Raw genomic sequence first — 72,089 nt, forward strand, 5'->3', positions numbered from 1 at the left:
TTAATTTATTTATTTTATTTATTTATTTAATTTATTTAATTTATTTCATTGATTTATTTTATTTATTTTACTTAATATATTTATTTAATTTATTTACTTCATTTATTTACTTATTTATTTTTTTATTTAATTTAGTTATATATTTAAATAATTTATTTATTTTATTTATTTATTTACTTATTTATTTATTGAATTTAGTTATATATTGAAATTATTTATTTATTTCATTCATTTAATTTATTTATTTAATTTATTTACTTTCTTTATTTATTTTATTTGTTTATTTATTTTTTTATTTCATTTATTTATTTTATTTATTTATTTATTTTATTTATTTATTTTATTTATTTATTTGATTTATTTCATTTATTCATTTTATTTATTTTACTTAATTTATTTATTTAATTTATTTCATTTATTAATGTATTTAATTTATTTCATTTATTTATTTTATTTACTTTATTTATTTATTTATTTATTTATTTATTTATTTATTTATTTATTTATTTATTTGGTGATGCCAATAAAGACACATGTCATCACAAGTTCCAGATCACGTGGACCCTTGCCTTAACAAGAATTGCTTACTTTAACTGACTGAACAACATAATGTCAAAATGACCTGAACCATCAGAACTTTAAAATGCCGCACCATCACTACCAGATTTGTCCTATATTACATTCATTCATTTACACTGGTTACACGCGATCAAATTAATGGCTATAGGATAATAAACATTTAGTAAACACTCGGAAATTTAATATACAGTGGGCGATGTATGAAGTACGCCGCGCGACCGGAAGTGTTCCTAAATTCCGCGATCGCTCGAAGGTTAATGCAAATATTATTTTAATAGGTGACTGTAGCAAGGAAGCTTCAATTAATAGGACTCGTTCTTTATCTTCCTTTAATATCTTCTTTTGTTGTTGAAAGCCTGTCACACTCGTGTGGTACTTCCTTCACGCTGCCCCAGTTCAGGTGAGTCCCATCTCCGGATTGTTGTACAATCTTCTGTATCAGTTGCTCTGAAGGCTGCTTCAGGTCGTACGCCCATCCGACGTAAGCGAAGAAGTCGATGAAGGCAGTTGTGAAGTTTGTACCGTAGTTACCGAACTCGGCGGTCTTGTAATCCCAGGGAAATGTGTGGTGGTAATTGTGCCAACCTTCACCCAATGCCAAAACGGACACTGTCTTGTTCTCTGCTGGATTTATATTCCTGTAAAATAAGACAAAGAAATTTCAGTGTTTTAGCTCCACAGACTATTAAGAAGAAATTAGATCACCGTTATGAAGTAACGGTTAGCATGCCTGACCGTGGAACGAGCGGAACCGGGTTCAAATCCTGGTTGGGACAAGTTACCTGGTTGAGGTTTTTCCTGCACTCATTTCGCTGGCATTATAACCTTCATGTCATTCAGACGCTAGATAAATTTAGTAGTTTCCCTACATTACCTTTTTAAACAACGGGAAGTAAGTTTCCCGACATATCTTTCTAAACAACGGGAGCTAAGTTTCTCGACATTCCCCTTAAAAAACAGGAGCTGAGTTTCTCGACATACGTTTTGAATAACAGCAGCTAAGTTTCTCGACATACCTTTTAAACAACAGGAGCTGAGTTTCTCGACATACCTTTTGAACAACAGGAGCTAAGTTTCTCGACATACCTTTTGAACAACAGCAGCTAAGTTTCTCGACATTTCCTTTAAACAACAGGAGCTGAGTTTCTCGACATACCTTTTGAACAACAGAAGCTAAGTTTCTCGACATACCTTTTAAACAACAGGAGCTGAGTTTCTCGACATACCTTTTAAACAACAGCAGCTAAATGTATGACTTGAGGCTTTCCCGGCGTTTGATGTAGAATAACTCTTCTCGGGTTCTCAGCCAGAAGAAGATGGCAGAGCTAGCCGTCGAAAGCTTGGAAGCTAATCTCAAACTCACCTGGCTGAGAACCCGAGAAGAGTTATTCAACAGCAGCTAAGTTTCTCGACATACCTTTTAAACAACAGGAGCTGAGTTTCTCGACATACCTTTTGAACAACAGCAGCTAAGTTTCTCGACATTCCCCTTAAACAACAGGAGCTGAGTTTCTCGACATACCTTTTGAACAACAGGAGCTAAGTTTCTCGACATACCTTTTAAACAACAGGAGCTAAGTTTCTCGACATACCTTTTGAAACAACGAGAGCTATATTTCTCGACATACATTTCTAAACAACGGAAGCTAAGTTCCTCTACATGCCTTTCTAAACAACGAGAGCTAAGTTTCTGGTCGTTCCTTTTTCAACAATGGAAGCTAAGTTTCTCGACATATACTTTTTAAACAGCGGGAGCTAAGTTTCTCTTCGTACCTTTCTAAACAACGGGAGCTAAGTTTCCGGACATCCCTTTTTCAACAATGGAAGCTAAGTTTCTCGACATATACTTTTTAAACAACGGGAGCTAAGTTTTTTAGTCATATACGTTTCTAACAACGGAAGTTAAGTTTCTCATCATATACGTTTTTAAACAACTAAGCTAAGCTAAGTTTCTCGTCATAATTATACGTTTTTAAACAACGGGAGCTAAGTTTCACGACAGGCATTTTTAAACAACATAAGCTAAGTTTCTCTACATACTGTACCTTTTTAACAACGGCAGCTACGTTTCTCTACACACTGTATCTTTTTTAACAACGGCAGCTAAGCTTCTCTACATAACTTTCTAAACAACGGAAGCTAAGTTTCTGGACATTCCTTTTTCAACAATGGAAGCTAAGTTTCTCGACATACTTTTTAAACAACGGGAGCTAAGTTTGTCGTGATATACGTTTCTAACAACGGAACCTAAGATTCTCGTCATATACGTTTTAAAAGAACAGGAGCTAAGTTTCTCGTCATATACGTTTTTAAACAACGGTAGCTAAGTTTTTCGTCATATACGTTTTTAAACAACGGGAGCTAAGTTTCTCTGCATACCTTTCTAAACAACGGGAGCTAAGTTTCTGGACATCCTTTTTTCAACAATGGAAGCTAAGTTTCTCGACATATACTTTTTAAACAACGGGAGCTAAGTTTGTCGTCATATACGTTTCTAACAACGGAACCTAAGATTCTCGTCATATACGTTTTAAAAGAACAGGAGCTAAGTTTCTCGTCATATACGTTTTTAAACAACGGTAGCTAAGTTTTTCGTCATATACGTTTTTAAACAACGGGAGCTAAGTTTCTCTGCATACCTTTCTAAACAACGGGAGCTAAGTTTCTGGACATCCTTTTTTCAACAATGGAAGCTAAGTTTCTCGACATATACTTTTTAAACAACGGGAGCTAAGTTTTTCGTCATATACGTTTCTAACAACGGAAGCTAAGATTCTCGTCATATACGTTTTTAAACAACGGGAGCTAAGTTTCTCGTCATATGCGTTTTTAAACAACGGGAGCTCATTTTCTCGACAGGCATTTTTAAACAACAGGATCTCAGTTTCTCTACATAGTGTACCTTTTTTAACAACGGCATCTAAGTTTCTCGATATATCTTTTATCTCATTTCCTCGAAATTATTCCACTTCAAATTAGTGTAACTCTGATTATATTGCTATTGAGACAAATATTTATATGACATTTTTTTGCTCAGAATGTCTTCGGAAATAAGTTCCGTAGCTGACAGTAAATCCTCGTGAATCAATCTGCATGTATTTTGTTGATACTAAAGTTCAATAGGCTACTATTTTTTTACCTTACTTTTCTGGTTTCGAAACAAAACTAACAACTTTTCAAGGTCCTTTGCTGTCGTGCGTTTTCTGTTATCTACAAGAATATTATCTGCATGCTAAAAATGTTATTCAACATCACGTAAGGTTGTTGGACAAAATTTTAATGTGTTACATATTGTAAGTTTGTAAGATCGAGATTCAAGCAAGCCACACTTCTTGGGACAAGATCTTCTTTACTTTGAGAATAATGCTATCATCGAGATTTTTTTTTTGATAGCATCATGTTTGGTTTTATCTTAACAGTTTTACCAATAAGTCTTTGTATGTGGTCTACTATTATCAGTAATTCTCCAGGTTGCATAAGAGACGATTGCATTCATACAAACAACACAAAAATACAACAAAATTTCGCACTCGCACCTCTGGCGCACAGACTAAGAATAAATGAAACAGAGAAAAAGTGGGTGCGAGTTGTTAGAATCAGATATTTTGGGATGTTTGTGGATATTTTTGTTGTGCAGTAATTTACTGTAACAAAAGTCGGTAGTTGTTTTTGGTTTTTCCATGCGTATTCTTCTTCACAGACCTTCAGGTCATGAACAAAATGTTTTTGTGTGAGATCGTGCGTATTTGCTTGCTTTCCGCACAAAACCAATACGCGGTGTGAAATACCACATTCAATATTCCCAACCTAACACACATAACAATTTCCCTATTCTTACCGCTTAAGCGTCCTATTCATTTTACTGCTTTAGGCTTTTAACATATTATTTTTAAAGACGTTCAATATAGTAATAATTATAAATTGGAAACTTACCACTGAAATTTCACCTAAATTGCACTGTTAATTATTGTTTTTAAATATTTGCAAAAATTAAGTAAACTCTACAATACCACAAAAGTAACTGCATTTGTAATGCAAGTAACATTAAGGAAGCCATGAAGAAATCAACAAGATTCCAGACTCATCATAGACTGGGGGAAAAAAAAGACAGACGTATATCACGGCCTGCTGCAGTATAGTAAACACAGAAAACATTTTATAGGAACAATGTTGAAGATAGATATATTTTTTTTCCAAAGTTGCCGTCATTGAACAGAAACCAAGATGGAGATTTCATTGCAACTAATTAGAAATTTCTCTTTCAGGTATGCAATAAACGATCTTCGCACAAAATAATGTACGATACACGAGCGGTATGTTGGTTTTTAAACAACGGGAGCTAAGTTTCTCGTCATAATTGCACGTTTTTAAACAACGGGAGCTAAGTTTCTCGACAGGCTTTTTAAACAACAGGAGCTAAGTTTCTCTACATACTGTACCTTTTTAATAACGGCAGCTAAGTTTCTCTACATACTGTATCTTTTTTAACAACGGCAGCTAAGTTTCTCTACATACCTTCCTAAACAACGGAAGCTAAGTTTCTGGACATTCCTTTTTCAACAATGGAAGCTAAGTTTCTCGACATACTGTACCTTTTTAATAACGGCAGCTAAGTTTCTCTACATACTGTATCTTTTTTAACAACGGCAGCTAAGTTTCTCTACATACCTTTCTAAACAACGGAAGCTAAGTTTCTGGACATTCCTTTTTCAATAATGGAAGCTACGTTTCTCGACATATACTTTTTAAACAACGGGAGCTAATTTTGTCGTGATATACGTTTCTAACAACGGAAGCTAAGATTCTCGTCATATACGTTTTAAAACAACAGGAGCTAAGTTTCTCGTCATATACGTTTTTAAACAATGGTAGCTAAGTTTTTCGTCATATACGTTTTTAAACAACGGGAGCTAAGTTTCTCTGCATACCTTTCTAAACCTTTTTAATAACGGCAGCTCAACCACATTTCGCTTTTTCAATCTTTTCCTCGAACATGAAAACGTCAACATATCGCTCTTGTAACGCATATTACTATTGCATGACTTTCAACTGGCAAGTAAAAATATCCATTTGAATATGTATCTTGGCACTCTAAACAAACAAAGTTAGGATAGAAGTATGGGATTTGTAATTAAATTTAAACACAGGGATGAATAGATCACTGTATCAATTGATGAAGTGGAGGATTGATAAACATTGCATTCATAAATAATTCATCATACGTTTGGAAAATTTGAGCAAAACACATTGAAGAGCTGTACCTGTTGTATGGATGGTATCCGTAGATGTGGGCGAAACTGTTGACAGCCCAGATGCAGTTGAGGGAAATCACCCACCGGCATAGGGTCGAGAAGGCAGAGTTCCACAACGTCTCGCCCCACGCGACATAGGGGACTGTTATAGGAACCGCGAAGCATAGCGTTGCCACCAAAATTCCGAAGTACCTGCGAAGATAATACTAAGCAATATCGTTTGAAGTAACCGTGAATTCAATTATGCCAACATCACTATCACCAACACCACTATCTTCATCATCACCATTATCATCACCAATAATCTATCTTTCTAGTCGCCCTCGGTAGCGCAGTTGGTATAGCGCTGGCCTTCTATGCTCGAGGTTGCGGGTTCGATCCCGGCTGAAGTGGATGGCATTTAAGTGTATTTAAATGCGACAGGCTCATGTCAGTAGATTTGCTGGCAAGTAAAGGAACTCCTGCGGGACAAAATTCCGGCACACTGGCGACGATGATATAACCTCTGCATTTGGGAGCGTCGTTAAATAAACCGTAATTAAAAAATTTTCTATCTTTCTATCACATAATATTGGCCATGTCCATCAAAGTCGGCTGCAATAAGCACCGGTTAAAATTTTCATGTTATCTCCTGGTTAGGATCTTTTTAAATTAATTTATTATAAAATAAATATTTATTTATGCATTTATTTACTTATTTATTTATTGCTTGCTTATGTAATTATTTATGTTCGCTTATTTATTTATTTGTTTATATAATTCTTGAATTACTTTTGTTAATAGGTTTGTTTATTTCTTATTTACTCATAGATTTGTTTACAAAATTCTTGAATTATTTTTGTTTCTTTGTTTGTTTATTTCTTATTTAATTATTTATTTGTTTGTTTAACTATTAAATTATTGTTGTTTATTTATTTGATTATTTACTTATTTATTTGTTTAATTATTTAATTACTTTTCTTTCTTTGTTTATTTGTTTATTTACTTATTTATTTATTTGTTTATTTATTTAGTTATTTATTTGTTTGCTTAACTATTAACTTATTGTTGTTTATTTATTTGTTTATTTACTTATTTATTTGTTTAATTATTTAATTACTTTTCTTTCTTTGTTTATTTGTTTATTTACTTATTTATTTATTTGTTTATTGAATTATTGAATTATTTTTGTTTTTTTGTTTATTTATTTTTTATTTAATTACTTTTGTGTGTTTGTTTATTTATTTCATTATATATATATGTTTGTTTAAATAATGAATAACTTTTGTTTCTTTGTTTATTTACATATTTATTTGTTTATGTAATTATTGACTTATTTTTGTTTGTTTATTTTATGTTTACTTATTTATTTGTTTATTTCATTACTGAATTATTTTTGTTTGTTTACTTAATTATTTATTTAAATATTCAATAATTTTTGTTTCTTTGTTTTTTATTTCTTTTTTATTTAATTATTTTACTTTGTTTATTTGTTTGTTTATTTAATTAATAAATTATTTGTGTCTGTTTATTTGTTTATTTACTTATTTATTTGTTTACTTAATTATTGAATTATGTTCATTTATTTATTTAAAATATTGAATTATTTTTGTTAGTTTATTTAGGCCTATTTACTTATTTGTTTATCTAATTATTGAATTACTTTCGTTTGTTTATTTATTTGTTTATTTACTTATTTATTTATTATTAATCTTTACTTGTAAACTTATGGCTTTTTCTTCCATTTAACCAGTATAAAAATACATATTCTTATCAAGTATTCATAGAACACAAAAAAACTGGTATAGTGAAATAATAATAATAATAATAATAATAATAATAATAATAATAATAATAATAATAATAATAATAATAATAATATAGGGAAGAAAATGAATGTACCCATGTATGTTTAGTTACATGTCATTTCAAGAGCCAAACAACTACAATTTAATGTTAAGAGAATTTGAATCAAATAAATGACTAAAATAATAAAGAAACTTTTGTTTTGTGTCTCAGCAGTCCAAAGACAGATTTTAACATCATAAGTGACACCAATAAGGCATCACTCATGAGGCAAATAAATCAAGCGATAACGGAGTATGGTGGCTAATTCCTTTTCCCCTCTATTGCAAACATCGTTGACTAGTAACAACTTCACTAATAAGACTTCAGATGCATACAAACAATATTGTTCTTCCTATATCATCAAGTGAGGTATACTGCCTGATAATAGATGTACATGTCCACACTTGTGGAGTAACGGCTGGCGCGTCTGGCGGCGAAACCAGGTGGCCTGGGTTCGATTCCCGGTCGGGGTAAGTTACCTGGGTGAGGTTTTTTCCGGGGTTTTCCCTCAGCCCAATTTGAACAAATTCTGGGTAACTTTCGGTGCTGGACCCCGGACTCATTTCATCGGCATTATCACCTTCAGCTCATTCAGACGCTAAATAACCTAGGATGTTTATACAGCGTCGTAAAATAACCTACTAAAAATAGATGTACATATCAGCCAGAACCTCAATGGAAGGTGAAAAGGAAAATTTACGCATTAAAAATAAAAATTATACTCTGCAATATTATATTTTAAGAAATATAATTAGAGACGAAAAACAGTCTGTTTGACAACCGGCTTATAAGAGTGATGAATGTCTGACTGCCAGAGTTTCAATGACGAGCAATTGAAAGAGTGAATGATGAAGAATATCGGGGAGTATTTTATACTCAATGTGCCGGTAATCTCAAATCGAGTATTTAGGTAACGGTGGGAAGATTAATAGACAAGACGAGAAGACAGATAGCTTGCGGTTGAGATGCGCAGAATTTGGAATAGAAGAGAAAGACAGTGTAAAGTTCTGCGATCGTTGAGCCGAAGCCATGACAAAGGTTTCACAAGAAAGCGTGTTGTAGCAAGTTTCAAGAAAGATTCTGTTGGTAAAATAAACTTTGCTGTATTGTTTTGTGCTCAGCATAAATTAACAATAAAAAGATAACATGTCAGTGTGACCATCCAGATCTTCAACAAACCATCAGAAATATGAGAACACCAATTAAAACTATAATCGTAATGAGAAAGTATGACAGGGCTGTAATTAGAATAGCTCTCAAATTGCAATTAACTGCAAAATACGTAATTGCTTTCATACATCCTTCTACAGTGTCAGTAATGGAATTCAGCTTCCGTATTTCATAATGAATACATCAATTTATAAAAATAAAATACATAGTTAATTAATTTTGCCCATCACCGAAATAAAGCAGACAGATCAATTGAAATAAAGTAATGAAACAATAATGTAATTGTCTCTCTCTGGGCTCCAGTATTTTGGCCTCCCGTCGAGGCTCCGATTCGATCCCCGGCAGGGTCGTGGTAAAATTCGTGATAGATAAAGAATACGCTGCATGGGAGTTTTCCTCGGGTAATCCCGTGTCTCTCTGTCACTCCAAAAATACCCTCCACATTTTTTTTTAAATGGTGGCCGTTCATTTCGATGCAGGCTTCAGTTCTAATATGCATATTATCGCACTATAGACTATTGTACAGGGACATCATTTTATTTTTACTAACATTTTTAAGTCGACCTGGTTGGCAAGTTAGTATAGCGCTGGCCTTCTCTGCCCACGGTTGCGGGTTCGATCCCGGGCCAGGTCGATGGCATTTAAGTGTGCTTAAATGCGACAGGCTCATGTTAGTAGATTTACTGGCATGTAAAAGAACTCCTGCGGGACAAAATTCCGGCACATCCGGCGACGCTGATATAACCTCTGCAGTTGCGAGCGTCGTTAAATAAAACATAACATTTTTAACATTTTTAATATTAACCTGTCTATACCTTTAGAGAACCGGAAACACCGCTTCTCCCCCCTCCAAGACTGGAGTTCGATGATACTGGCCTAAAACACAAATCACTCTACTAGGTATAGGATGGAAGAAAAGTAGTTCATCCATTTACGTAAACTAGGAAATATCGCGATTTTGAGTTTGATAATTTTCATTAGGTTTTCTTTACCCAAAGTACAGTATTATATTAAGAATAAGTGTTTTTACTCACGAAGTGAGTTATCCATGCGAACGTATTCATTACGCAGTGTATACTGTCTACAGCACATTAGCGTACAATATAGAGAAAGAAGTTAAATTGAAAAATAATCATAATATGAATATTTAAACACAATTTTGAAAATGGTGGCCGTTCATTTCGATACAGACTTCAGTTCTTTTGTGCATATTATCGCACTGTAGACTATTGCATCTAATTCCAATTGCTAGTTTCGTCCTTCGTACTAGTAACTCATGTTGAAATAATTCTGTACCTACTCTACGTACTGTAAATTCAATCTTCACTTCTGCCCGACCCGAAAATATAAAATTACTCAGACATGCTATCTACTGTCCGTCCAAGTGGTTATGCCGTAGGATTGTAGAAAGGGAGGAAATCACGTGACAGTTAATTACTCAACGAGGCCCTTTTATTTAAGTTAAATTAAACAGCTGTATATTATTACGTAAACTTCCAATTCCTAAGAGAAATTAATGTTTTCAGAAAAGAGCTAAGACAGCCCAGCTTTTACAGAGGGGCGAGCAGAAGCAGGTGGGGGAAATCGGGATGCGACGTAGGCAAACGGACAGTACCTGTGCGAAAATATGATTCAATATTGAAAGCTCTTTCGTCACTGGAAAACGCAAACATATTTCTGGAACGTACTATACTCAGTAACTCAGTACTGCTTACTATCTGTGGTCTTGGTTCTGTGTGGAGTTGGAACTTCCTTAGTAGAAGGGGTGGGAGTGAAGTACATTCAAAAACTCAGGTACAATAAAAATTGAAGTAAAAATAAAATGATGTCCCTGTAGTAATTATACACCTGGTAGCAGACCTTTAATGCATGTCATTAAAGTACACCTACTCATTAAAGGTCAGATCTTTCAGCCAATGACGACTCAGGTTACAACTGTTCAGCCAATGACAGGTCAGCTTTCTACCGTTATAAAACCGCAAGTATCGATTATTCTCGGACATGCAATCAAAAGAGAATTAGCGAAAAGTCACGGAGGCTGGAAATCCAATACTGTCGCAGAAGGTTACGTCCTGTTAGTATAACAATTAGCGTTAATTGTAAATAATATTCAAATAAATTCAGTTTGTCATCTCGTTTTTCAATGTCAAATTTAAATTCAATCTTATCTCTGTAGGTTCTTATGGCCTAGCAAGGTCAATGTGAACATCTGTTCCTCGGAAAAAATCAATACTTTCGCGTCTCCGCACATCTCACAACATACGGGACATTGGTCAAGGTCAGATACAAAGAAAATTAATAATATCAAGTTAGAAATATGGTCGAGCATAAAAAGTCATATGAAACTCGCCTATAATGGTAATTAAGAAGCTCGTATGAAAATTATGAAACTCGCCTGCGCTCGTTTCATAAATATCCATACTCACTTCTTAATGACCTTCATTATAGGCTCGTTGCATAATGTACTATTATGCTCGACCATGCCGAAATGTAGTAATTATACACCTGGTAGCAGTCCTTTAATGTTTGTCATTAAAGTACACCTATTCATTAAAGTTCAGGTTTTCGATTTTTCTCGGATTTGCAATCGAAAGACAACGAGGGAAACGTCACGGAGGCTGGAAATCCAATACTGTCGCAGAAGGTTATGTTCTGTTACTATAATAATTAGCGTTAATTGTAAATAATATTCAAATAAATTCAATTTGTCATCTCTTTTTTCAATTCTAAATCAATTTCCACGTTATATCAAAATTAGTTCATGTTATTCTGTAGATTATAACAAGGTCAATGACATTATTGTTCCTCGGAAAAAATCAATACTTTCGCGTCTGCTCACATCTCACAATTTACGAGCGATGCACGAGGTCACTTCCACTCTACAGTTAGATGCGAATAAAATGAATACTTCTGAATAATTTCAAGTTAGAAATATGGTCGAGCATAAAAAGTCGTATGAAACTTGCCTATAATGGTAATTAAGACGCTCGTATGAAAATTATGAACCTCGCGCTAAACATGTATAGAAGGCCGTCTTACAACCGTACGTATAATACTTGCAGCGTGCGATACGCAAAGACTAAGTAAGCTATTTGGTGTGTCAGTTCGGCGCCAACCAGTTTTGTAATATTATTGGCACAAGATCAGCTGCGTGTTCTTAAATAATATTTTACTATAAGTTGGGATAACAGACAGATGATAAGAGTTTGAATTGTGATACATACTAATAATTTTAATTACCAGTAATTGAATTGGTTAATGAAATTGTCATATAATATTTACAACAATGAAAGCTTATATTATAGTTATAGTCTATTATTTTGAAGTTGAGCTTGTGGGCGAGGGATTGACGAGGAAAGGAGAGCGATTCTGACGTCACAAGATAGCTGAGCGCGCCTAAGCTCAAATGCTTCAAAGCAGTATCTCGTGTTTTTTCTTGTTTATGTTGTTTTGAATGCATTATGCCAGGTCAAAGTTGTATCAATCTTGATACAAGCAGAGTATGCTCTGATCATTTTAAAGATGACGATTTTGTTCCTGATTTTCGAGCAGCATTAATGACAATAAAGCCGAAACGACCGAGAATGTCAAAGCCTACAGGTAAGTTTAAATAAATCATGTAGTATATAAGTAGCCTATGTTAATACCAGCTTTGTATAATTAGATTATGTTCATCTATGTTAACCTGCAAATTATTTTCTTTCTTTTGTAATCATGCTACTTATACTAACAGTTGCATACCAAAGGGGTGGAGGGTTAACGACTGATACCAGTGATGTTTTTACACTATAATTCTCATTATATTGATTTTATGTTAATGATTTGTGACATTTTGTCATTATGGCATAATCAGTGGGTTAATCATAATAGCCTCCAGTGATAATTCATTGTTGAGTTACAATGATTATTGTATGTAAATGAACGTGTTGTTGATATTCATTACCGGTACATGCTCCTTTTCCAAATTTTAGAATGAGATATTAAAATCAATCGATGTTAGATTTTTTATAAACATACATTTAAAACAAAAACACCACCATCTTGGCCCTTTTTAAATTTTAATGCATTATTCTTTCTTTTGAAGGTTTAACCATGCCATCACCAGCATGGCAAAGTACTTTCAATAATACAATGAGTTTCATGGCAAGAACACGATTAAAAAGGAGCGGAATACTATAAAAAGAACAAAAAAATATGTGGCAATGTTCGCACATAACGTTCCACGTGAAATTTTATTGTTGATTGTACAGTCAAAACTAGGTTCTTTATACGACTCAAGTATGTGAACTCAAGACGAAACTAGCAGATGAAAACGGACGGCATACATTGAGAGCAGATGAATTGTTAAGAAATACAGAAAAATAATGCAGTGACAAGTCTAAGTACAGCTTTTATATACACGGTATAAACACTTTCAAAATTATTTTATTCCATGACTAGCCGTACCCGTGCGCTCCGCTGCACCCGTTAGAAATAAATATAAAGTAATTACATAATTAAAATAGGACATTTGATCCAGGGAACATTCGTGTCTGATAGAAGGATAAATCGTTTAATATGCTACTTAATTTAAATTGTATTTAAATAATTAAATTGCGATCATTTTGGTCCAGAGACCACTCATTTGGTGCAATAACAATTCCTGTAACATGTTTAAACCATAGTTTAATGAAGATTGACATCATTTAGATTTAATGTGTACATAAACATTATTTTATGAAATACAGGAAACGAATATTCAGAATAGCCTATAAAGTTTTCTGTGCATAAGAAGCTATTTTAATCTTACCCGTTCTCGATTCACTCAGAAGTTACTGTAATAACATTATAGCATTATGTCCATCCAGAGAAACTAACTTTCCAATGGTGAAATAATAATTAATTATATAAATCGGTTAATTTAGCTTCCGATATTACTTCATACAAACACAGAAACATTCTCTGTAGGCTATGTTTCATAGCTTTCGATTGTTGTTGTCCAAGGCCCCTTATAGACGAAGTCATTTATTTTTTATTTCACTACACCGCCTTAGATCATTAAATATCAGTCCTATGAAAATTTTTAAAATAATAAAACGTATCGGAAATCATTCTTAAAGAAACTTTTGTTATGTAATATTTTTCACAGAAATTAATAATAAGCGAGATATTCCGATTTATTTAATTCAGGCCCCCTTATAACCCCCTTTTTAAATAACGTATTTTGAATGCCATATAGCCTAAAATCTAAGTTACAACGAACTTAATTTAAATTCCAATTTTCATCGAAATCCGTTCAGCCACTATCGCGTGAAAAGGTAACAAACATCCAGACAGACAGACAGACATGCAAACAAAAATTTCAAAAAAGCGATTTTCGGTTTCAGGATGGTTAATTATACATGTTAACACCAATTATTTTTGGAAAATCGAAAATTACCAGAAAAATTTTGGCTACAGATTTATTATTAGTATAGATACGTACACACTCTATACCCCATGTAATGTTTTTATTTGAGGCGATTATGTTTATAATGTACACTGATCAATTTGAAAATAAAGGACCAATCAACATGGACTCTTCGCGCGTCATCAGCCAACTAGCTATTTGATTGGCTAATGAAAAACGAGATAATCTATTGAGTGTATACTGTAGAAGCCTTGGACACTGATCACCTGATTAGCAATGACGACATATAAATGCAGGAAAACATTCGCCTTGAAGGCGAATATTGTTAGCAGAATCTCCCTTTAATAATTCCAAATGATAAATATAATTTTATCTACCGAAATTTAATATTCAAGCAATTGCTATTAAGAAACAAACATCACCAATCCGATTAGATAAAGCAGTAATTATACCGCATTGTAAGACTTAATATTTTGATAATAAATAAATAAACAATAAGAAACCAAACCTAAACCATCTCAGGATTGTGTCAAGACGAAGATGAAATGGAGTATGCTATCTACATATACGAAAACTGAGACCGAGCTTGACTTAAGGTACGGTCACACGTCGCTACTTTTGCTGCGCAACTTTTGTACTGCAGCTGCAAAAGTTGTGTGTCGTGTTCACACGTAAGCCAAAAGTAGTGCACTGCACGCTACTTTTCGTGCTGCGCAACCCGAGTGCAGCAAAAGTTGCAACTGGAGGTTGCGAGTCTGTTCACACGCAAGGCGCTACTTTTGCAGCCGCAGTCATGCTGCAGGTTTCCATCTCCGTTAATATGTTTTCGCGGGATATCAGCCGAGTTAAGATTTTGGAATGCTCCAAGCTTTCGACTGCTATCTCTGCAGCCATCTTCAGGGAAGTGATGTCCGAACAGAAAGTCGAATGGTTATATAGATGTTAGGCTGTCTCAGGTGAAACGGGATTGGTTGGCGGATCGGCCAATCCGGGGCCGGGAATTGTCATCGCTCGTAAGCTCCGCCCCTCCCGGGATTCCTGCGTGAAGTTTGGCGGGCGGCGAGCCCTGTTCCGCCGGTTGGAATCGGTTGCCGTCCTCGGTCCGTGATCTTCATGACCTTGATTGTAAGAGGGCCTGAGTTGGTCTAAGGCCGGTGTCCATGCCTGACTGAGCTGGAGTCCACTGTCTCTGTTGAAGTTGTTTTTCTCCAGCTTGATCTCTATGGCCTCCTTGATTGTACGATCCCAGTAGTGGCTTGATTTGTTAATGACCTTGGTGTGGGCAAACAGTATTTTATGCTCCTTTTCTATGCTGTGTTGCGCCACTGCAGATTTTTCCGGGTAATACAGCCTCAGGTTCCTCTTATGTTCTTTAATTCTGTCTTCTATTGTGCGGCCAGTCTGCCCTATGTATACTTCGCCACACTCGCATGGAATCTTGTAAATCCCTGGAGTCCTTGAGCCCTGACTGTCTTTAACCTGACGTAGATGACTCCGGATTTTGCTCTGTGGTTTATGGATGGTTTTGATATTAACCTTCTGGAGGATTCTGCTTATTTTGTGTGACACGCTCCCGCAGAATGGAATGAAAGCTTTCTTTGTCGGTTCTTGCCTGCTGTCTAAGTCTATTGTGTTACATCTCGTGGTAACTTGTTTGAGGGCTTTGCTGATGTCTCTCCGGCTGTAGTTGTTTTGTTGTAGTGTTCTACGAAGATGGTCCATTTCTGCAGGCAAGTTGTTGATATCGGATATGACTATGGCGCGATGTAGTAGACTAGTCAGGACGGACTTCTTCTGCGAAGGGTGGTGGAGGCTGAGTGCATTCAGGTACAGATCTGTGTGCGTCGGCTTTCTATACACGCCATGTCCGAGAGTACCATCTCCGTGTTGACTCCCCAATATACATTTTGTGGAAATGTTCGCATTATTAATAAACGCATGCTAAAGCTTACTTATATATTATTTGCTTTTCTGTCCTAACTAGTATTCAGAAATTGGCATTATTTTTTACTATAAAGCTTTTAAAAACGCCTATATACGTAAATGATAACCAACAGTATAATCACGTAATCAATGTTGGCAACCCTCCTGTTTGAAACTACGCTATAGAAAATTAAAAAAGTTAATTATATCGTCAGTAAATATGCTCAGACTGTGTTGTGCATTTAATAAGTGTTACAAATAATTATGTGCAAGATCGTGCGTATTTGCTTGTTTTCCGCACAGAACCAATACGCGGTAAGTGTGAAATACCGCATTCAGTATTCCCAACGTAACACACATAACAATTTCCCTCTTCTTACCGCTTAAGCGCGACATTCATTTTACTGCTTTAGGCTTTTAACATATTATTTTTAGAGACGTTTAACATAGTAATAATTATAAATTGGAAACTTACCACTGCAATTTCACCTAAATTGCAATGTTAATAATTCTTTTTAAATATTTGCAAAAATTAAGTAAAGTCTACTACTCCACGAAACTTATTGCATTCCTGATACAAGTAACATTAAGGAAGCCGTGAAAAAATCAACAAGATTCCAGATGCCGATGTTATTACTGCAATATGTTATATAAATAATATTGTTAAAATATTAAAATGAAAAATAAATCATTACATAACCTTACCGTTTTAAGTTCGCATTTATAGACTGGGGGGGGGGGGAAGACAGACGTATATCACGGCCTGCTGGAGTATAGTAAACACAGAAAACATTTTATAGCAAATGTTGAAGAAAGATATTTTGGTTTCCGAAGTTGCCGTCATTAAACAGCAAACCAAGATGGAGATTTCATTGAGGCTAATTAGAAATTCTTCTTTCAGGTATGTAATAAACGCTCTTCGCACAAAATAATGTACGATACACGAGCGCTATGTTTGTTTTCATGTTCTCGGAAATTAAAAAAGCTCAACTACGTTTCGCTTTTTCAATCTTTTCCTCGACCATGAAAACGTCAACATACCGCTCTTGTAACGTATATTACTATTTCACCACATCGAACATTAAAATACATCCAGACAATAAAAGTATCATTGGTAAATTTGGGTGGTAACACTGGTCGCAACCGCAGCAAAAGTTTGAACAAAACCGATATCAAAAATGCTGCGGTTGCAACCCTGAGAACCCTGTTCACACGTCGCTACTTTTAAGCTGCGCGCAGCATGGAAAAGTAGCGGGCAGCAAGTTCGGCAGCGCTACTTTTCGGGTTGCACCGTTGTCCACACTTCGCAGTACGAAAGTTGCGCAGTTTTTTGTACTGCAGCGCTGCAAAAGTAGCGACGTGTGACCGTACCTTTATTCTAGGTTTGGGAAATTCTTGACAATAGCTTAGTATTGATTGCGCATGCGGGCTGAAGTATAAGTAAAGACCCGGGTTCGAAAGCCGAAAAAAGCTAATCAATCGAAAGTTACATAAGAAAAGAGAAACTTTCGAAAATACCACTGAATGGAATCGAACCTGTTACATCAAGGCCAAATTACTGATTAGTGACGATCGGATTTGTAATGATAATAATAATAATAATAATGATAATAATAATAATATTATTATTATTATTACTATTATTATTATTATTATTATTATTATTATTATTATTTGTGTCGGAGGAAGAACAATGATTGTTTGTATGCATCTGAAGTCTGACTAGCGTCAATATGTACAGTAGCTAGTTGGCGATGTATGCAATGAAGTGGGAAAGGAACTGGCCACCCTACCCCATTATCTCCTGGCCTAGTTGCCTCATAAGTTGTGCCTTGTCAGATCTGTCTTCGGACAGTTGACTAAACAATAATATAATAATAATAATAATAATAATAATACTAATAATAATAATAATAATAATAACGCTGCCCAGCTCTAAAATCACTGACTGAATGTGCCAGATACTGGGAAGCGAGAAGCCTCATACCTCTGTTTAGTTCTTAGTTTTTTTAGTTCTTTAAGGATTTTGTTTAGTTCTTTCTTTAGATTTAATTTTAAGTTATATTAAGTTAATTTTTTTAATCTTGAGGTTGTGTTTAGGTAAAAGATAAGTTATCTATGTACCTGTCATTCGAATAAATAAATAATAATAATAATAATAATAATAATAATAATAATAATAATAATAATATTGACTTTCTTGATATATTATTATTTCTGTACTCTCCCTCACACATTCGCTACTGGAGGTGCTCACTTCTCCTGGAAGACGATGACAGGGTCCTGCTCCACGTCAGTCATGTCAACATGGCGGCCTCTCCTTCGCACCTCCGGATGTTTCTTGCACATGAGCCAACCCACGTGCGAGAAGAACAGCCCCCTCGACGCGTTGTGCGGGTCGGCGTCGGTGTCACTGTACTTGTGGTGCACACGGTGGTCCCGCACCCAGTTGTACATCGAGTTCTACCGGTAAGAAAATAACTCTGATTTCAATCTGTAGCACCTACACCTCAGCAATGCTAGCGGTAGTACCACAGTTTAGTATATATGTTACTGTAAATGTACGAAGACCGGTAAATCTTAGAATTTACCGGTATAACCTAACATTTATCGTTATAGTGCGGCAAAACCCCAAAATATCTTATTAGATGCATACATTTTGAACTTTTACCAAGAAATGTTGGTAAATCTCAGGATTTACCGATGCGAGCTGGTAAAAGCTAGATCGAAGAACCCAGAACGAAGAATCTCGCCTTCGTTGTGTAGATTCAGATACGTTTCCAGGGGTGAAGCGGTTCCGAGAGGCTGCCAAAGAAGATCTTGAAATGCAAGCGAAGAAAATGAAAGCAGCTACTTGTAACAAAATTCCAAAATTTGTAGTCGGATCGAATGTGAGAATCAAAGTACCGGAAGCAAAAATTGACGTAAAATCAATAATAATAGTGATCATAAATATTTAAGATGAGTTTTATCAACTTGGTACCAAAGCTGGCAAACTGAAGTCATTGTACTCTAGGAGCTAACTTATATTGTGTAAAGAAAATTTTATCAGCATTGAAGAATTAGAAAAAGAAGGAATTAGTGTACGGGAAGTGGTTGGTCAATTATCTTTCGTTGGAAGACAAGGGTTAAAAAAGTGTAAATGTTTAAAAAGTGTTCAACAAAAAAGTGTTTCATAATGTTTGTTTTACTTTATTTGTGGACCTAGACTCTTTGAGGAGATGTAAAGGCTTTGTTAATTTTTATGTGAAATACTATAACAGACTGTGGTTAAAATTATAATATGTTTCACTATTTTTAATATATAATAAGTATTGTTTATTATACTCACATTATGATGTATGAATATATAAATAACTTAAATAAAAAATAAATACAAATTATTTCAGTCATTGCTGAGGTGATATTTATGTTTTTAAATAGATCTAAAACAACAATAAAAGATGAATTGGAAATAGATATGTAGAAGTGCAAAGAACGGCAAATCTTAGTAAAGATTCTTTTTTCTTCTTTAATACGATTTTACCACAGCTGATCGGTAACTCCCGAGATTTACCAACATCTCTTGGTAAAAGTTCAAAATATATACATCTAATAAGATATTTCAGGGTTTTACCGCACTTTACTGATAAATGTTAGGTAATACCGGTAAATTCTAAGATTTACCGGTCTTCATACATTTACAGTAACATATACAGTCACGAAGCTTTAGTTGTGAGGGTGCTAGGAACAATAGACTGTGCAGGTACTATTTCGCATTGTCTATAATGAGGCGATATTAGCGATCCTAGTGGTTAGCAACTATCTGTGGATGCATATTTACTACGTATTGAGCTTCGTGACTGTATATACTAGACTGTGGTAGTACTGCGCTGTTAAGGGACGAGCCTTACAGGAAGCAGGTCGCTGCTGTAGGTTTGTTGTCATCAATTTATGGGTAAATTACAGGCCTACCAACTTTCACGTGAAATCCACGCGTGACCAGTAATTGGATCACGACTTTCGCTCGATACGACAATCTCTGGGATTTAGAGTTGATCACATAAATTCCAGTGAGTATCTATTAGAACCTAATCTATGACAAAATAAAATACATTTCCACAACTGCCCTTAAACACAAATGTAACGTAGATAAACACAATATAATATTTGTTACTCAGTCAAATGACAAATCAATGTAAAATAATGACTTATATTACATGGGCATTAAGTTTATATACATGAGCTACAAATTGCAAACGTTTTCGCCCATTCAGGCATCTTCAGGCACAATTATACAATATCTCAATATCAAACTATGTAGCTATTACATTGGTGGTAGATAAACTGTTTAAGATTAATGGTGTACAAAACATCTCATAATTAAAATGTAATATTACAAGTCATAACTAGAGTTCCACAGAATATTATGAAGTTTAATTACAACACTATAAATGATTGGAATGACCTACCTGCAGCGGTCTTTGAGGGCTGTCCTTCCTTAAGGAGATTCAAGAATAATTTAAAAAGTTGTATATAAAGTGAAAATTAAAATTAAGGTGACACTCAATATTTAATTTTTTAAGGTGACATGTATTTATCTAGCCTGAGGAGTTTACTTCCTTGGTTTGAATTGTAAATTATTTAAAAATAGCGTGTAAGAGGGCCTTAGACTAGAAATGTTTAGTTTAAATGTAGTTCTGTTCATAAGTATGTTTAAGGATGTAATTATTTGACTTATTTGAACTGTTGTATCAGTGAAGCGAGGTGAGTCAGTGAAGTTATGGTTTTACAGTGCAGTGAACAGTTCCGATCAGTGATAATTTATAGCGTCAATGAAATGTGTTCTATAGTGTCAATGAAATGTGTTCTATAGTGTCAGTGAAATGTGTTACAGAGTGTCAGTGAAATGTGTGCTAAAGTGTCAGTGAAATGCGTCATAGTGCCACTACAGGGAATGAGATGAGAGTAAAGTGAAAGACTATTGAAACTTGTGTAGGACCTATACATAATTATGTAGGTTGTATTGTAAAATTAGGTATTTTATTTTATGTTTTATTATTATTGTGATAAATTGTATTGTGTATTCTTATTGTATTGTGTATAAAATTGTATATGTGTTGTAAAATTGTATTGTGTATTGTAAATTTTATTGTGTATTGCTTATCATTTTATTGTGTATTGTTAATATTGTGTATACCACTGCCACCGGGTGCTTGCCCACTTGCAGTGTAAATAAATACATACATACACTACGTGGTTTTTAATTTATGACTTGTAATATTACATTTTAATTATGAGATGTTTTGTACACCATTAATCTTAAACAGTTTATCTACCACCAATGTAATAGCTACATAGTTTGATATTGAGATATTGTATAATTGTGCCTGAAGATGCCTGAATGGGCGAAAACGTTTGCAATTTGTAATTCATGTATATAAAACTTAATGACCATATAATATAAGTCATTATTTTACATTGATTTGTCATTTGACTGAGTAACAAATATTATATTGTGTTTATCTATATTAATTGACAATCTGAATATTACCAACATGCTTTCTAAGTTAACAAATGTAACAGTTTCAGTTTCAATAGTACACTGGTGGCCATAATTCTGGAAACGTTTTGTTTTTGTACTGAACTATGAAAACATCTGCATCGATTCACAGATTTATACAATTCAAAATGTTACTCGTGACTGATTCGTTAATTATGGGGTTATAATAAAGGTATTATATTAAATCCTGAATATTTTAACAATAAATAATCAATACTATGTCGGAAATTATGTTCTTGTCGTTTAAGATCTAAATATTAATTTCAGATTTCATTATAATTTCCCATTATTTACTGCAATAAAAACTAGTCCAGTGTTGATTTTAAGATTATTGTTGATCGATAGAAGCATTGTTGAGCAATGTTAGCATAAAATGTGGACATTATTATTGTGTTTCTACCAGTTGTCTGACTTAAGATTTCGTTAGGTGAACACCTGATTGCTTTACAACAAACTTTATTGATAATTTTATCACAATGGATCCACGAAAGGACTGAACAGCTTCTAGGGAAGTCGCACTTCGAGAAGAAGGCCACACAATCAAGGAAGTTGCAAGAAAACTTGGTAATGGTGCTACAGTGTCTGGCGTCCAGAAGGTATGGCAGAAGTACAAATCCACAAAATCTCGTAAAACAACACTTAGGACTAGTAGAAAACCTAAAGTAAGTCCAAGAGATGTGAGGCAGATTTGTCGATTAGCACTGAAAGATCGAAGGAATTCTTCTAAAGAGATACAATAATCTTAAACTCGACAATGGACTAATTATTATTACAATAAATAATGGGAAATTATAATGAAAACTGAAATTAATATTTAGATATTAAACGACAAGAACATAATTTCCACTTGGTAATTATTTAGTATTAAAATATTTAGGATTTAATATAGGCCTAATACCTTTATTATAGCCTCATAATTAACGGGTCAGTCACGAATAACATTTTGAATTGTATAAATCTGTGAATCAATGCAAATGATATAATAATTCAGTACAAAAACAAAAAGTTTCCAGAATTATGGCCACCAGTGTATTTATCCTCAATTTATTCCAATACTAATAACTATAAGTAGGAAGTTTGTACCATAACAGTAAATTTCAGTGGAGTACAGCGAGGAATATAGATGTCACCCGCGCCTCGCCCAGCTCCCGCACGCTACAGACGATACGCAGTTCACATAAACAACGCATAGTATCATTCAGTCGTGAATAGTTTCAAGAATATTATTAATTTATATTCATAGAATACCTTAAAGGAGATATGTCAAACACTTTATATATATAAAGTTTTCATATAACTGTGACATATCTCCTTAATGAACACTGTATTATTGACCAAATGTGTGTATTTTATCATTATATTGATAGTTTATAATTATCAATTATTGTTTTTCTATATTATTCGTTTATTGTTTTCTTGTTCTAAGGCCGTGGACGATTGGAACACTAGTTTGGTTACCACACGGTTGTACAAGTGTGTCGTTCTGGTTCATTGGCATTGAGAACTACGCTACTACTTTTCTTTCGGTAGAGATATAGTCCAAGCTCACACAACTTAATAGTTTCAGTACCAACTTCCTAGCTCTGGTAATAATCCTAGATGAGTGGAGTTTAATATTCATTTTCTTCTGGTTTTAGCGTCATTTTAATCAGTATTCTGAGCGAAAACACATTTGTCCTGTAATAAAGACCCGTCTTTGTTCAAATTTTTACTGTAAACTTACCATGCCCGCTGTAGGATATAACAACGCAAGTATCACCCTCAGAGGCAGTTTGGCCTTGTACGATCTGTGGGTCCACAGGCGATGTGCTCCTGCAGTGACCCCGAAACCACCAACTATGCTGTACGCAAAGTCTGAAACGCAATTAGTATGACATTTATATTAAATTACGTACAAAATATCTGGCGGGATTTCTAGTCTAGCATGTACACAGAATAAAAAAGAAGAATTTATCAACTTTAATTATGTAATGTTGACTTTACATCACATTCATTACGCAACTAGTTGGGTAATGATACTTCTCTTACGCAACGAGTTAGGTATTGACACTGCTATTACCTAACTGGTTGCGTAATTTGAACCATACATTAAATTAAATTGACTTGATTTTATTTATAAAGGCTGCGGCAAAACATCCTCCCTAATTTAAAGTTTAAATAAAAAACAGATGGATCAAAATAAAGAAACTTTATTAATATGAATGGTATGTTAACAGTGGGAATTTTTCATTTTTTTTAATAACGTATCTCTCAAGTAGTGTCCTTCACTATCAATGCATTGTTGAATGCGACTTCGGAAATTCTGAATCACTCTAACTAGCATTTATTGAGGAATAAGACCAATTTCTTCCTGTATTGCATTTCTTAGGTCTGGCAAAGTCCTCGGCCGATGTTTGAACACCTCAGCCTTAAGTTGCCCCCACAGAAAAAAATTGCAGGGTGCAAGGTCTGGTGATCGTGCTGGCCAGGGGACGTCGCCACGTGAAGAAATTAAGCGTCCGGGAAACATCTGAGCAGCGGCAACGGAATTACCACTTACCAAAAACGATAGCACAGCGTAAGCACGTTCTTCACCCGTCCACGGCATAGTTGGAATTCGTTACAGATTACAATTTGCACCAATTGAATGTCAATTCCGTGTATTCATGTCCTATTCAATTCTTGTTGTTTTGCGCATGACATTTGATATCGCTATGGCAACGCATGTAAACCTAAATTTCCCACTGTTTAGATACAATTCATATTAAGACAGTTTCTTTATTTTGATCCATCTGTTTTTTATTTAAACTTTAAAATAGGGAGGATGTTTTGCCGCAGCCTTTACATTAATAACAATATGTTCATAATTTGTTATAAAACATTCAATTGCAGAATTTGCAGCGGTTTCAATATGTATTCTCGTTTGAACTCATTTTAACAATGTACTGTATGCTTATTTCTTCTAGTACTGCTGTTCTGTTTATAAACAAAAACCTATCGTGTTAAAAATTAATAAAACAAACATAAACGAATCGCCTCTCTCAGGAAGAAAGTAATCATAAGGAAACAATCGCCTGTCCACGATAGACAAGTTCAAAACTATTAAAAATAATACTATTACTTTATTGAAAAATTAATTGTTTATCAAAGCGGATAAAACGTTTTACGATATACTTAACTTAGCTTCATATTACAGTACTCGGATCGTTTGAAAACTTTCCGTTCTCATATTGTAATATGAAACGTTATGATATATCGTAAAAAGCTATTACAGCACTTAATGCAGTGCATTTCAACGTAATGATACCAGGATCTAGGTTTAGTACGCGCGTGGAATGCAATATAAGTTAATAAAGTGAAATTTAAGGAATAGGACAACATTAAAATAGAGTTGGTGGCAATGTAATACAAGGGAATGGAACAGAACTGTTTCAAATAGGAAATGTTATATTGTAATAGGTTAGAATGAAACATAATTGAGTGGAAGGTCTACCGCTATGGAGTAATGATTAGTGTAGAGTATCTGACCGTGAAACGATAGGGACCGGGTTCAAATCCTGGTTGGAACAAGTTACCTGGTTTAGGTTATTTTCAAGTTTTCCCGTCAAACATTTGGAGGAAAATTGTTGGGTAACTTCCGGCGTTGGACTCATTTAGCTATTATAATTGAATCAGTCGGAGCTGAAAGGCATTAAGTCAAAATTGGATATACTTTTATTTAGTATTATGAACTATTTAAGCAAGACCTATCGAACGGCGCAAGAAAGGATTAAGTCAGCCTTTTCCTTGTACAAAAAACTGTACAAGAAAAAAACATACCAAATCTGCTATTACAAAACATAATAGAAATCTACACTGACAATAAAATAAGTGTCAAAATAAATAATCGTATATCCGAAAGAAAATATATTAATAATGGAGTTAGACAAGGTTGCCCATTATCTCCAAAACTATTTAATATTTAAATGAATGAAATCATTTCTAAATGGAACCAAATCTATACATCAGGAATCATAATAACCAGTACCTTATCATTAAATACACTGCTCTTTGCACACGATGAAGTTATAATTTCCAATTCAGAGGATAACTTACAAAGAGGACTATATACATTAAATAAAATACAGGGACATCATTTTATTTTTACTTCAATTTTTATTGTACCTGAGTTTTTAATGTACTTCACTCCAACCCCTTCTACTAATGAAGTTCCAACTCCACACAGAGCCAAGACCGCAGATAGTAAGCAGTACTGAGTTACTGAGTATAGTACGTTCCAGAAATATGTTCGCGTTTTCCAGTGACGAAAGACCTTTCAATATTGAATCATATTTTCGCACAGGTACTGTCCGTTTGCCTACGTCGCATCCCGATTTCCCCCACCTGCTTCTGCTCGCCCCTCTGTAAAAGCTTGGCTGTCTTAGCTCTTTTCTGAAAACATTAATTTCTCTTAGGAATTGGGCGTTTACGTAATATTATACAGCTGTTTAATTTAACTTAAATAAATGGCCTCGTTAAGTAATTAACTGTCACGTGATTTCCTCCCTTTCTACAGTCCTGCGGCATAACCACTTGGACGGACAGTAGATAGCATGTCTGAGTAATTTCATATTTTCGGGTCGGGCAGAAGTGAAGATTGAATTTACAGTACGTAGAGTAGGTACAGAATTATTTCAACATGAGTTACTAGTACGAAGGACGAAACTGGCAATTGGAATTAGATGCAATAGTCTATAGTGCGATAATATGCACAAAAGAACTGAAGCCTGTATCGAAATGAACGGCCACTATTTTCAAAATTGTGTTTAAATATTCATACTATGATTATTTTTCAATTTAACTTCTTTCTCTATATTGTACGCTAATGTGCTGTAGACAGTATAATATACACCGCATAATGAATACGTTCGCATGGATAACTCACTTATTCTTAATACAGCACTGTACTTTGATTAAAGAAAAACCTAATGAAAATTATCAAACTCAAAATCGCGATATTTCCTAGTTTATGTAAATGGATGAACTACTTTTCTTCCTTCCTATACCTAGTAGAGTGATTTGTGTTTTACGCCAGTATCATCGAACTCCACTCTTGGAGGGGGGAGCAAGCGATGTTTCCGGTTCTCTAAAGTTATAGACAGGTTAATATTAAAAATGTTAGTAAAAATAAAATGATGTCCCTGTATTATCAAATTTTGGAATGGAGATTTCAGCACAAAAATGAAAAGTAATGGCATTTTTGGGACAAGATCCAATCAGAAGTAAGATAATACACAATAACCAATGCCTAGAACAAGTACAAAATTTCAATTATCTGGGTTGCGAAATATGAAAAAAATGTGAACAAGAAAATCATCAAATTTACACAAATTTTGGGAATAATAAATAATACATTAACATCTAAATTAGTACAAAATTCTACAAGAATAAAAGTATATAATACTCTAGCATTACCCTCCCTTTTATACGGGAGTGAGATTTGGACATTAAGGAAAAGAGATTTGAGCAGAATCAAAGCAAGGAAAATGAAATTTCTCAGACGGACAGCAGGATATACTCTTTTAGATCGAATAAGGAATGAAGAAATATTGGAACAATTAGAAATAGAGTCAGTAGAAGAAAAAAATACAGATACAAACTAAATTGGCTACACCATGTAAAAAGAATGGACAATTCAAGAATCCCCAAAATGATGATGCAATATCAATCCAGAGGACATCGACGGTTAGGAAGACCCTTTAGAAGACTGATAGATGGGGCCGAAACAGGTCTACACAGGCCTAATTCGTGACGGATGATGATGATGAAGAAGAAACTGTTGCTATTGGTAACGTGAACAGACGTCATTGACTTCCTGCCGAGCTGCTGCTTTCCGATTCCAGCCAATTCCGCGGCCTTTTTTTTTTAGTGGGTATTTTACGATACTGTATCAACATCTCAGGTTATTTAGCGTCTGAATGAAATGAAGGTGATAATGCCGGTGAAATGAGTCCGAGGTACAGCACCGATAGTTACCCAGAGATGGTTGACAGGCTTGGATTGTGTTTATCCTAAAGTAACTTTAAATGTCGCATGTTGGATCAGTAACAAGCTGCTTTGTAGAGGAACGCATTTGACTAATAGCTTAAGTCAGCGTTTCTCAAACGTTTTTGAAGTGGGGACCACTTTTTTAAGTCAGAACAGTTCCGCGGACCGCCTTACTCTTGTTCCCTTCGAAAGCAAATTTATAATTTTAGTAGCATATTTTAATACCAGTATACTTATATTTTAAAATAGAATTAATTGATGAAAATGAATTAAATTAAATTAATTTTATATTAGTATTAACTAATTAAGTTAGTGTTAATAGAATAAAATTCATTTTTGTTTCTTTAATAATTCAAGGCTATTAAAGTTTGGATAATCTTTAACTTATTAACTAAAAAATGAATAAGTGTCGGTACTCACATTAATGAGATGGATGAGCCTGCCGATTCTTGCACAGTTGTTCTCTATTTGGATGTAGGCTGGTAAGCTTAAGTCGGAGATCGTTACATACATCGAGTCGATTTCCATAGCCTACTTTCTTTTTATTAGAGTTAGTGATGAAAACCCTTTCTCACACAGATACGTAGAAGCAAATTGAATTATAATCTCTAAAGCACCATTGTACAGTTCACTATATTCTCTTTTCACTTGTGATGAGGTCCAGAAATTAACCATACCTTCCGCTTGGCATTTCATTTTAAGTCCGGTCTCATTCGAGAGTTCAATTAACTGTTCTCTTTCACTCAATGAAAGTTTGTTAGTTTCAATATCGCAATGAAAGTGATCACGAATCCATGAAAATTCGTCATATTTACTTGGAAAATAAGTTTCAAATTGTGACCTCAGAGTTGTATTATTGGTGTACGACGTACAGTACGTGGCTATTTCAATGTGCAGACTGGGTGTCGGCAAAACTATTAAGAAAGCCATCAACACATGAAAAGGATCGGTCCTCTGTTACGAATTTGGGTGGTCCCTGGCTGGGTTACAGGCGCGGCGTCAGATGTGCAGGGAAAAGATGGAGACAAACACCACATTCATAGTGCTTTAAATCCCTCTTTTGTTGTTGAGAGTAGAGTGAGGAGTCAGTAGACGCATAGGGTAATAAATAATTTCATAAAATGTCAGTATTAGGAGAAAAAATGAAAGGCAATTGCCATGTGTCATTTCCAAACTCTGAGATTTTTAGCTGTAGTGTGGTACGCAATTCGTTTGAATTTTATTTTGTCTTCTGCCTTTTTTGAAGGACCACCAGGGCAGACCTCGAAGACCACAGGTGGTCCGCGGACCATAGTTTGAGAAACGCTGGCTTAAGTTATATTACTCACCCCACGCAAGAGTCTGCCACTTGCATCGCGGTAAGACGAAAACTAAGCCGTAGAGTGTCATAATGTGGATAACTGCCAGAAGCACCACATTGAACCAAAGAATGGTCGGTTTCACTTGGGAGATTTGAACTTCATCTTCTTCACTCAGTATGTCTGTCTTAGTATTCGGTGTCATCTCTCGTTGTCGGTGGATATATTGAAGATATAGTTCTAACTGAAATAAATTATTAGAGTTAGTCTCAAGTAGCCAAACAAGCTGTCTATTTTCAATTCTATTCATTATTCGTTGCAGCCACTTTTTTTTTAGTTCCCCCTCTTCTTTTTCTTTCGACTGGTTTCCACTCTCGCATTATTTAAGGCCACCTATTTCCACTCATTCTTTTCATGTGTTCATATCATATAAAAGATCTTACTTCGATTCTGTCAATAACCGTCTTCACAGCTCCATTTAATTTCTAACCAATTTATTCCTCAACTTATCTAACCTGAAGAGTATTTATTTATTATGCAATATTCAGTCTACACCTTATTAACTTATTACTTACTTACTTACAAATGACTTTTAAGGAACCCACAGGTTCGTTGCCGCCTTCACATAAGCCCGACATCGGTCCCTATCCTGAGCAAGATTAATCCAGTCTCTACCATCATATCCCACCTCCCTCAAATCCATTTTAATATTATCTTCCTATCTACGTCTCGGCCTCCTAAAAAGTGTTTTTCCTCCAGTCTCTCAACTAACACTCTATATGCATTTCTGGATTCGCCCATACGTGCTACATGCCCTGCCCATCTCAAACGTCTGGATTTAATGTTCCTAATAAATGTCAGGTGAAGAATACAATGCGTGCAGTTCTGAGTTGTGTAACTTTTTCCATTCTCCTGTAACTTCATCTCTCTTAGCCCCTAATATTTTCCTAAGCACCTTATTCTCAAACACCCTTAATCTCTGTTCCTCTCTCAAAGTGATAGTCCAAGTTTCACAACCATACAGAACAACCTGTAATATAGGCATAACTGTTTAATAAATTCTTACTTTCAGATTTTTTGACAGCAGTCTAGATGGCAAAAGCTTCTCAACCGAATAATAACAGCCATTTCCCAAATTTATTCTCCGTTTAATTTCCTCCCGGATGTCACCCAAGATATTTGAATTTGTCCACCTCTTCGAAGGATAAATCTCCAATTTTTATATTTCCATTTCGTACAATATTCTGGTCACGAGACATAATCATATCCTTCGTCTTTTCGTGATTTACTTCCAAACCTATCGCTTTACTTGCTTCAAGTAAAATTTCCATCTTTTTCCTAATCGTTCGTGCATTTTCTCCTAACATATTCACATCATCCGCATAGACAAGAAGCTGATGTAACCCGTTTAATTCCAAACTCTGTCTGTTATCCTGAACTTTCCTAATGGCATACACTACAGCGGTGGTCGTCAGCACTCGCTGAAATGTGCAAAGGGTAAGCGTAGCCGTCCCGTGTGCACCGTCGTGCAGCAGGAAGAGGTAGAGAGCATACCCGCTAGCAGCTACGAGTGCACCATGGTGCACTATATCTCCACGGGTAAGAGACTCTAGCCACAGGGTGCTCTGTGCTGACGACCGCTGTAGGCATAGTTAAAAAGTAAAGGCGATAGTGCATCTCCTTGCTTTAGCCCGCAGTGAATTTGAAAAGCATCAGATAGAAACTGGCCTATACAGACTCTGCTGTAAGTTTCACTGAGACACATTTTAATTAATCGAACTAGTTTCTTGGGAATACCAAATTCAATAACAATATTTTATAAAACTTCTCACTTAACCGAGTCATATGCATTTTTGAAATCTATGAATAACTGATGTATTGTACCCTTATACTCCCATTTTTTCCCCAATACGCCTATCTGTCGAACACAAAAAGTCTTATCAATAGTCGATCTATTACACCTAAAATCGCACTGATGAATATTTTTTGGTCTATCAGCCTATAAGATCATTTTCAGGTGGGTTATCTTACCTATATGTAACACCTATATATATAATTTGAACTGGTAATGGAAATTACTGGAAAACGGCTGAACGGAATTTAATTAATGACCCCTCATTTTCATGCCTGGCATCCAAAGTTTTTCTGAAAAATAGTAGTTTTCAGTGAAATGCCAATTTTTCTACATAATTTCCCTATTTTCTAAAATCCATCTGTTGTCAGTTTTGAGAAGTAATTTTATTGAATAACGGCCGACTTGATTGAATTTCAGAACAAAACAAAACGCACATTACAATAAACAATAGGCTATTACACGAAGGCCATGATCTGCAGGATTTCCGAATATTTAGAGCTCAAAATCAATTTGTTATTAAAAACTTCAAGACTTACTAAAAATAATTTACATGTCTGATTCTGCAGTGTATAATTTTGTGAGTACAGCTGTGTATTGGATATTCAAATCTTCGAAACTTGAGGTGGTTTGATGAATTTATTATCATTAGAAATGACATATTATTATAGTTAATATCATGATGCGTCTATTTTTCATTAATTATACATAATATTAATGCTATATTGATGACGTTTTGAGGTTATGTAAGTAAATGTATAGAATATCTTAATTTAGGTCTTCATTTCTATAATTTACTGAGTGGCGGCTATATATAACTACAAAACTTACGTAAGATAATAATATTGTTATTAAAAATCAAATATTTCTATGGGGTTGGGTCTTTTTTATATACTTAATGGCGGTGTAGTGTAGATATTGATATGTGTCATTCTCTTCAGTATTGACTCGAGAGAGCGCAAAAAATACAGTTCCTAAGGAAAGACCAAAAGGTATTACTTACTGATAAAATAAGAGGCCTAGAAAATTTTGTAGTCTCCCGATCATTTCAGCATGATCTCTTAGTAGGATAAAATGATTTTAATCTCTACATTTCAAGTTCTACATGCAGCAGCTATACCAAAATGCTATTGTTCGAAAGCTTAGCAAACCTGACATTTTTTAACTTTCACCTACAATCCACAATGACCTGAAATAGCTATTGATTTACTCCCACATGAAAAACCCACATTGATACTTGCGTTTCCGCGTTGAAACTGAAAAACTGAAGGTGGATAGGTTCAAGAAAAAGTATTTGGCATAAAAAAAAACCATTCAGAGGGAGTAAGTTTCATTATTATGGAAGCAAATAACTTTCAAAATGTCTGATATTCTTCATTGAAAATAAATCTGAAAAATTTTATTTGAACGTCTAACGAACTTAATTTGCAGCATTTGCTGCACAAGCCAGTAGTAACGTATAAAAACAGGTGATGTAGGTGAAATTATTGGAGATCATTAGTGTGGATTTAGGCGTAATAGATCGATTATTTTTGTATTCGACAGATATTGGAGAAAAAATGGGAGTATAAGGGTATAGTACATCGGTTATTCATGGATTTAACAAAGGCATATGACTCTGATGAGAGGGAAGTTATATATAATACATCATGTCCCGCTTAGACGTCGTTAAATAAATGCTCACCATTTAAATTCAGATGAAGATATTGTTTTGATTTACATCTGACAAGATGCAAAAACTGTCCAAGTTAATGCACCAATGGTTTAAAAACAGTTGCATGTCCATGCGCATGCGCACTAACGTTTATCGTGGAAACAATCCTGGCGCCATTCAGCAGAACATTCCGTCATTGAACCAGTGTTGCCAAGTCAGCGGTTTTGTAGCTAAATCTGGTGTTTTCAGGACTGTGGTCAGCTACAGAATTTTACCGTCAGCGGCTAGCTATTTATTTGGCGTTTTTTTATGTTTCCGGCAAAGGGAGACGTTATTTTAAAGTTTTTTTTTTTTCTGTAAAGATGTTATATTGTTTTTATATGTACTTACGGACAATAACATTAGTTAATCATAAACTAAGATTAATTTGGTATTATCACAATTTTTCATTGTGCGAGTGTAAAATATCGATGTTTTATGTTTACTCGATTTGGTACAATCACGTCCATTTCCTGTCTCATCCATTGTTATTGTACAAATAAGGTATGCCACATTCTTTGAACTCTTAGTCTAATCATGTAGGGATTGTTTTTGTAAATGAATTGATATGTTTAATCATAAAGAGTAGATAATGAACTGAATTATTATTTTCATTTACGATAACTTATATTATGATTCATTCATACTGTTCTGCCCAAGGGCAGGTCTTTCACTGGAAACGCAGCATTCTGCAGCCTTTCCTACTTTCTGCCTTCCTCTTTGTCTTCTCATATGATGCATATATCTTAATGTCGTCTTATATTATATATTATTTAATTTATCATTCCACATTATGGTTTATGTAACACAGACATAATTAAAACTTAAAACCAGACTAATTGTTAGCAGGAACGTCTCCAGCTCAGTGTGAAATCATATTTCGAACGGACTGGTGTGATTGTGGATGTGATTGTTTCCAAAGTGTTCAGTGTATTATTCTTGATCTACTTCATTCAATTTTTAAGAAATATGCCGCGTAAAACTCCATACGTACAAAGGTTTAGAGATGTGTGGAAAAAAAAATCATCTGTTGAAAGACTGGGTGGAAGAAGTTGCCGGTGATAGTTGGAAAGTTCGATGTAAATGGTGTAAGGTGATATTGAATGCAAAATATTCAGATTTAATTGTCCATACGATTCTGCATAGAACATAGAGCCTACGAAGTGATAAACACTTTCAATAAATTAGTCTACATTTTTATAAAATTCTCCAGTTCCTAAAAACGTACAGTTTGTATTTCAAATTTGGAAGTGATGTGTTAAGAAAAATCTGGAGCTCTTAAAGTACAATTTAGCGATTTTTTTAATCTTGTGCAGCGGTAAATGGGATTCTGAGTTGGCAACACTGCATTGGACCATTCTCCTTCATCGAGGAGACAATCAAAGGCAATGTCTGTCTGGACATGTGCAGAACTTTTGTTGTTCATCAACTGCACCAGGATCGGTTTTTCAGCAATAAGAAGAACCCTTGCCTGGCCACCTAGGTCTACTACAGTTAACTTGTCTTTCATTCCACAACCAACTTCTACATCAAAACTCTTATCATGCAAGGAGACTTATACAACAATAATAATAGGCTACGAGGAAAATACAATGGCATTACAAGTTGCATAACAATTGATAAGAAATGTAAAACAACTGGACTTAGAGTTGGAGTCCGACACACAGAGTGTCGAGTGTAGGATTATGCCATTACGTAACTGCTACACTCACCATGTTAAAAAATCCATGTTGTCTGAAAACACATTCAACTCGAGCTCACACAATACAATCCAAGTGAAATATGTACTTAATTACTTACAAACGGCTTTTAAGGAACCCGGAAGTTCATTGCCGCCCTTACATAAGCCCGCCATCGATCCCTATCCTGAACAAGATTAATCCAGTCTCTACCATCATACCCCACCTCCCTCAAATCCATTTTAATATTATCCTCCCATCTACGTCTCGGTCTCCCCAAAGATCTTTTTCCCTCCGGCCTCCCAACTAACACTCTATATACATTTCTGGATTCGCCGATACTTGCTACATGCCCTGCCCATCTCAAACGTCTGGATTTAATGTTCCTAATTATGTCAGGTGAAGAATACAATGCGTGCAGCTCTGCGTTGTGTAACTTTCTCCATTCTCCTGTAACTTCATCCCTCTTAGCCTCAGATATTTTCCTAAGAACCTTATTTTCAAACACCCTTAATTTCTCTTCCTCTATCAAAGTGAGAGTCCAAGTTTCACAACCATACAGAACAACCGGTAATATAACTGTTTTATAAATGCTAACTTTCAGATTTTTTGATAGCAGACTGGATGATAAAAGCTTCTCAACCGAATAATTACAGGCATTTCCCAAATTTATTCTACGTTTAATTTCCTCTCGAGTGTCATTCATATTTGTTACTGTTGCTCCAAGATATTTGAATTTGTCCACCTCTTTGAAGAATAAATCTCCAATTTTTATATTTCCATTTCGTACAATATTCTGATCACGAGACATAATCATATACGCCGTCTTTTCGGGGTTCACATACACAAGAAGCTGATATAACCCGTTCAATTCTAAACCCTCTCTGTTAATTTTTTTTTTTTTTAATTGTGGCATATTTAACGACGCTCACAACTGCAGAGTTTACATTAGCGTCTCCGGTGTGCCGGAATTTTGCCACGCAATAGTTCTTTAAAATGCCGATAAATCTACTGACCAGAGCCTGTCGCATTTAATCCCAAAAAGTCAATGTATGTGATTGCCTTTCAAGGAACCCGCAGGTTCATTGCCGCCTTCTCATAAGCCCGACATCGGTGCCTATCCTGAGCAAGATTAATCCAATCTCTTTCATCATGTCCCACCTCCCTCAAATCTATTTTAATATCATCTTCCCATCTACGTCTCGGTCTCCCCAAAGATCTTTTCCCTCCGGCCTCCCAACTAACACTCTATATACATTTCTGGATTCGCCCATACGTGCTACATGTCCTGCCCATCTCAAACGTCTGGATTTAATGTTCCTAATTATGTCAGGTGAAGAATACAGTGCATGTAGTTCTGCGTTGTGTAACTTTCTCCATTCTCCTGTAACTTCATCCCTTTTAGCCCCAAATATTTTCCTAAGCACCTTATTCTCAAACATCCTAATCAGAATGCTGCATTGGAGTTAAGTCGCTCACTTGAACTCGGTCGAGTGTAGCACCCTCGAGTGAGATACGACCGGTCGTGATACGCTCGTAATAAATAGAAGCACAGTACAAGGTCGTCTCACCGACATGTCTTATCTTGTATGGAAGGCGACAGATAAGATACACATATGTTTTGCTCACACGGTTAAAATAAGGCTTTATTTTCTGCGTTTATGACTAACGTTTAATGGAACAGTCAATGGAACGTACCAAAACAGGAATATGAAGTTATAAATGAAATGGTATGAAAAACTTCGATATACAGTTATTATTGCTAATTAATAATTATTCAATATATAATATGATAAGTCCATGCATAGTGTTCCGCCTATATACTGCGACAATGTAGAAACGTTTTACAAAATATTATTGATATAGCAGTAGATTAATAACAATATTAGTACATAGATAACTTCACAGAAAATATAATAAAACGAATAATCATGCTGCACAATTGTTACATACGCAAAGATTGATACACTAATTATTAGAGATTATTATTATTATTATTATTATTATTATTATTATTATTATTATTATTATTATTATTATTATTATTAGTACTAGAAAACTTGATACAGTTCTTGCATTATCGTCATTGTGTTCTCCGTTTGTAAGAATTACTACATTACATCCAATAACATCTATCAGATGTGGCAAAAACAAAATCACTCCTGTGTGGGGGGGGGGGATACCCTACAACATTTATATTACATTTTGAAGCAAGTTTTGTAGTTGTACTATGGAGAGGTTAGTTAAACACTGCAAAGTTTTGAAATGATAAACATCTATGATGTTACTACACAGTTCATCACTGTAACAAGAACGAATGTCTAACGCTCGGCTTATACCGTTCGAGGATTTATCGCTCGTGACAATTTTACCCATCATGCATGTGCGCTACCTATCGGATTATGCTATGAACTACTTGGCGCTCGAGCGAAAACATCCGATGCAGACCTCTGATCCTAATAGTAAGGGTTGGAAGTGTACAAAACATGACACAATCTCTACCTTACAGATTGTAGAAAATAGAATCCACCAGCCCCTATAAAGAGCCTCTTTTTACCTAAGGCCGTTTGATGAAAGTCTTAACTTTTTACTGTGTATCACACGATTTATAAATGATGAGTTGTACAGTTGATCATGTTATACTGCATTTCAACGTGCAAATAATACATATCGACGAAGAGATAGACTTCGTTGTAACCAGTCACTATTACACAAGTTCTGTAAGAACTCCAGTTCGACACCAACCTGTATGCTCAGCTGTATCCACCAACAAAATATTTTAACTCTTGGTCATCTTTATAACTTTTTCTGTGAATAACTTGCATGAGACGACTTCGTTAATCATGTGAGTTTCTCATAGTTTCGCAAGGGATGCACGCAAATTCTCCAAAACCGACCACCGTGAAACTTAATCTTCCATGTCGTTACTTAACGTGCGTGTTCAAACATTACCTCTCCTTTGAACAAAGCATTCCTTGTTCGTGGAGGAATACAATACGTTTCCTTTACTTAAAATGAAGTTGAGAGTGATTCCCATTATGTACCAAGTTCTCGGTATCACAACTGGTCGAAGGCTTTGCATATGAAGTGTCCTTAGCATGTTTTCCTATTATTTTAAAGATAAAAATTAACTTTTGTCTTCCATATCGAAATGCTGTCATTATTAACATTAATAAAATTCTAGGCATTATTTTTATTTATTTATTTATTTTATTGCTAGTAAGTTTGAAATGAATACAAGTTAATAAATACAATGTAAGATAAACTAGCCCACTTCTGAATGAGTAAGACTCGTGCTCAGGAGGGGATTCCAATACAGACCAAAATAAAATTAAAATTGAGAGTGAATACAGATTAAGTAGTGTTTAATATGTTTAAAACCAAATTGTAAATCCAATACAATTTTTTTTATTTTTTTATTAATTTGGAGAGGATTCGTGGTTAAAATAATATTGGAATAAAATTTGTTTAATAATCTGGGACCTTGACTCATACTATGATAAAAAGCTGCATTGGTTTTACATTTTGGTTCACACAAACGCAGAGAATTCATATTTTTAGTCCTATATTTATGTATATACCTTTCAAAGTTATTAAAATTTCTATGAAAATATTTTAATAAAATAAAATAATACATTTGTTTAATATTGAAAACTTTGAAATGTTGTTTAAACAACAATTCAGTTGGGTAATCTTTCTGCTTTTTTAAACAAATTTTTAATATTTTTTTCTGTAGTAAAATTAACGGATAAAGGTTGGATTTATAAGTTCCGCCCCAAAATATAATACCATACATAAATATAAATTGAAATAATGCTAAATAAATTATATGTAAACAGTTAATTGACAAGATATATCTTAGAACAACAAAATAACATAACGTTTTACGTAATTTATTACAAATATAATGAATATGATTATTCCATTTCAAATGATTATCAATAATTATACCTAAGTATTTAACCTCATTAACTTCATTAATAACTGAACAATTGCAATTTATATCGGAACAATCAGAATTGTGCATTTTAATTTGTAGTATAGATGAAATTGGTTTATTACCTTTATTATTTAAAGAAAATTGGATAGCTATTGTTTTATCTTTATTAATTACAAGTGAATTTAATTCGAACCATTTTTTATTAATTTTAAGCCGCAATTTTCATTATAATAAGCATCAGTCCAAGTTTTTCCACTAAAAAGTAAAAAAAGCGTCATCAGCATACGAATATAAATCACCTTCATATTCTTTAAGGTCTATCATTAAAAGGTCAATAACATATATTAAAAATAAAATCGGTCATAAATTAGATCAAAGAATTCTGCCTGCGACAAAACAAAAGCGACAATCTGAAATCGACAATTTTGCACTGATTCATGGCTATGATTGAAGTTCGACGAAGCAAAATAGCCACAAAAATCATCATCATCCTTATCCTCAACATCGTCATCATCATTTTAGTGCATCGGTGACCAAACTGGGTATCGAGATTACATCGTGTAATCAAAGACATTCATACTAATAAGGGGAGTTCCCTGTACATTGCTCTCTGTCTCGCTCACGTACTCAAGGTAAGCAGTGTCGGTATCATGTCGCTCTACAAACCCTCTGTCTCTAGCAGGAACAGAAGGTTTCGTACAGAATGGGAAGACGAATTTATTCGCTGTTCTGTGGGAGAAAATGTAATATGTTTCTTTGCTCAACGTTGCAATTAGTAGTATATAGAAGCGACATTACAGGGCATTACGCTGAATACAAAGGCATAACAGGTATTATTGTCATTATTATTATTATTATTATTATTATTATTATTATTATTATTATTATTAATGTAATTATTGTGTAATATTTGTATTATGTATTTTAATTGTATTGTGTATTACTTTTATTGTGTGTAATTAAGTTACCACTGCCACCGGGTGTTTGCCCACTTGCAGTGTAAATAAATAAATACATACATCTTCTTTTTATTTCTCTCATGCGTCCAGTTCAAATCCATGCGTTGGAAAATAGACTTCAAAATAATTAACACATCGTTCGTATCGTCAGAGAAGAAATGAATCTGGGAACCACTTGATAGATATCATTGTCAAAAAGATCAACTAATGCATGTCTTTACATCTGAGGTTATCGGGTTCAAATCTAGATGGTGGAGATGAAGTTTAATATGGTTAACACATATACTCTACTTGTAGTGACGAAGTGAAGCCAGAAATTCATGTCATAGATGTAATTGTCATTATAACAAACAGCCATCATACCCGAGGTCTCAGGTTGAAATGAAGGTGATTACGAAATAGTTTAAAATATTTAATTTGTCTATGATTATGTGTATGTATTCCGCCTTTGCTTATCATACAATTAAATGAATGAATTAATTAGTCATATTTTTTCATTAACGTTTTCAGTACGTAAATTGTACCATCTTCAGATGTATGTATATGATGCTAATTGTTAACCAAGCCTATGGGTGCATGTATCGTGGACTTAAATGATCAGTGTTGTTGTGCATACTGTGCTATGTCGGTGAAGTGTTGCCATGATTACATAAATGATTACCTTAACTCTTATATACTATTTGCTGGTACAACACATTATCAAAATTAAATTAGAATGTTTCAGTCAATATTTAAAACACTATTTAAAAACACTGTTTAAAAAAACACTGTTTAAAAACTGTTTAAAAAGCACATAGTTTTTACATCACTTTAAATATATGAAGTATGTGATCACTTATTGTGTGGTGTTTGCCGGTGTGAAGTTAAATGAGGCAGTTGTGGTGATCTTGTTATTTAGCGTTGAGCTGGACGCAGTATCGTAACATGGCTATGTTTGCTATAAGTGATGTTGAGACACTTCTATAATAGTTGATGGCATTACTGTGATTTGTATCCATAGATGTAATATTATAACAGAATGAAGGTTGTCAAGTCCATGGATTTAGTATCGCCTGGCGTGTAGTTTTAACGTGTATTAGTCTGCTCGTGCTTGATGCTAGGCTGATACTAATTAATTCATTCATTTAATTGTATGATAAGCAAAGGCGGAATACATACACATAATCATAGTCAAATTGTGATAGCTTATCGGTATATCTTCAACATGAAATTTTAAAATATTTAGCATATTTGCATGCAGAGATGGAGCGAAAGTTATAGAATTTTTGTCGTAATGGCCATAATTACCATCACTGTTTACATTTATGTCTGAAATTCTTGGGTTCACACCTAGCCCAAAGAGATGAATATACAGGGTGTTAAAATATTCAATATTTTAGGAGGTGATAGTATGCATCAAAACAAGAAAATAATATCCTATAAACATGGGTCCTACAACACATACTTTCTGATATCTGAACACTTGTTCATAGGACGTGCTCAATGTGACGTCCATTTATGGCAATGCATTTTTCTGCCCTACAATACAGCAGGCTACCAGGTAATCATACCGTAGTTGACACCCCTGGCATGGAATACGGATACGTCGCAAGAATACTGAAAACAAAAGTTTGGTTGCGGATACGAGCGGGGTTCAGCAGAGATGGTGTTGTGAATTTTCGTAATCAGCATGTGTGGGCTGGTGCACTCGAAGAAACAAGGCATCAGCACCGAGTCTCAATCAACGTATGGGCAGGCGCTTTTGGCGATAGATTAAGGGTCATACGTGCTACCACAGAGATTAACTGGGGCTCGTTATCAGGACTTTCTTATTAGCGTATTGCCTACCTCGCTGGAGTATGTGCCATGTCAGCAAAGACTACAGATGTGGTTCATGCATGATGGCACACCAGCACATTTTCCCGCAATGAGCGTGAACACCTGACGCTGACATTTCAGGACTTCTAGATTGACTGGGGAGCCACACATCTTGGCCTGCTCGTTCCCCAAACCTAAATCCCCTAAACGTTTCGTTATCAAAAACAACGAGGTCAATTTCAAAGAGTGCGTGATTCTTTACGCCAAAGGGCAGAGAAATGCATTGCCATGAATGGACGTGGAAGTGTTCTGATCTCACAAAGTATGTGTTATAGCATCCATGATTATTAGGCATTTTTTCTTGTTTTGATGCATACCTCTTAAAATATTGGAAACTTTTTTAACACCCTGTATAGGTTTTTTTTTAAATGAGAGGTGAATATAATAATTGCTCATATTTTCTTTATTTTCTAAACATTCTTAAAAATTCTAGAAATGGGTTATTGCACAATAAATTGGACTCTTATCTTCTCCATGACAGTCAGTAGTTTCTATTGTTCTTGTGGTAATGTTATCAGTAGACTTGGCCTCCAAGGTCGCCAGATATTAACGCAGCAGATTATTGGCTGTGGGTTTATCTGAAGGAAAGAACGCTTTTTAGGAAACCTACAATAAGTTGAAGGACTCCGTCACACATTGTGACAGATATTCCAGAACCTGTATAGGCTATTGAAAACAGGAGTCATATATCACACTACAATCATCAATATCACCATCTATCAACATTATAATCACCAAACGTCGTTCTCGCTGGTCCAGCGATTACCTGATGTTTTTATGTTCAAATCTGGCTGACGACGATGAGTTTTGAAGGGCGATAAAATTCTAATCATGGCGTTGCTTGTGAAAGGTACTGCCTAGGGCTGGGGACGGAGCGGTTCGGTTCGGAGCAGGTACTGTGACGTCATTACTCGGTTGATCCGAGTATACAGTACCGAGTACAAATCTGTGGCGTCAGATTTAAAATTTGGATAGATTGAGTCGATTTTAGAACGTACTTTGAAAGTGAAACCAAGCGTGTTTTAGAAGCGTTGTAGTAAAGCGCTTTCGCTTTGCCAATTGACGATAAAAAAGTGCTTCTCTTCATTGCAAAATTGCGTTTATTACAGCTATTTACGGAGTTATTTTTATATGAAAGGACTATTTAACCTTTAGTGTTGTTATATAGCAATATAGTAATTTTGTATTTTTCTATCGCACTGGTTGAGCGGAAGAGAAGGCCGAATGGCCTTAACTCTGCCAGTTAAAATAAACCATTATTATTACTATTATTATTATTATTATTATTATTATTATTATTATTAATATGCTAGGAGAAAATCCACAAACGATTAGGGGAAACGCGGAAATTCTAGTTGAAGCAAGTAAAGCGATAGGGTTGGAAGTAAATCCCGAAAAGACAAAGTATATGATTATGTCTCGTGACAAGAATATTGTACGAAATGGAACTATAAAAATTGGAGATTTGCCTTTCGAAGAGGTGGAAAAATTCAGATATCTTGGAGCAACAGTAACAGATATAAATGACACTCGGGAGGAAATTAAACGCAGAATAAATATGGGAAATGCGTGTTATTATTCGGTTGAGAAGCTTTTGTCATCTAGTCTTCTGTCAAAAAATCTGAAAGTTAGAATTTATAAAACAGTTATATTACCGGTTGTTCTGTATGGTTGTGAAACTTGGACTCTCACTTTGAGAGAGGAACAGAGATTAAGGGTGTTTGAGAATAAGGTTCTTATGAAAATGTTTGGGGCTAAGAGGGATGAAGTTACAGGAGAATGGAGAAAGTTACACAACGCAGAGCTGCACGCTTTGTATTCTTCACCTGACATAATTAGGAACATAAAATCCAGACGTTTGAGATGGGCAGGGCATGTAGCACGTATGGGCGAATCCAGAAATGCATATAGAGTGTTAGTTGGGAGGCCGGAGGAAAAAAGACCTTTTGGGAGGCCGAGACGTAGGTGGGACGATAATATTAAAATGGATTTGAAGGAGGTGGGATATGATGGTAGAGACTGGATTAATCTTGCTCAGGATAGGGACCAATGGCGGGCTTATGTGAGGGCGGCAATGACCTCCGGGTTCCTTAAAAGCCAGTAAGTATTATTATATATGGCAGACGAAATGAAATTGATAAAATAATTTATAATATTAACTGCTAGTAAATTAACATGTGAGGTAAACGTTACGCGCTCAGCTAATTAAGAAAAGAAGATATAAAAAAACGGGCTCCATGAAACGCTGGCTAAAGCACTTAAAAATAACACACAGAATTATTTGCTATTACGGAAAGTGGATAAAATAATCAATAAAACGTGGAAACTTGAACTGAAGAAGATAATGTTTATTTATTTTATAACATGACTAGCCTTCCATACAAACATGTTTTCTTTGGTGATGAGTAATATCATTGATAAATTAAAGTAATTAGGAAACAAAAATCATAGTAATACAAATAAAATGACTGATGAGGTAACATAAATCCAATAAAAACAGAGAGAAAAATATAATGAACTTCCTTTTTTAAACATATTTCAATATTAATCAAACACTCTAATACAATAATAATAATAATAATAATAATAATAATAATAATAATAATAATAATAATAATAATAATAATCATAATAATAATGATAGTAGGCTAATAATGATAATAGTTACGGCTTCTAAAGGAACCTGGAGTTTCATTTCCGCCCTCACATAAGCCCGCCATCGGTCCCTATGCTGAGCAAGATTAATTCAGTCTCTACAACCATAACTCACTTCCTTCAAATCCATTTTAATATTATCCTCCCATCTACGTCTCGGCCTCCTCAAGGATCGTATTCCCTCCGACCTCCAACTAACACTCTATATGCATTTCTTGATTCGCCCATACGTGCTACAAGCCCTGCCCATCTCAAACGTCTGGATTTCATGTTCCTAATTATGTCAGGTGAAGAAAACAATGCGTGCAGTTCTGAGTTATGTAACTTCCTCTGTTCTCCTGTAACTTCATCCCTCTTAGCCCCAAATATTTTCATAAGAACCTTATTCTCAAACACCCTTAATCTCTGTTCCTCTCTCAAAGTGAGAGTCCAAGTTTCACAACAATACAGAAGAACCGGTAATATAACTGTTTTATAAATTCTAACTTTCAGCTTTTTTGAGAGCAGACTGGAAGATGAAAGCTTCTGAACCGAATAATAACAGGCATTTCCCATATTTATTCTGCGTTTAATTTCCTCCCGAGTGTCATTTATATTTGTTACTGTTGCACCAAGATATTTTTAACTTTGCTCTAGAGTATGCCATTAGGAAAGTCCAGAATAACAGAGAGGGCTTGGAATTGAACGGGTTACATCAGCTACTTGTCTATGCGGATGATGTGAATATGCTAGGAGAAAATCCACAAACGATTAGGGAAAACACGGGAATTTTACCGGAAGCAAGTAAAGAGATAGGTTTGGAAGTAAATCCCGAAAAGACAAAGTATATGATTATGTCTCGTGACGAGAATATTGTACGAAATGGAAATATAAAAATTGGAAATTTATCTTTTGAAGAGGTGGAGAAGTTCAAATATCTGGGAGCAACAGTAACAAATATAAATGATACTCGGGAGGAAATTAAACGCAGAATAAATATGGGAAATGCCTGTTGTTATTCGCTTGAGAAGCTTTTATCATCCAGTCTGCTCTCAAAAAATCTGAAAGTTAGAATTTATAAAAATTATATTACCGGTTGTTGTTTATGGTTGTGAAACTTGGACTCTCACTTTGAGAGAGGAACATAGGTTATGGGTATTTGAGAATAAGGTGCTTTGGAAAATATTTGGGGCTAAGAGAGATGAAGTTACAGGGGAATGGAGAAAGTTACACAACACAGCACTGCACGCATTTTATTCTTCACCTGACATAATTAGCAACATTAAATCCAGACGTTTGAGATGGGCAAGGCATGTAGCACGTATGGGTGAATCCAGTGTTAGTTGGGAGGCCTGAGGAAAAAAGTCCTTTAGGGAGGCCGAGACGTAGATGAGAAGATAATATTAAAATGGATTTGAGGGAGGTGGGATATGATGATAGAGAATGGATTAATCTTGCTCAGGATAGGGACCAATGGCAGGCTTATGTGAGGGCGGCAATGATCCTCCATGTTCCTTAAAAGTAAGTAAGTAAGTATGCACCAAGATATTTCCACCTCTTGAAAGGATAAATTTCCAATTTTTTTATTTCCATTTCGTACAATATTCTGGTCACGAGACATAATGATATATTTTCTCTTTTCGGGATATACTTCCAAACCTCTCTCTTTATTATTAGTATTTATATAGTATTTGTTTATTTATTTATTTAATCTGGTAGAGATAAGGCCGTCAGTGTTCATTAGGCCCACTTGACAGGTCACATATAGGATGAATTCCTCTTTAAATATTCTAGGGTTTCAGCCCGCCTTGGGGATAAGCATGATCTCCTGTCGGAAATAATTTGTTCTCCAGCAGAAAATATTTAAATACAATAGCACGTACGTCGTTGTCTGCTAGAACTAATTTAAACACGTGAATTCTGTTTGAACGTTTGAACTCACGGTAACGGCTAGAACCGAGTTAGTCAACAGTTCTACTCGCTCCGTCCCCAGCACTGCCCTTATTAGTTTCAATCGGAATGTAGGTGTAAATTTTGTTTCCTATAAAAATGTTCTTCTTAAAACGAGGCCTGGAGTGAAGCTCGTTCAGCTCCTGTTTAAAAATATCGTAAAATTTCCAAGTCCGTGACTGAATTACTAAGCAGAAAGCAGGATCTGATTTCTCCGTTATTTTCCAGAACCGAGTCGACCGAGCCCACACAAAGGCGTTGCCAGGAGTCGATAATAGCGTCTTGTATTCAGCAAAGCCTCCTTCAATTTCCGCTCTGTAAGCAGGTAAGTGAGATATCTTGCTTTACACTGATCGTTCCGTACCTTATACTTTCTTTCGCCAATCCATTAACTGTGGACTTATGCGATATACAGAGTGATTCACGAGGAAAGGTAAAAAATTTAGGATACGATATCTTAGGCCATTTTGAGTAAAAAAGTTCATATGAACATAGGTCCGTTTTCGAACGATGGTGGAGCTAGTTGCATTTTTTTTTTTTTGGTAAAACGTCTCGCCCCTATGTGAATCAGACGTTACCATATGCTGCTGACGTGAGACAAGGTCACCGATGAATGACGTAACATTGGAATCTGCATTGTGAGCGATGTAGATGAGAGAAGAGAAACATACCGGGTTGTGGTTCATTACAAATGTCACAACAAATACGCTATCACTTATCGGTTCACAGCAGTTCAGTCAGCAACCTACAGTACAGTAGTTATACAGGTACAGTTATCAGAAGTGTTAAGTTGCGTTTTTCAAGATACCTTATAAATTTTCGACTGCATAATACGTCGATATTGTGTATGTTTATGGTTTGTGCGATGGAAGTTCCTTGCGTGCCGTCGCTGAATATGAACGACGCTTTCCGAACAGAAGGGTACCATATCGAAGAGTATTTATTGTCTATGGGGTTTGATGAAAGACTTGGTATAGAAAATAATGGGGGAAACGAGAGAGGCGCTATTCGTCCGTATTTTGGATGCGGCATAAGAACAGCCACGTTCAACTCTCCCGAGCGATGAGTGCGATTCACGTCCGAGCCAAACAGTGCATTGAAGCAGAAGGAGGTCCCTTTGAAAATGTGCGAAAACATCGACCCCCGACTTCTAGAATATCAGGTATGTATGCATACGTGAATATAAACTTTAAATTTTTCCGTTATCTGTCTCTAAATGCGAGTTAGTACAATGGAATCTCAGACGTTTTTGTGAAATCAAAGAGACATACCTCCGTAACCGTTCGAAAACGGACCTATATTCATATTAACTTTTTCACTCTGAGTGACTTCAGAATTCACATCCTAAATTTTTTACCTTTCCTCGTGAATCACCCTGTATACAGGGTGAGTCAGGAGGAAAGGTACATGGTTTGAGGGAAGATAGTGTTGGTGATACTGAACAAAAAAGTTTATAGGAATAATTATGCCCTATTCTTAATGCATTCGGAGAAAACTAATGGAAACAACGAGTAACGGGAAAAGTGCAGATGATAGTAAATTAAAACATTGTTACCTTATATTCTGTTCAATTGTGTAATTTTCTTTACACGACATGTTAAAAAATTCTCCGAAACCTCAATCCACTTTGCAGCTCTTGTAGACAGCTGCTGTGCTGCTCATCTGAGCTGATTCTGACATTCCTTTACTTGAGCACAAGCAGGTAAAATGCGAGCGAGAAGTTCTTCCCTTGTTTCCACTTTGCGCTTGTAAACTTCGCTCTTAAGTCAACCTCACACACAGTAATCCAAAGGAGTAAAGTCGGGTGACCTCGGTGGCCAAGAAATTACTCCACTGGGACCAATCCAACACCTAGGATACGTTTCATTGATCCTACTACAACCCAATGTCATTTTGGTTGCATCAGTATGTGAGTGCTGATGAAGAACATGAGACTGACGCCATTGATTCTGTATGTCAGTTACTGTTAAGAACAGGGCTTATGTTTATATAAATTTCTTGTTCAGAATCATCAACATTATCACCCTTCACATTATGTACCTTCCCTCCTGACTCACCCTGTATTTCATAGTAATGGTATTTGACAGTCACTTGACTATATTGTACCTACGTGTTTTTTTTAACGCAATAAAAGTTGACCATATCAGCATATAAGCGGACTTGTATATATTTTTTTCATCCTATAGGCTTTCCGTCTTCCTTATTATTATTATTATTATTATTATTATTATTATTATTATTATTATTATTATTATCAAGTTCGATTAATTAAAATGTATCTCAATGAAACAAACAGCAGAGTCCATATAGGACAGTTTCTGTCTGACGTTTTTCAAATTCACTGCTGGCTAAAGTAAAGAGATGCACTATCACCTTCACTTTTTAACGTTGCTCTAAAATATACCATTAGGAAAGTCCAGCAAAACAGAGAGGATCTGGAATTGAAGGGTTACATGAACTGCTTGTTTATGCGGAATATGTTAGGAGAAAATCCACAAACTATTAAGGAAAACACGAATTTTACTTCAAACAAGTAAGGAGATAGGTACGGAAGTAAACTCCGAAAAAACAAAGTAGGTCTATATGATTATGTCTCTTGACTAAAACATAGTACGAAATGGAAATATACAAGTTGTAAATTTATCCTTAAAGACGTGGAAAAATTCAAATATCTTCGAGCAACAGTAACAAATATAAATGACATTCGGGAAGAAATTAAATGCAGAATAAATACGGGAAATGCCTGTTATTATTCGGTTGAGAAGATTTTGTCAACCAGTCTGCTCTCAAAAAGCTGAAAATAAGAATTTATAAAACAGTTATATTACCGGTTCTTCTGAATGGTTGTGAAACTTGGACTCTCACTTTGAGAAAGGAACATAGGTTAAGGGTGTTTGAAAATAAGGTGCTTAGGCATATATTTGTGGTTAAGAGGGATTTTAATGTTATCTTCCCACCTACGTCTCGGCAACCCCAAAGGTCTTTTTCCCTCCGGCATCCCAACTAACACTCTATATGCAATTTCTGGATTCGCCCATACGTGCTACATGTCCTGCCCATCTCAAACGTCTGGATTTTATGTTCCTAATTATGTCAGGTGAAGAATATAATGCGTGCAGCTCTGCCTTGTGTAACTTTCTCCATTCCCCTGTAACTTCATCCCTCTTAGCCCCAAATATTTTTCTAAGAACCTTATTCTCAAACACCCTTAATCTCTGTTCCTCTCTCAAAGTGAGAGTCCAAGTTTCACAACCATACAGAACAACCGGTAATATAACTGTTTTATAAATTCTAACTTTCAGATTTTTTGACAGAAGACTAGATGACAAAAGCTTCTCAACCGAATAATAACAGGCATTTCCCATATTTATTCTGCGTTTAATTTCCTCCTGAGTGTCATGCATATTTGTTACTGTTGCTCCAAGATATTTGAATTTTTACACCTCTTCGAAAGATAAATCTCCAGTTTTTATTGTTCCATTTCGTACAATATTCTGATCACGAGACATAATCATATACTTAGTCTTTTCGGGATTTACTTCCAACCCTATCGCTTTACTTGCTTCAACTAGAATTTCCGCGTTTTCCCTAATCATTTGTGGATTTTCCCCTAGCATATTCACGTCATCCGCAGAGACAAGAAGCTGATGTAACCCATTCAACTCCAAACCCTCTCTGTTATCCTGAACTTTCCTAATGGCATATTCTAGAGCGAATTTAAAAAGTAAAGGTGATAGTGCATCTCCCTGCTTTAGACCGCAGTGAATTGGAAAAGCATCAGATAGAAACTGGCCTATACGGACTCTGCTGTAAGTTTCACTAAGACACATTTTAATTAATCGAACTAGTTTCTTGGGAATACTAAATTCAATAAGTATATTATATGGAACATCTCTCTTAACCGAGTCATACGCCTTTTTGAAATCTATGAATAACTGAAGTACTGTACCCTTATACCCCGATATTTTCTCCAATATCTGTCGAATACAAAAAATCTGATCAATAGTCGATCTATTACGCCTAAAACCACACTGGTGATCCCCAATAACTCATCTACATAAGGAGTTAATATTATATTATATTATATTATATTATATTATATTATATTATATTATATTATATTATATTATATTATATTATATTATATTATATTTGATTTACGTACTGTACTCCGTAAAGTATAGGCCTACATTTTTTATTTCATTATTTTGCTGTTTTCGCATGTGACACGCAAAGATTATGAAAACTGCCACGTTGTGCTCTCTTTGTGTGGTTGTACAATGCAGGGATCTTTTGGAACACACTCTTTAAGAAGAACAGAAACTTCAAGTTGAGTCACGACCCCGAAACAAATGCAAATATTTAACTTTAGTGTAGGACGAGACACAACTCAGCTAAAACTACTATAATCTTTCAACTTTCTCATTAGTTTGAAAATTCATTAAGGAAGTTCATTGCCTTGGGATATGTGAGATTTCATTACAATGTCAACGGAGGACTCAAAAGTTACTTAATGGTTGCAAATAAAATGCGAAAATGTTCATTCAGTTTTACTTCTATGTTTAGCAGTCTTGGGGTCGCTAATTAAAACAGAAAGAAGGGAAAGAACACGAATAATGGGCAATTACTGATGATAGAGAAAAACTCGAAATAATAAAGGAAATGTAGGCTGAAATTGAGAACAAAAAGACGAAATAAGTAACAATATATACCTACAATTTGTGACAGGAAATCAATAAAGAATATTAAATGAAACAGTAATAGCATAAAAGATCTTCAGAAAGCATACACAATGGAAAAGAGAAAAGAATATTACCAATTAATTCTGAATAAGCACAGAAGTTATACAGAGTGTTTAAAAAATACGGGGCATAATTTCAGGTATGTATTTCCCACATGTAGACAATCAAAATAGTTCATTACAACATGTGTCCGGAAATGCTTCATTTCCCAGTTATGGCCTTCACAACATTGAAATTCACCGGAACGTTTTTCTTTCCGCAGGTCGTTGTCATTACAGAAGATGTTCAAAATGTCCACCTCCTGCTTGAATACAGACCTCACATCGATGTCTCATTGACCTGCAAACACGATCCCAAACTCCAGGAGTATTAAGTATGATCTCAGAACATGCCACAATTCCATTCCGAAGGGATTCCAAATTAGGCACCGGAGACGAATAAACCAATGATTTTAAATGGCCCACAAGTAGAAATCGAGAGAGTTCAGATCAGGTGAGCGTGGAGGCCAAGCAATTGGGCCACCTCTACCTATCCATCGATCAGGAAACCTTCGATCCAAGTACCGGCGAGCCGTACGACTGAAGTGTGCAGGAGCGCCATCATGCAAGAAGTGAATGTGTTGAAGATTGATCAGTGGAGTGTCTTCTAAAACATGAGGTATGGTTCCGGTGAATTTCAATGTTGTGAAGGCCAGAACTCGGAAATAAAACATTTCCGGACACATGTTGTAATGAACTATTTTGATTGTCTACATGTGGAAAATACATACCTGAAATTATGCCCCGTATTTTTGAAACACCCTGTATACAGGGTGATTCACAAGGAGTTACGGCCACATATAAAGCATATTCCCGAAGACATTTTGAGCAAAAAATGTTCTATAACAGGGGTATTATTTTCAATATTTTCAGAGTTACAGTAATTTGAAATTGTTAAAGAAAAATACCCTTTCTCTTTAGTTTTAAGGATAAAAGAACATTACAGTAATTAGAATGAAATATTCAGAAGTATCATTTCTTTAATTGGCTCGTATTCCGAAACTAAAAATATGTTGTTAATCCGTAGTTGATTCGTACAGATTCTTTTTTTTTTTTAATTTTTAATTACAAAATTACATTTTTCTAATGCATTTACCAGAATAATAATTGTTAGAAATCAAGTCATTCTTGTAAACGCTTTAACATTGTACTGTGCCACCATCGAGCAAAATAGATCTAGTCACCGTATCAAATACAAAAATAAATAATACTACAATTAAAGTTGCCTCGTTTAATTATTAGGCAGCGGCATTTCTTTTAAGATTTGTAGGTCTTTATTGCATGCACCGATAATAAAATGAAAATGCGACGTTGTCACGTCTTGTTTGTTGCTGCTATATATTAATATAACATGGATATGGGCTAGGCTTAATTGCTCAAAGCATGAGTTAATTTGAAGATTATTTATATTATTTAGATTATTTATTTTAAATTAATTATTTAAAGAAATAATTAAATGTTTCTCCATAAGGAAAACCGGAAAGTTTGACTTTTTGTAATAATTATTTTATTGTTAAGGGTTGGCCCTTATTGTAAGAACTATATATTTCACGGCGAATGTAATCACACGTAAAACCATCTACTTTATTAAATTTTGTGACTTTGTGTCCACGCTTTTTAGGTGTCTTAAGTCCCTTTTTACAATTTTACTTACAGTATTTCTATTTAATTTAAGAATTTTAGATGTCTCCGAAATTTTTCCTTGACCTAAATTGTTTTTCAGAACATACGTGTGAGCATTGCACACAAGCGTTTGACACTGCTTACATAATTTTGGTCTAGCTTTTGAATTTGAATTATTATTTAACTCTGATATTATTATTATTATTATTATTATTATTATTATTATTATTATTATTATTACCATCGCCGTTATTGACGTTCTTGGGTATCGGTTCCGACACTTCACTCGCTTCCCACGGCCTCCACATTTTTATTATACACTGAATTGTAATATAATTAATTTTCACTGTGAACTAGAACAAGACACACTGCTAAAATTTGCAACTCCGCGTGGAGTATTGGAGCGGCCTTCAAAAGACTTGACGACGACAATGGACAGCGACATAATTAAAATTATTGAAACTACAAAGCTTCCGTCCTCTTTGACACCGCTAGCCTACTAATTGAACGAGGCAACTTTACATATAGTAAGACAGTAAAAAATTTTGGGGTATATTTAGATTTAAATTTAAATTTTCAAATTCAAGTGACCTACATATGTAAGAAAAGTTTTTCCATAATTCATTCCCTCAGACACTTAACCAACGTTTTACCTCTTAGCCTTAAAAAGAGCCTGATCCAAACTTTAGCGATGCCCCACTTCGATTATTACGATTCTCTATTCACGAATCTAAATACTGATCTTTCCCATAGACTACAGCGTGTTCACAATATCTGCGTTCGTTTCGTTTGTAACATTAGAAATTTCGATCATGTAACACCGTCACTAGAATTGTTGTCTTGGAGTCCACTTAGAGAAAGAAGATTCTTCAACTCTCTCTTATTACTATTTAAAATCATCCACACCTCCACACCCTCTTACCTAGCACCTCGTTTTGTTTACCTTTCACTACCTCGAACCCGGAACATGTACCTTCTCTCTATTCCTCTGCACAGAACATCCTTCTACTCATCATCTTTCAGCATATCTATTCCACGCCTCTGGAATTCTCTCCCTGACCATGTCAGAGACTGTCGGAAATATCAAAATTCAAATTTAAATTAAAAAATCACATTCTAGTTCATGGAATTGCTTGTTGAACATCTGTCAGGTTGCGCAACTTCGCCTTAACACATGACATATAGTAAATATTGTAACTATGCTGTTGTAAAATTGACAATTAATATGTAATGTATTTATTATTATTATTATTATTATTATTATTATTATTATTATTATTATTATTATTATTATTATTATTAGTTTTCAATTATCACTATCATCATTGCTATCTCTGTTTTCTTTCTTTTTTCTTGTATTAGCTCGATGAGAGATCTATAGTGTTCTTTTGACTCTGTTGACCATCTATAGGGCTTTAACTTAATTTGTATTATTTTCATCAGTGTTTGTATTTCTTTTTCGTATTTATACTCGTATGTGCTATCTGGTAGGATGGAAGAGAAGGCCTTATGGCCTTAATCCTGTCATATTAAATAAATAAATTATTATTAGGATCCAAAATTGAACTGCAAATTGCCGGCGGGGTCAGAAATTTTAATATAAAATTTCTACCTCAGGACTAGGAGAGATGGCGGTGCACAACTTCTAATCACTAGAATGTGCACCAATATGCATTGCTTAAATTCCAAATTTCTCCGCAGTGCATATGAAGAGAAGGCATATGTCACTGTTGATAGTGATTCGTCCGTCGGATGGGGACGTTAAGCCTGGCGGCCCCCTTGGTGCTATTCGACAGGAGTAGGCACCGGGTTTCCCCTTCTCCCTTCCTCATCTTCATCATCATCACTTATTCCCTGCACTACACTCACACGAACACTTACACATACACTCACCCTAGTACACGACATAACTCTCCACAGATACTCATTATGTACAATGTAATCCGCCGAAGTGGTGTACAAGTAGAAAATGGATCACAGTTCTGCCATCTATCCGCAACAAGCGGAACCCGAATCACGCAAGTGAAGTGGGTGGGCATTGGATACACACACACACAAACACACACACACAGAATCAAATTTCTAGAAGTATTGTGATCTGTAAGAATTGTTGTGATAAGTGTGTAAGAATAATGTAACATACTGTACATAATCGAAATGATAGCCGTCCAAATCTTGGATTTAAAATATCGGCATCCTAATCTATTCAAATGAACAAAAAAGAAAATGTAAATTAATGTTAAAAAAATACATAATGAAATTATAAAAAAGAATATTCTGCGACAAGATGTGGTAGCTACCAAAACGATAAAAATTTATTGAAAATAAATAATAATAACAATAATAATAATAATAATAATAATAATAATAATAATAATAATAATGGCTTTATTTAACCTGGCAGAGTTAATGCCGTAAGGCCTTCTCTTACACTCAACCAGGATTAAAACTTGCTTACACAGTTGAACATACAACTGGATCGGAATTAAGTAATTACATACTGATATGATTTAGGTACATAATGAGATCAAAAGAGGTAGTTACATAAAATTTACCTCATAAAATAAAAATAAACATAGTGGAATACATAATGTTGTTAGAATCAAATACGAATCACATAAAAACAGAAGCCGATAACTCAATAAAAAATATGTACACAGTAAAAATAAAAATAAACATATTAGTATACATATTAATATTAGATTACAATTAAGTAGGATTTACATAATTAAACCAGAAACCGACAATTGAATAAAATGTACACAAAAATAGATTAATAATAAAAAAGCAGCAACACAGTGGGATACATATTGGCGTTAAGTGATAAATAAACACGACTTAGATAATACAAATAAGAAAAAAAAAATTAAAAATAAATACAGTGGAACACATTTTATTAAATATTTGCAACGCATTGAATACATTGAATATTATAAAGATGAATAGAGATGGTGATTGATGATGTTCAATGAAGATTTTAAAATGGTTAATGCAATTGTCTGAAGAATCTTATCAGGAACCTTTAATTTTTTGAGGATCTCCAATGTAAATTTGGGAATTGTTCCTCGCGCACCAAACATAAGTCCAATGACATTCCAATCTTGAATATTATATTTATTACTAAGATCATCATAGCATGGAAGGTAAATAGCGCGTTTCTGTTCATGTACCTGCTTTGGTTGATCTTAATTAATTTCGAACCTCACAGTGGGGTCAAGAATGAGACCAGATTTTTTTTATCTCGGTCAATTATTATGTCAGCACGCCGTGTGGGTTCTTCCGTAGAAAGACATTGAACTTCCTCATATACTTCGTATTGATCATGGGTAGTAAGAATAAAGCTTAAGTACTTTCTCAAGGTTTATACTTTTGAGTATGAGCACTTCCTGTGATTATATACTCGTAACCACTAGAACATACTAATATTCTTAAGAATAAAGACATTGTGCCTAACGCGAATATATACTCATCTCTACAGCCTTCTTGATTGTTTAAAAGTTAGTATGTACTCGTGTTACCTATCCTCTTTGACCATATTGCACCGTGATGCTCAGTTTTTTTATAGACTTTCACATGCTATCCGCATGCTGTAGTGGTTTGTGTTTTGCTTTTTATAAATAAATAAAGAAATAAATAAATAAGCAAATAAACAAATTAATTAATTAAATAATAAAATAAATTAATTAAATAAACAAATAAATAAGTAATGAAAGAGAAAGTGAATCAGATAAGTGACGTTAATAAACAGAAAACAAGAAAATAGTACTGGGAAATCGTCATTACGGGATGTTGGATAGAGATTACAATCCATTTCTAGAATTTCAGTTATGCTAATTCTATTTTTTATTATAGAGAGTTATATATATATATATATATATATATATATATATATATATATATATATATATAATTTAAAGTTACAAGTAATTGCATTTTGCAATTCAAATTTTACAAAATAAACTGTAATTGTCAATTATATTTTACAATACAATCTAACCTTATAATTTGATAGCCATTCATATTTTTATAGGTTATGTTTTTTTATGAATAACAAATACGTGTTTAACCTTTTTCACATTCACTTTTGTGAAACGTTAAAGGCTTCTGAAGTTCACATCTTTTTCTATATATTTCCATGAGGTACTACATAGTTCATAAATTCTGCCATTTTTTTTATTTAACTTTAAACTGAACACAAATCAACAAATATTCAGAATTAAGCCTGCTACAAACCATACTCAGAATAACATGAGAACGAACTTATAAATGTGAGAATATACTAGCTTTTATTCTATTTATTTTTTTTTATTATTTTATTGTGTATTGTTAATATTGTATATACCACTGCCACCGGGTGCTTGTCCACTTGCAGTGTAAATAAATACATAAACATACTAGCTTTTATTCTTATCAAGCATGAGTATATATTCTGTACAAGATGGACACTTGAGTATATGCTACTATGCTTCCAGGATATGAGTATGTAATCAAAAATGAGTAGGTGCTCAAATGTTTTTATTCTTACTAACAAGAGTAGGCCTATATACTAAAAGAAAGTCCAGTATATACTATATACTCATGTTTATTCTTACCAAGCATGTTCCCTTAATCTGTTAGCAATTATTGAGCGGACTGTGTTATGTCTGTCAATTCGCAGTAATTCGCCCTGAGGGCAGAAAGCTAGCACGTGGGGTAAGGTTTCATGCTCATTGAATCTCCTGCAATGGGTATTGCTAAGGCTTCTACCGGGGAGAGATCTGTGATAACATTGGTGCTCATTCTAATGGCCTCGGTCCATTGGCCACAAGACAGACCTTTCTTATTGATAATCCAGGTGTTACCTTTTTTCCAGTGAGAGTAGAATGCAATTCCTTTACCTTTCCCAGGTAATCCGCTCCACTGATTATAAGAAGTGGCACGAAGTTGTTTACGGATGTTACGTGGATTAATGGTTCCAATATCGTTGACATTAATTGGTAAGTGGCGAAGGCTATCAGTAATTTCGGTTTGAAGGTTCCTACTTTGATTAATATAAGGGTTGTCTTCTTTAACTAATAATCTGCACACATTAAGATCAGTGGCGGCTCGTAGCTGAAAATGAGAGTGTGCTACAATATGGGAAATTTACTTTCAAAAAGTCGTTAAAATTTGGTTGATCTACTCACTAGTGGAGCAGTGTGAAGTTCATGCTGTCAATCTGTCAATCAGTGTTTCCAACACATAAACGTTTTATTTATTTTTATTTTATTGGGTTATTTTACGACGCTGTATCAACATCTAGGTTATTTAGCGTCTGAATGATATGAAGGTGATAATGCCGGTGAAATGAGTCCGGGGTCCAGCACCGAAAGTTACCCAGCATTTGCTCGTATTGGGTTGAGGGAAAACCCCGCAAAAAACCTCAACCAGGTAACTTGCCCCGACCGGGATTCGAACCCGGGCCACTTGGTTTCGCAGCCAGACGCTCTGACCGTTACTCCACAGGTGTGGACCACATAAAATGTATCTCTGTCAATCTAACACCTGGAAATCCGTCAGAATCCGTTAAAATTAAAAATAAATAAGACCCACTTAATATCTTAATATATAAAATTGAATTTGGGTATGTATGTATGTATGTATGTATGTATGTATGTATGTATGTATGTATGTGGGTGTGTATGTTCCCTATACAAATCTACACGCTTTGACCGATATGTGCCAAAGTTTGCACATCTAACCTTCATAACCAGGAGAAGAACATAGGCTACATTAAAATTGGGCAAATGGAAGTTAAATTAATTAAAATTATAAAAAATAAAAATAAATATATCAAATCTTCATGCATAATATTAAAATACAAAATCTTCTACAGTCAATTGTTTTTTTATTATTGTCTGTTGTATTCAACATCGACTTTCACGAGGCCTTGGAAATTTTAACACGAAATTAAATTACATTGTTGTTACAGATCATGAAGGCTAAAACTAGATAATTCATGCAATAACTACAGTATCTTTACGCATTCCAGGACCGTATTATGAATTCCTCGATGCAGTTTTGTAGATAGTGAGCAAACTGTTTTATACAACTGAATTCTAGAATTCTTTGAAACTACAAGGATTGCTACCACATAATTTACTTAATATTGAATAACCAATAGTATTATTGCGAAATATTGACCCACCAAAATTATGCACGAATAAGAATTTGTGTAAAAAGCTCATACGAAACGTAATAGAATTGATAATATTAACTGCAAAAATAAAAGGAGATGTTTTTATTCCACGTATTGCTAGGGTACTCATTCAATTTTAAGCAACTGCAATTTCAATGCCACTAGCTTTTGTAATGGCCATATTGAAATGAAGCTCAAGGACAGTCGCTCAAAGTTGCAGACATTAACTAAAAAATTGCGTGTTTTGCACATCCTCAACTATATTTTATACAAAGAAGTGAAGAAAAAAAAAAGATTTTACACATATCAATAATCAATTCAATGATACTTTTGTCATGTTACTAATGTAGTATGTGAATGTACATAAGCCCACTGAAAATAACATTGTATTATTCTCAAAATATTGTTGTTCACGTTGCAAATTTAGTATGTTAAGCGTTGTGGAAATAAAAATCTCTTAATTTATAAAATACCGGTAGGCCTATACGTTTCTCAGAATATTAGTCTTATGTTAAAGAATGACTTATTGCGAGTTAATATTGTATCTGTATTTTGTGTGTAAAATTAGAATTAATATAATATGTTCTGAATTTATGGAGATATAGTTTCAAGTTATATTAAAAAAAAACTGGATATGATATAAGTGGGTGTACAGCGGTCAAGAAGTAAAAAAATCTTCCAATATAAATTAAATTATATATGTATATATTGATTCGATGCTGAAACTGATCAGAAAGAGAAGGAATTATATTTTCGTTGGGTTTTACTTTATTTATAGTTTGATTTTTCTAATACTTTATTTGTATTTCTGGCGGTGTGGAAGAGAAGGCCTAATGGCCTTAACTTCACCAGAATAAATAAAATAAATAAATAAATAAATAAATAAATAAATAAATAAATAAATTTAAAACAACAGTTTAACTTCAGGCACATGATGAAATGTTTTCTTTTCGGTGGCTGATTTACAACTGTTTTAAATTGAGTTAACCCTGGCAGGCATTTGGCTGAGTTCATTAATTCATGTAAGTGACGTTAAGTAAAGATTCATCTTTATGGGCGAGGAAAGCTTAGTAAAGACAATTCGTTTTGGTTGTGTATAGTTAGGTTTCCGAGTTTTCCGAAAATTTAATAACCAGTTTAATTAAAAATAGAAGCAGAAAGGAAAACCCGGGCAACGCCGGGTACTTTCAGCTAGTAACTATATAAAAATGAAAACAAATATTAACGCCACTTTCTTACCAATCTTGATTAAAATAATAATAATTCATCCACATCGTCTGTCTCTAGTTCTGCAGTTTATGTGCTGGGTTGGTCTGCGTTCCCTCAAAGTTAAACAATTAAAAAAGTAAAAAAAGACGATGTAAATCGTAATTTCCGCCAGAAAATCCGTCACCCGTCAAAGCCATTCTTTTCCCATCCGCTACATTGAAATTCCGTCAGTTTTTACGGAACTGGTGCATTCAAGCCATCTGTCGGAAGGTTGAAGGAGTAGAATAGGAGTACAGCATCTTTTAATTAAATTGTATTAAATATAGTACATATAAATAAGCTAATAATAAATGTTATCTATACTAATAATAAATCTGTAGCCGAAATTTTTCTGGTAATTTTTGATTTTCCAAAAATAATTGATCCTAACATATATAATTAATCACCCTGAAACCGAAAATCGCTTTTTTGAAATTTTTGTTTGTATATCTGTCTGTCTGTCTGTCTGTCTGTATGTTTGTTACCTTTTCACGCGATAATGGCTGAACGGATTTCGATGAAAATTGGAATATAAATTAAGTTCGTTGTAACTTAGATTTTAGGCTATATGGCATTCAAAATACATTATTTAAAAGGGGGGTTATAAGGAGGCCTGAATTAAATAAATCGAAATATCTCGCTTATTATTGATTTTTATGAAAAATGTTACATAACAACAATTTCTTTAAAAATCATTTTCGATAAGTTTTAGTCTTTGAAAAATTTTGATAGGACTGATATTTAATGAGATAAATGAATTTTAAAATTAAAATAACTGCCATCTAAGGCCGTGTAATCAAATAAACAAATGACTTCGTCTATAAGGGGCCTTGGTCAACAACAATCGAAAACTATGAATCATAGCCTAAGGAAAATGTTTCTGTGTTCGTATGAAGCAATATCGGAAGCTAAATTAACCGATTTGTATAATTAATTATTATTTCATCATTGGAAAGTGTAGTTTCTCTGTATGGACATAATGCTATAATGTTATTACAGTAACTTCTGAGTGAATCGAGGACAGGTAAGAATAAAATAGCTTCTTATGCACAGAAAACTTGATAGGCTATTCTGTATATTCGTTTCCTGTATTTCTTAAAATAATGTTTATCTCAGAGAATTAACAACCAACGAGAGTGTATTGATTTAGTATGCAGTAATAATACGTTAGCTTAGCATTTCATTATTTTATAATCCAAATTTTAACTATGCTCAATTGAATCGAGTTAAAATACATAAAATACATATGCATTAAATGGAATGCAAAAAATTTGGGTAATGAGCCAAGCAGATTATGTTGCGCTGTTGTAAAATAAAATTTGTTCCTCCTGAGATTCAAGAGCCCCCATAACAAATTGAAAACTTACTTATCGGGGTACATCCGTTATCAACACACTTTTTATATAATATAATATAATATAATATAATATAATATAATATAATATAATATAATATAATTTAAGTTATTTCAGTTATTTGAAGGGTTCAGAACCATAGTGGGCCAAGCGCCATTTACTGAATACGTAGAAAACAAGAGTTAAAATTAAGTTATTACCATAATTCAATGGAAACATATAACAAGTAAAATAAAGCATACACATTAAATCTAAATGATATGTCAATGTTCATTGAACTATGGATGCATGTAATAAAAATTAAGAAACATGTTAAAGGAATTGTCATTGCACCAAATGAGTGTCTCTGGACCAAAATGATTCCATTTTAATTAATTAAATATAATTTAAATTAAGTAACATATTAAACGATTTATCCTTCTATCAAACACAAATGTTCCCTGGATCAAATGTCCTATTTTAATTATGTAATTACTTTATATTTATTTCTAACGGGTGCAGCGGAGCGCACGGGTACGGCTAGTAAACAATACGTTTCAGTTTTGCAGGAAAGTTTAATAATTAGCATAAGAATGAAATAGTCGTCCCTACATTCTGTGATCAAGACTTGTAAAATAGACACAAACTCACAAATAGTACACGACTGCTTCTCAGAGATGTCGTGACGTCCGCGTTGTTTGTAGATTGCAAACCATCTACAGTATACAAACAGTCACTCACTCCTGATTGGTTGTAGATTTTATAAAACGCCAATGCGAACGAATCATTTCAATTCGCTGCGTTTGCTTGTAGCTCACACTGTTTGCGCTCGTATAATGGGAAACCATAGATTACGTCATACAACAAGCGAATGTAAGCTCTCTGCGCATGTGCAAGGTTCGCTGCACTTCACTGCAGTTCACTGCGATAAGGAAGTCAGTACACATTACAGACTGGGACTTGCAGACGACGCACAAGCTATAGACAATAGCAGTTCCCGATTCTGCGTGCACTGGAACGCCTAACACGAATGAAAGAAAATATAAATAAGGTTATGCTAGGGACAGAAAATTAACTGTGTGCTGCAGCAAGAGCGGCCGCCACTGATTAAGATGTTGGAGATTAACCAATAGTTAAAAATTGAAGGAAAAAAACTGTACAAAGCAACTAAGAAATTAACATCACTATTTAGCTTCAAGATACTAGAAAATTAAAGAAAGTATACTTCTGAACAGTTAATTCTCTTTTTGTAATATTGTTTTACTCTTAAAACCAAATGAAGGGTCCAGGAGAAGAACATGCTAAGTCACATTTTACTGTTTTTACAGGAGAGCAAGTTTAAAGTTTCAAGGTCCATTACATTCTATTGTCTCTGAGTTATCATTTTTCAAATATTTCTGTCTTAATCAAGTTTTTACTCTGTACAATTAAACCACTGAAATCTCTATTGCCTGAGGTATTACATGGTATCCAAAACAAAAAATTGATAAAATTGGACATAGCACGTTTTTCTCCTTGACCCTTAAAATAAAAAAGGTATTTTTAACAACTTCAAATTAATTGATGAACTAGTGGACTTGCTCTAGTTAAATATCTATTATTTGTCCTTTTTAGAAAAGAACAAATTAACGTAGCATTCCGTACCAACAACAAACTTAATAATATAATTCCCAATAACATTCAAAATTACAATAAATTTGCCAATAGCGGTATCTATCTATTACAATGTAAAAACTGCCCCAGTAAATACGTTGGCCAAACAAAAAGGAATTTTCGCACGCGTTACAAGGAGCACGTCTCTGACTTCAAATTCAATAGGAATAAATCAAAGTTTGCCACGCATCTCATTTCCCTTAATCACGAAATTACTGGCATAGAAGAAGCCCTTCAGGTCTTAAAGACTATTAATAATCATAATTATATGAATGCTGCGGAGGAACTATATATTACCACCTTTTCTAATAATAATGATAGCCCGCTCCTTAACGAACAACACCCAAATTCAAATAACCCGCTGTTTAAAATCACACGCAAGTAACGGTCACTCATCCACTAGTCGTGCAAGGTATACAGTTTTCGTCATACGCTACCACTTAATGTAAAGATCAGTCGTGTCGCCGTCGTCATGGATTTTAAGACGTTCTTCCATTTTTTGTAAGTATTGTTTTAGAAGATTTAAATAATACTTAAATGCTTCTAAATATTCTTTCATTCTATCCTTACAATTCACAGGATTTTTCCCGCTCTCCATAACGGCCACACGACCGACCTGTTCGTAGCATCTTCAAATCTATCTTGAAAACTGTATCTGCAATGACAGAAGAGTTTTGCTGTTTCCTTGGTTCACACACGCCTCTTTCAACACAGTGATTCTACACACATCGTGGAGGCTTTTTGCTATATTGTATTCTCTGTTTTTAAGTGATATTACAGTTGTAACTTTGGTTTTTAACGTCATATACCAAGTGTTCACTTTTTATAGCATGTTCCATTCGACCTACACGACCTGAAGATGCCAATCAAAATTGGCGAAAACGTTTGTTTTTAAAATCTGTGTAAATGTTATTATAACATGTTTTATTGTGTTTATGTTAAGTATTGACTGAATAGAACTCATTTTTCAATTTTTCAATTATTTGTGCGGCTTACAGCTGTTTCAGTGCTTCACACACCATCATCAGAGCCTACTAGATGGCGGTGTCATCTCGAACTTCTCTGCCTGTTATTTTTATTATATTTTATTGGGTTATTTTACGACGCTGTATCAACATCTCAGGTTATTTAGCGTCTGAATGAAATGAAGGTGATAATGCCGGTGAAATGAATCCGGGATCCAGCACCGAAAGTTACCCAGCATTTGCTCGTATTGGGTTGAGGGAAAACCCCGGAAAAAACCTCAACCAGGTAACTTGCCCCGACCAGGAATCGAACCCGGGCCACCTGGTTTCGCAGCCAGACGCGCTGACCGTTACTCCACAGGTGTGGACTCTCTGCCTGTTAGGATGGTGTGTTTTATTGTTGGAAGGTGTTGAAGTGCGGAGTCGAATAGTGTGTGTGTGTACTGAAATTGATCTGTGTGTTGAGGATTTGATCGGGGTGTGTTTTAGTGTATATTTCGTATTGTTCCAGTGTGTTGAGTTTTTGGTTCTTGGGTTGTATGTGTAGGATTTCCATGTCCGTATTTATGTTATTTTATGTGTGGTTAGTATTGGTTATGTGATCAGCGTATGTAGATGTATTGTGTCCTCTGGTTATTGCTTTAATGTGTTCTTTGTAGCGTGTTTGGAATGATCTGCCTGTCTGTCCTATGTAGAACTTGTCGCAACTATTGAAGTGTTGAAAGTGGTGTACGCAAGATTCAAAATGAACTTCAAATTAGTGTAACTAAAGAATATTGAGAATAGGACACATGTTTATATAACAGTTTATATGTCATCAGAAATAAGTTCCGTTAGTGGCAATAACTCCTAACGGATCACCCTGTATTCATAAAATAGAGAAAATGTCAGTAGTAGAGTCTAAGAGAAACAAAATAAATTCTGAAGATAAATAAAATGAAGAATAACTTCTGAGAATCAGAACAGAAAACAACAAAAGGTAAACATTAAAACATTCGAGTATGAGAATCAGGCTACGAAACTCAAATGAAAAAAAAAAAAACAAAAACAAATGAGGTAATCATTCAAGTCTGAGAATCAGGTCAGTCTGCGCAACGGGAAAGTAGGCCTACTGTAAAAGCTTGGAGTGAGATAATCAGGCCAAAAAGAACGAAGAAAGAGTATCACATACACTGAAGTCAGAAAATCAATCCAGAAAGCATAAAGGGAAAATATCATAAACAATGAAGTCATAAAATAACCCAAAGAAACACAAAGGGAAAGTGTTATAAATATTGAAGTCAGAAAATCATCCTAGATAACACAAAGGAAAGCATTATACTGGGTGTTCATTTCAAAGTGTGTCATGACGTCACTGTTGTTGGGTCACCGATTTGAAGCGAGTTTCAACTTATATGTTAGAGAAGTTGCCTATTATTTAAGGCGTTCTTCAATCTGAACTTGAGAACGTGTACGGTATAACTTGAACGTCGTAGCAACAGATGGCGCTCTGTACAGTCTGTGTGCTACCATAACCTCTTTCGAACTGTGTTTTGCGCCGGCAAGTCGTACGCAGGGTATTTGTTATCATCGGTTGCGTACGGTAACATTCCAAAACACAAATCAAATGCTCCGTGTCCATGTTGACCGTCGAAGTTAATGTCAACAAATACGTAAGTAATCGTCTTAACCCTCTCCCCATATCCCGACAGTACGTATTTCCAAACAGTTCACATTCCTGCCACTACCGGCGTTACCGTACGTATCGGTAAGTACTCTTCAGAATGAACGCCGTACTTGCTAGCCAACTTCTCTGCCTCTTAGATTATACACCTGAGTTGCGGAAGTGTAGGTAGATTGAATTCTCTAGGCTCATCAGCTAGCCACATGATGGCATACAGCGAGCCAAGACACATTTTGAACTGAACACCCAGTATGTATATACTATTTAAGACACATAATCAGCTCAGGGAAAAAAAGCATTGTAAAATTTGAACTCAGAAAATAGGCCCAGAAAACACAAAAGGAAATTATTATAAGGCCACCGGCATGAAGCGCAATGTAACGGCATACAATTCTTAGCCCTATTTATTAACAATCTTTAAATATGTATTGTCCTCGGCAGGATTTGAAGCTGCAAACTTCTGATCGAATACGAGGTCAAAGAGAACAAAGCATGGATATAAAGTATAACATAGCACTGGTGAATAAAAACTTGCTCTAGTTCTACTGTCTCGTGTTTGGAGTTGTCCCTGGTTTTCCACATGAATGCACAAACTTCTGCGGAAAACGGGGCTGAAGAGTGAAACTTATGACATCATAGGCCTATTCCTAGACGAAGCCACGTACGGGCTTGATATTTTTAAACATATGCTGATATGAACGATAACATAACAAACATTTTCAAGGGTCTGAACACGCCACGTGAGAGGGAAAACGTGCTGTTGCTGTAAGACAACCGTGGCGAGAATGCGACTCGCGAGGACATTGTGGCTCGCAGTGAGAGCTATACATTTCTCTTGCTTCTAACCTTCCCCAACACCCACCCTCTCACTCACTGGAGTCAAACTCCGTTCCATTTATATTTGTCTCTGACCTGCGAGTGGCATATGTCTCTATCGAAACCATGTACCTCTACAAAAACGAAAGTTTCAAGTAGGATGGGAGGACGCATTTTTTTGCTGTCAATATGATGAGAATATTAAATGTATGATTTGTTCACGAGTATTACGGGGAAAATGGCTGTATAACATAAAACGGCATTATACTACATGTTACTCATGAAACATTACAATTTAGGTGTTAATAATAATAATAATAATAATAATAATAATAATAATAATAATAATAATAATAATAATAGTAATAATAATTACATCATCATCATCATCATCATCATCATCATCATCATCTCTGTACGTCGACCCTTTTTCAGCAGATGTACGAATAATGCGGTTAGCTCTTCAATTTGAACTCACTGATTTACTATGTGATGTCAAATGAAAGCTAGATGTAAGGACTTGACAAATGTTGAACTTTCAAATCTTTGCCAATCATACTGATTTTAACTATCACTGACTACACTGTTACTTTTTTTCTTTAAACATCATCCTGATTGTGCTGTATTTTCAAAATTGTCTCATAATAACCTCTTTCTATTATCTAATATCATTTGAAATACATTAACATTCTATGTATTTTAGTTTATTTCTGCTACACAGTTTATTTCAGTGTTTAATTAATAGTTCATAGTATTTTGTTGTTTAATTCGTAAATAAGTCTTGTATACATGTGACTCTCATCTAAATCAAATTGTTGAATTCTTTGTAAGTTCATGCATACGTATATATACTTTTTGCTGGTTGAGTGGAAGAGAAGGCTTTACGGCCTTAACTCTGCCAGCTAAAATAAATCATTATTATTATTAAAAAAATAAATATCCGAAACTTCGTTCTTTCGCTTGCTCTGTTGAAGCCATGTTCGCTACAACTTACGTTTGTGAAAAATTATTTTCAACAATGAAAATAGCAAAAACGAAATTTAGATCACGACTGACAGACAAATACCTTCGTGATCAACTACGACTGGTAGTAAGTGACATAATTCCTGATTCTGAAACTTTGTTGCAGAGATATTCTGAAGATAGTTAATTTTAGGTTGTGATATTGTTAATTTATTGTTCATTTCTTTCTTCGTTACACGTACTAAACATTAGTTTGTAACCTTATACTCTATGAAATTATACTTAAGTGCTTGACGTAAGGAAAATGAAACCCGTTAATAAGTCAGACAGTTGCTTCACTTCCCCTTCGGGTTTCCGCCTCCCTCCATAGGTGCTATGCACGTTGCAGGTTACACAGTGGCTCGGCGCACGATCACATTTTCGCCACCGCTGCTATAAGATGTCAGAAAACAGAGGTGCCAAAAAGTTTAAGCTGAAATATTCTATTTTAAATGCGTGTTGTCTTGAATCTTTCGTAAAAAATTGAAAATTTAAAATCACTGTCATGCATGGGAACAGAATTATTCAGCCGTGTGACATAGAGAGTGCCGGGATCGAGTGATACTTTTATGGCCGGTTTCTTCACGTATTGTTAGAACACTTAATGAATGTTAAACCCTCAACAGTTTGTTAAATAGAATTTTTTCATGTCTTCAACACTAGTTTGGCTTAACAGATTGTTAACTGTTTGTTAACTTTAAATGTAGGATTTCAAGCAGTTAACTCATTTAACAAACAGTTAAACACGGCGGATGACACCACAGCTGTTCAGACAAAAGTTGTGAAAATAATGTGCTAGTCTCTCTTTACGGAATGTTTAGTATCAATGCTTTAAAATACGCAGATTAAATAATAAAATGTTTTAGCAGTAATTGTTTCTTTAAGACGAAATCACATATAATTTTTACATGGACCTGAAGCAGAGAGAGTGATTAGAGCATTTTATATGATACGGAATTCTCCTCGGGGTTTTGTGTAATAATAATAATAATAGTTTTATTTTCCCTGGCAGAGTTAAGGCCATTAGGCCTTCTCTTCCACTCAACCAGGATCAAAACACATACAAAAAAATACATACCGGTATACAAATATTAACTTAAAAATAATAATAAACATAATTAAATAAAAAAAGAGAGATTGAATACATAGGCCTATACACAATTAGTATTAACTTTAAAATAACAATAATAAAAAAATATATATAATAAAAAAGAGACTGAATACATAATCACAAACAGGAAAATACATCTAGTATACAAGTATTAACTTAAAAAATAATAATTAATACATATGAATATAATCTCACAACTAAAGGAATAGTAGAATTAGTATGAACAGCACAGCACGGGTTACATTGAGACAATGACAATTACCTAGATATAATAATTTATTTATTTATTTAATCTGGCAGAGCTAAGGCCAGTAGGCCTTCTCTTCCGCCCAGCCAGACTCTAATTCTAATTAAATACATTTGCTTACATAGTTATTACATTAATATCTAGATCATAAAACAACATGAAAGTAAATAATGAAAATTGGATAACTAATGTTAGTGTGACAATAATGAACATTGGTAAGAAATAGTTATAATAATAATAATAATAATAATAATAATAATAATAATAATAATAATAATAATAATAATAAATAATAATAATAATAATAATAAAGTAATAATAATAGTAATAATAATAATAATAATAATAATGAGATAATTTTGATATTTATCTGTGATATATATGACCATTAAACATTGAGAAACTTGAAACAGCTATTATTGTTAAAAAGAATTGTTAGAAAAATATCTCGTTACCCTATTTTTAAATTTGGTTTGATGTCTGACAGTCCTTGCATTACTCGGTAGGGAATTCCAAAGTCGAGGAACAGCCACAGTGAAAGAAGATGAATATGAGGATGTTCGGTGGGAGGGAATGGATAATATTGAGGAGTGTTGTGATCGTGTGTCTAGGTTATGATGGGTGGATAAATTTTGAAAACGAGACGCAAGATAGACAGGAGTGGAGAAATGCAATATGTGAAAGAGAAGGGAAAGACAGTGGATTTTCCTATGATCTTCTAGAAGGAGCCAGAACAACATTTCGAGGGATGGTGTTACGTATAAGTGTTAATAGAAAAATAAAGTAATGACTGTGTAAAATAATAATAATAATAATAATAATAATAATAATAATAATAATAATAATAATAATAATAAATAAAAATTATACCTAAAAACTAATTCTTTGCATTTAAAATATATCTAAACAACCTAATTTTAAACAACTGAGGACTAAGACTACCCCTGATTTCCAGCGGCAGCGAATTCCATGAGCGGGCCTGGCTATTGAGAAAGAACTTGAGTACAGAGATGTCTGTACAGTGTACAGAGATGTACAGGTGACTACACACATTCCTGTAATTATTGTCACCTGGGGCCTGTTTCTCAAAAATACTAGTTCAGTAGTTCACCAGTTACTAGTTACCAGAGTATATTTCACCAGCTCTAGTAGATTCTGTTTCTCAAACTATTTCACCAGTCTAGTAACTTGTGACAATTTTTCACTAGTCACATGATCTCTTTCATTAGGCAACTGATTGAGTTCATTTGTTTATAGTCATTGGTAGGTATTGTTATTTGAGGTTAGGAGGCTAAGTTGTTTGTGTTTTGGTTCTTACTTCTCTCTTCTCTTGAAATTCCATCAATTGAAAGCAAATTAACTATACTCAGTATGATTAATGACTCAAAGGATATATTATTCGGTACGTTTTCAAGCATAATAACAAAAATGATAAAGTAAACGACTGGACAAAAAAAATTTGTAATAAGTGAGGCTATGGAATTGATACCTCAGAACAAAGATTATGCATATGTTAGGGACACTTATTGGCCCAACATTAAGAAAGCAACTTTGTCGAGTACCAATTCACGTTCACAGTATCTTAATATGAACACATTATGTAGCTAGTGAGTCTACTGGCGACATGGATGCCACTTATGACTTGAAAAAAATCGCTATTTTTTTTTTTTCAGTTTTACGTTTGATCTATTCATAAATTAGTGTCGTTTTGTATTTAATTTGTAGGCTAAAGTTGACAATGTCAGAAGAACTGGCAGTGGAGGAGGAAAGCCAGCAAAAATTACTGCAGTTGATGAATTGGTATCAGATTACTAGGAAAAAAATTCTGCCTGTGTTGCTGGTCTAGGGCAGAAAAACCAGATGGTATTGGAAAATAATCAACATCCCGATTTGTAGAGCAATTTGTATTTGAAGCTTTGCTGATAATGCATGACTTCTATTTGTTTGTCTTGTTATGGCAGGTCCCACTATATTTAACAACTCTCCAAGATTTTCAGCACTTTATTTAAACCGTTCATTATATTTAAACAATGCTCCTGTAAAGGAATAATAACTGTTCTTTCTCGATATAGCTTTAGCTCTTCTCACAACAACTTCTTTACTACTTCAATCGAAATCACTAAACCACATTTATTAAAAAAATAACTACAATATTTTGTTTTGATTATCTGAGAAAGATTGCCACTGGTAACTGATAATATAGAAATCACCAGTCTTTAGAGTCTTATAGGAATATTCCTGTTAAATACTAGTATAATCAACTAGATTAGCATTTTGAGAAACAGAATCACTTATGAACTGGTGAAATTGACCAATATTACTAGTCTGTGAACTGGTAACTACTACTTTACCCTTGTAGTTTCTAGAAACACAGACTTGTAAAATAAACTAATATTACTACTGTACAGACTAGTATTACTAGTCCGTGAGTTTTGAGAAACAGGCCCCTGGTGGTCATAATGCTAAGATTTTCCAGAACAGAAATTCATATTTAGCATTAAAACTATAATCTTACTTATAATAATTAATATTCAATAGTAGTCAATACAACTTTCATATTTTATCAACTCTCTGTATGATACGGATCATGGCCTACTGTAACAGGTTATGATTTTATACATGTTTCATGACTTACTCTACAGTACAGAATTTAAATAATAATTTCAGCCAATAAGAAATTGCCTTAGATGTGCAAAATCATTACCAACTACTGTTGAGTAGTTAGAATAGTATTAACGACAGTTAAAGTTAAGTGTTGGTTATTTTAAACGAAATTATGTTGAAGAGGTGGAAAATATATTAACAAAACGTTAATTTAACATTTGTTAAGCCAAATTAAACATTACTTGAAGAAACTGGCCATTAATCTATCATTTGATTATTTTTAAAATGTATGGGGATTCCCTCAACCAATTGAAGCAGAATTGTTGGATGATTTTCGGTGTTGGACCTCCGACTCATTTTGCCATCATTAATTCACATATCATCCATACGATAGTCCGGGTTAAGTTCACAGTGCGGCGTGCTGTACTTGTACAAGAGCGCGGCCGTTTGGCTACCCAATCATTCACAGAATAGGAGTGGTAAGCACAATAAGCCTCAGGATGCAGTGTAAGCCTTCGGGTCCCTCCTCCGTGCTAGAGGAAAAAAAAGGGGTAAAATTGTATATTTTGTTACAATTTTATTTTATTACCTTTATTAAATGATCATATTCTGATATACTGCTCCAAGGTCAAGCTATAACGGGGGGAGGAGATAAATGACGTTCCCCATAATCTCGTTATATGGGGATTCTATGGTTTTACTTCCCCCCCCCCCGCACCCAAGGAAACAGTTCTGTCTCCGCCTATGTACATGATGTACAGTATATATTCTGTACTGTCTATTGTAATTGGAGCTTTGCCCTGTTATAGACATAAATATACGAATGAATGAATAAAATTTTAACGTCTTTTATAGAATTAAAAAATAATACGACTTTAAGACAAATTATATTTTGTGCGAGATCGTGCGTATTTCCTTGGTTTCCGCACAAAACCAACCCGCGGTAAGTCTAAAATTCCACATTCAGTTTTCCCAACCTAACACACATAACAATTTCCCTCTTCTTACCGCTTAAGTGACATATTGATTTTACTGCTTTAGGCTTTTAACATTTATTTTTAGAGACGTTAATATAGTAACAATTATAAATTTGAAACTTACCACTGCAATTTCACCTAAATTGCACTGTTAATTATTGTTTTTAAATATTTGTAAAAATTAAGTAAACTCTACAACTCCGCTAAAGTTACTGCATTCGTGATGCATGTAACATTAAGGAAGCCGTTTGTTTTAAGTTCGCATTTATAGACTGGGGGGGGGGGGGAAGACAGACGTATATCACGGCCTGCTGGAGTATAGTAAACACAGAAAACATTTTAAAGCAACAATGTTGAAG

At 34.5% G+C, this 72,089-nt stretch overlaps 1 protein-coding gene across 1 annotated transcript; it reads right to left on the reverse strand.

Moving 5' to 3' along the window:
- Nucleotides 1-480: 480 nt before the first annotated feature.
- LOC138695071 (acyl-CoA Delta-9 desaturase-like) lies at nt 481-29,225 on the reverse strand. Its single transcript, XM_069819433.1, has 5 exons — nt 29,017-29,225; nt 23,406-23,536; nt 18,398-18,603; nt 5,841-6,023; nt 481-1,217 (listed from the first exon to the last, which is right to left on the reverse strand). The coding sequence occupies exons 1-5, from the start codon at nt 29,189-29,191 to the stop codon at nt 899-901; spliced, it is 1,014 nt and encodes a 337-aa protein (XP_069675534.1). The 5' UTR covers nt 29,192-29,225; the 3' UTR covers nt 481-898.
- Between the last annotated feature and the right edge of the window lie 42,864 nt (nt 29,226-72,089).

The sequence above is a fragment of the Periplaneta americana genome, chromosome 2, assembly GCF_040183065.1.
Source record: "Periplaneta americana isolate PAMFEO1 chromosome 2, P.americana_PAMFEO1_priV1, whole genome shotgun sequence".
In the NCBI taxonomy this organism is placed as follows: Eukaryota; Metazoa; Arthropoda; class Insecta; order Blattodea; family Blattidae; genus Periplaneta; species Periplaneta americana.

Bases quoted from the DNA above. Each gene is read 5' to 3' on its own strand.
- LOC138695071 (XM_069819433.1), bottom strand. From the start codon at position 29,191: ATGACACCGAATACTAAGACAGACATACTGAGTGAAGAAGATGAAGTT. The intron at 23,537-29,016 runs GTGAGTAATATA...ATTGCGTTTCAG, and splicing joins GTGGCAGACTCTTGCGTGGG to ACTTTGCGTACAGCATAGTT. The intron at 1,218-5,840 runs GTACAGCTCTTC...CTTATTTTACAG, and splicing joins GGATACCATCCATACAACAG to GAATATAAATCCAGCAGAGA.